The sequence below is a fragment of the Cupressus sempervirens genome, chromosome 9 (genome assembly GCF_028749045.1).
Source record: "Cupressus sempervirens isolate cs-2001-9-10 chromosome 9, ASM2874904v1, whole genome shotgun sequence".
Lineage (NCBI taxonomy): Eukaryota > Viridiplantae > Streptophyta > Pinopsida > Cupressales > Cupressaceae > Cupressus > Cupressus sempervirens.
In genome coordinates this window covers 75,459,908-75,531,996 of record NC_143126.1, presented here as the reverse complement: position 1 = coordinate 75,531,996, position 72,089 = coordinate 75,459,908, and positions in this window count along the sequence as shown.

Here is a 72,089-nt window from a genome sequence, read left to right as displayed (position 1 = left end):
AATTTAGAGCAAATACTGAAATTGATTGTTGAGACTGTTGGCAGAGTTTATGTAAAGAACAGTTTTGTGATTGCTTAGATAATTAATTTTGCCACATCGATAAATATCTGTGTTTTTGCCAAATTTTGGGAGTCTCTTATTACTGACGGCTGCTAAACATGTCTGGAGCAGGCCCAAAATGTCTAAAGCTGGCTGCTATTTGTGATACGACACAATCCTTTCTTTTCTCTCAATGGGCTTGCAGGTAACATAGTTTGTGATGAAATCTGAAAGAGGTGTCACTGAATTTCATTTTTTCTTTCTTAATTGTAATTTTTCACTTTTAAATTTTGCAGTAACAAACATAGACCAAGGTGGAGGATCAATCAAGAACTATGGGGAATATTGTTGAAATTACATCACAATGGTGACCTCCTATCTTTGCCTATTTCAAACTCAGACAACCTATTTTTGTCAATGAACAGCGTGACACAAAGTAGTCGGGTGATTTTCGTGATAATTTCACAGAAGGGAAAATCCAATTTGGGGAAAATGTTGTGAGGTTTGATTGCGAATAACTTAGAGAGGCCAGTGGAAATTTTGCTGACAAGAATATTATTGGTGAAGGGAGCTTTAGCCAGCCTCATCGCTTATTGCATTGAGGGCCTCATATGTGATATTTGACCTCTATTGAGCCCATTCCCAACCATTCGACTACAGGGTGGACTAGAATATTTATAATCATTTAGCAATATCAGCTTAGGCACATAGAAGTTAAAATCCATGGCATTAAAACAAAAAGTAGAAGTATCCTTAAATGGTAGATTAGAGTTGTAAAGGTGCCTTTTAGTGTCTTCGCCTTTTGGCTTTAGTTTTTTAATTTTTTTCCTGTCTCGTGCTCATTTTTCCTAGCTGAATCTTACTATCAAGACTCAGAAAGTCTGCTCATAACCCAAACTCCAATATAATTGCATCACAGTTATGGTTACCATAATACCTGCTTGGTGTGCCACCAGCAATATTTACTCTTCCCTTCAACATGGAAACCTGGATATATTTTAGAAGATTGATGTCAATTGATAACTAAAAGCAATAATATAAGACATTTAGGCAAATTGACAATCAATTGCAACATCTTGTAAAAGTTCAACCCACAGATAAAACTAAGTAGATCAGATATTTATATATGATCCAAAACACAATTTGCAAAAGGAAATGTTATCACCAATAAAAGGAAACACACGTGCATATGCATGTGCTTGAAATTTATATATACACTCAAAGACTTAGGTCTACATTTAAACAAGAAATTCAAAAGCCTTCTGAACAAATCAATCTTATCTCAATTTAGATTATGAAAATGAAAGCACAACTTTTACTTCTTTACAATGACTGATACATATCAGATCTATCCATTCAGAATGGAAGGCAAATAAGCCTTTTCAACGAGGTAATATCAAATAATTTCTAAGTATTCAAACAAGAAAATGAACTATCTTACTCTATGATTTGAAACAGTGAATATCAAATGAGCCATATAGAACAATCAATGAAAATGTTCTAAGTGGTCAAGCAAACTGTCAAAACTGCATAAAGATCAATGGTATGTAATAACCCCAACTAGGTATGGCTTCAATAAGCACCAATTTCCTTTCCAATTCAGTTGTTTGACATTTCATCAAACACTTTGACATTTCATCAAACACTTTGACATTTCATCAAACACTTTGACAATGACTAACCCTCACTGTTATGCAGTTTCTTGTGGGATTTTAAAGTGATTCTTCTAGTTTGAATTTTAGATAATATGTTGGAAAGAAATGACAGTACCAAAACTTCATCAAACTAAGCCAATTTTAAATATGAGAATCAAATTTGTAATGCTGAATGTACCAATGAAACTCATAAAATTGAAATGCGAATAACTGATATCAGGAACAGTGTAATAATCCCTGCTTGCTCTGATCAAGGAGATCAAGTTTGGGCTAGAAGTATTTTGTCAAATAGTTAGCATGTAACCCAAGTCTTAAGCTTGGATACTACTATAAGAAATCACTCATGGGAACATAGTAACAAGAACAAAGGAATGTGCAAACAATATGAAAACTCAAGAGATAACAGTTCTAAATTTTTATTATTCTCCACTACAACAGAGCTCGTACAACATTTAATCTATCCAAAACCATGAAGGAGCAATCACTGACTGTATCCCAAGAAACTAATCTATGTTTACATTACTAACACAAGTTACCAACACAAACAAATGATAAAGAGAAACTAGTATAAATCGTAGATAACAGAGGAACTACACTACTATTTACAGCATGTCTTTAATGATCTCAATTCAGGGATCCTAACTCCTAGTTACTCCAACGTGCACCAGCTACTGTTAATCAGTCATAGCGTGGTGTCTTTGACTTGTGAACTCTTTGCAACTGAAGCTATCTGTGCAGTGTGTCTCTTGGAGAAGCTTGGAGTGTCGGCCAACTAGTACTCTCTCTTTTTCCTTCACACACCACCCTTTTAATGCTACAAGGTTCTGATGCTGCACATGACTAATGGAAAGTTTCTTTGTGGAATATTCTTCTTGTCCTTGGAATGATTTGGAAGAAAGTTTCTTTACTGCCACTGTAGTTCCATCATGAAGTACCCCCTACATTGAGAAAATACATGAAGAAAATAATTAAAACATCAAACGATACTAACAATAGAAGCTACAAAATTAAAACATCAAATAATACTACCATAAGGCAGGGATAAAAGATAGTGGAACCACATTGAGGTTGAGGATTGGGGAGAAGGATTCAAGATACAAATAAACAATAGAGAACATAACTTGTAGTGAGTGACCATAAACATGGCAGTGAAATTAGACAAATGTAGCGCTTGTCTTGGTAACAATCAAAGACTACTGACAAAGAGGCAACTAAATTGGTCCAAGCACTAGAAAAACACAAGGAGTTGTCTCCAACCAAATTTGCAGACAATTAACCACTAATTTTCAGTCAATAAGGATTAACTCCTTAAGTCCTTTCACCAAGTTAGCTCTCTAGGTCATTTCACCAAGTCGACTCACCATCTCGTCTCACCAAGTTGGCCTCTCTATGTAGGCTCACCAATCTGCCCCACCAAGTCGCCTCTTTAAGGCCGTTGACAATGTCCCAAAGTAATGGTCTATTCCCAAAGTATTGGTCTATTCCTTCTAATAAAATCAACTTTGCCGCTTGGTATTAGGAGATGATTTCATACAATTTATCTATGAACCAAAACTGTGATAACATGACAAAATAATTAGCTCCTCTGACTGGTTTGGAAAATTTAATTTAAACTCCTTATACAAAAATAAATTTTATAATCAAAATCTACAAATCACGTGTATTTGTTAATTGAGATTTTCCAATTAGAATATGCTCAAGAATGAGCATTTACAACTATTAAAAATATCACTAGCCCATGTTAAGCATAATGATCACAGTATTCAGAAAATTGTCAAAGGTGGGGCTGTGTAATAGACTACTTGGGTTGGGAATTCATTAAAGATAATAAATTTGCAATAATGCATTAAACATTGGAACCTCTGATTATTTTCTTCTTTGGAAGGTGAAAAGATCTAGCAAGTGACCTTAACATAAACCTACAACAAGATTATCCATCAACAAATTTTATCAACATTGGTTAGGATGAAACATAAAATAGGGTTTGAGTTACTTGATTGGGTTTTTCTCTAACTTACATGAAAGTGCGTCTATTTGAAATCTCATCTTCATCTGCAAGCTTGAAATACCCAAAACTCCCAATGTATCCGTGCCTTCTATAATTATTATAAACTTTGGTATATATAGAAGTGGTGATGTGACCAGGCTGATAAGGATTCAATGGCCATAACTCTACTCTTCTTCCTATTTTTCTCACAGTCTTGAGCACCATCTTCTGATCCACAGACCCAACAACTATTATCTTGTGCATGCTCATCTCTATGTCCACAGTTTGCACACCTGCAGAGTTTTATGACAGAATTATCAGCTAAAGTTTGAATGATTTAACATATCTTATTTAATACCCTCCTTCCTTAGTTTCTCCATATTGATATTTTCTTTAGCAACAGTTCAAACAACAACAATTTTTATTCCACACATTGTAGAACTTGCAGGATTCATTCCATGAGCTGAGACAGTAATGATAGAAGTTTTGATGCCCATCTCCCCTTGCTTAACGATAAGCATATAACCTTTACAATATCAAGGAATGGAGCATCCTCAACATTAATAGTGCCCAATTTCTTTAATCCACTAATAAATCCTCCCACCAAACCATGTACACATTCTACATTTTTTTTCAATCCTTCCAGACCATGATAGATTGCATACATAGAAGATATATTGTAATTAATGCCTGTATCATGTAGATATTTCTAGTGGCATTATCTTGCCTGATCTTTTGCTCCCTTGTCTACATTTCCATCCTTAGCATAGGATTCCTATGGGAATCCACATTAACTCCAATAATCCTCCCAGACATCATTCATTTTTACTCTTAAGATGTAACCAAGCAATATAAATGAGGGGCCCCCATAGTCCAGGGGGACACCAAATCTTTGAGAAGACCCAAAGATGATATCCACCCCAAATTGTTTTGTGTTGGTCTCATTTTTAGCTTGTCACATGTTTCCCCAGTAAGACTCTGTGTTGCCTCCCATTATGACTCTAGTGCCCATCAGATAATGCATTGGTTTCTAGGAGATTCTGGGTTCATTCTTTACTTCCTTTGCAGTCCTTGACCCCAGTTAGAATTAGTTGTTGCCTTGTTTTTTAAAGACACCAAAAATTAAAAATGTTCAAGTCATTTTCCCTCTGTATGGGGAAGTTTATAAAAAATCTTAACTTTCACACTTATCCAACCTCAAACCTTAACTTTCACATGTTTGGAGCATTGATCAAATTGGTACACTTGAGATCGTTTCTTGGCAATCCTTGGTGAAGGAAGGCTCATTCCTTTAATTGTGAACTTATTGGTTGGTTGCAGACCAGCCACACCACTCTATAGTTTTCCATAATAGTAGAGAGTTGGCAAGTTCTTCTTGGCCAAGGTAGGGAGAGTTCATAGTCTCAGACTCGTGCAGGCTTCTTCCAGCCACTTCTGAGGCAATCTAGATTGAGGCATTACTCAAAATTCATGCTAAGACTATAGACCACTCCTATGCTTCGAATAGAATGTTCTAATTGGTGATATCATAATGTATTTCACAAATTCATGTTATGGGCAGCAGTAGTCGTGGATCATTTTAGACCTACCCTATGTGAAGTGTCCATTTTATGTTAGTTTGAGCTTCACTTGGTTTCAAGAATACTATAATATTCTCTACTTAATAAGGCCAACCACGTGAAGGTGGAAGCTCATCTGGCCTCACCCCCATCCCCCTAACATCATTCTAAAGTACCCATTATCATCTAATTACATACTTCATTTATTCATTCATCCATTTATGAACTATAACATTCAATCAATACAATCACATAACATTCATTAATATGATATAAAATTCATTAATGCACAATACTAATCAAGACTTCATTAAGACATAACAATATTCATTAACATAAAATAAAAATCAGTATTAATATGCATCATTCATACATAATTACTTAAAACAAAGTTCTTTCATTATCCAACAAGGTTTATCAAACAAGATTTTTAAAACATCATTTCTTCTTTTTGTTTTTCTAAGCTCTCTTAAGAAAAGCGCTCATAGGAGCATCCATATCTGCATCATTCTCCTCCTCTTCTGGCACGTGTAATGTCAAATTATGATGGCTCCTTCTCTTTGCAGGAGCAGGAGGTTATTGCACTAAAGGGGGCTCTATTGCAAGAACAAGTGAATGTGATAAATTGGCATACTCTTTTTCTTTTTTTAACTATTACTAGTCTATAATTAAGTGCTAATACAACATAACATGCATTTTTCTTACCTGACAATGCCACATCATGTACATTAACATTTTGATCCGCTGCCACGTCAATATGTTGAACACTTGGAACATGTTTCACTCCTTCGGCATGATGTTGAACATGCTCTGAAATATTCAAAAAAAGGATACATGTCAAATTGCAATTGAAGATGTTAAATTGTATTCATAATTGCATAGTTAATTTACAATAGAAAATTAATACCTCCACCACTATAATGCACATTATGGCCTTCGTCACGAGCAGGTTCTATGGTAGGATGTGAAGGCTGCAATAAAATGTTATGCACATTGTTATGCAATCAATTTACATTCAAAACTAATACCAAAAAAGAAAAGGATCAACTATTCAATTTCATTTACTTTTCATCTAACCAATTTACCTGTGAGATATCATTTGGTGAACTGGATTCTTGGGAAAGGCTTACAGATTCTTCGCATAGGCATGTAGCCATCACTTTATAGCCTTCCTTCAAGGCAAGTTTTCTATCTTCATCTGTGACCTCCACATGGAATTCTGTTCCATGTATTTTTTGCTTAATATCATCGGTTTTGTATGTATGGTTTCACTAGACAAAATTGTTTGCAACATATAATTTAAAAAAATTATTTCATATCATTGATCCTACTTACAACTCGAGACTAGAGATTCATATAGCCACCAGAGCCAAGTTTGTGTTGGCCAAACTTTTCTAGTCTCGCTTTTGTAGCCACAGATGTGTTTTGCAATCTATGAAGAATTTCAAACATCTTAGATTATATATTTGCAAATATGAATAATTAGTGCATGATTACAATGTACTTAATACTATCATGACATACCTCTTTTTGCCCTATGTTGCTTCATTATCTCTATCTTCACATAGCCTTTTCTCCTTTGCATCTTCTACTATTTCATTCCACTCCATTGGTGGAATCATAGCAGGACGGTCGTACTTTGGGTTATCCTTAAGAGCCCTTCTATATTGATACCTCATAGTCTTTATATGCTTTGCTGCTCTTTTCAGAAGTAGGCCATTGTCAAAAATGTTTTTTCCAAATTTCTCGTCAAAAGATGCAATGAGCTGATTTTTTAATTCCACGGCTTGTAAATTCCACCTTTTTAAAAACAAATAGATTGTTAGATCAATAACTTTAATATATTACAATAAATGGAACATATAGCAATCATTGCATCTAAGCAGGGTCTTCACACGAATGCAAAATATGTATGTATGTATGTATGCATGGTGTGTGTATGCATGTGTTTGTGTGTATGCAGGCTTCTATAGAAATCATTTAAGCACTGATATGCTACTTCATTTTTCATCAACTTGTACAAATACATTACAAAATATAGCAAAACAAGGTTTTACCAATTCTAGTGGGCATAGATGAGGATGTCTGCATGCCCCTTGTTGCTGACAATGCACTAGGCAATAGTGGACCGGCAACTGAAGGAGAAGTTCGCACTTCATCATGAGCTAAAGAATACAATATTGTTAGCAAAGATATTTGCAATGGATAAAGATCAAATGGAATACTAGCTACAAATGTCCACAAAAAAAAAGTAAGTGTTATAATGTTGATGAAAACAAACAAAGTGCTACTTACATGAAGGTTGTGCGCAATGACCATCACCATGTTCACCATGTGATGTCACAAATGGCACAAATGTCTATACAAGTACACATAAAATTAGAGATCATGATCCATAATATAGTATAAAATATTCATATCTATTGAACTTCTATTATTGCTTTAGTTGAATTATTGCTTACCTGCAAAGATTGGATTCTACGACCCAATTCTGTTCTCAGTGACTCTTTCTCCTTACTTCTGTTAGCCTTGATGATAATGTTAACAAGTTCATCATTGTATCTTTGCTTGATTTTTTGGGTGATGAACATAGGGTCATTACTAAGGGCGATGTTATGTAGATATGAAGCCCGTATTTTAGATCGCATTTGATCAGCGGTCATTCTAGCTTTTTCCTATCATTTGTGACATCAAATATCAGTAAAATTTCATCAAAAAAACTCCAAAGCCATAAAGAAAAGAGCATAATAATATGACATCTGTTTCCATATTAACATTAAAATTTACAATATTTAATGTTTACCTGTATTGAAGGTGTCTGAGATGATGCATCCATATCGCCCTATGAAAAAAATTAGTAAGTCTTAGAAATCAGTAGCAAAATTAAAGTAATAGACTTACCAAAAAAAAATATTAATAATAAAGTAGATTGTATATGTAAATCATTTGTCTTAAGTTAAAAATTTAGTGTAACTAATGTGTATATTTAAAAAAATATTTGACATGTTCTACTTAATGTTTATATGTGCACATATGGTTTAGAAAAAAAAAATTGGTCGTACAAGACCCCATCATAGTTGACATTGATCCTAGCTAGACATTTCATTGATCATAATGATCTTCATCCATGTAATCATCATTATCATCACCATCATCGTACTTGTCACTTTGATCATCATCGTCACCACCACCATCTTCATCGCCATCATCGTCATGTTTATCACCATCATCATCATGACCATCATCGCCATGATCATCACCATGATGATGATCGTCATCAACATCATCATCATCATTATCACCATTATCATCAGCATGACCAAAATCATCACCATCTTCTTCATCTTCATCACTGGGTAATTGTTTTTCCTGATAATCATTTACTTCCTCTTCTACTTCTTCAATTTCTTCTTCTTCGATCACATTATACTTTACCGGCCTTCCTCTTGGGTCATGTCTAACAACAAATGACCAACCTAGTTTGTGTGGAACACCAAAATAAAACACTTGCTCGCATTGGCTTGGAAGAACATAGGGCTCATCTCCGACTGGCTCAAATGACCTTGTATTAATCATAGTAAATCCACCATCATGTTCAATAACAGTCCTATCAGGATCATTTCGATTTAGTCGTAACCTGAACCATTTGATGACAAATAGAACTATTTTGAATGAATTAAAGTTGCACTCAAGTATATCATCCAAAATGCCATAGTATCAATTTTTAGATTGTTGAGGATGTATGTCAGTTCTAGATGAAATATTAGTGACCGCAAAGACAACACTTATCCTGGAATCACACGTTTTCTTTGTTTCATCTAACTTTTTTGTGCGAAATTTATAGCCATGGTAGTACATAGCTTTGTGGTGATTGACCTGCAATTATTCAAACATGTCAAGATTATTTGCATCGATCTGTGAGTTGATATTAAACTTATGTGTGATGATTAGTAATCTTATGCGTACCTTTGTATCTCTTAAGCCATATATTAGATCAAGTATCATTTGTGTATCATTGGGATCTCCATTATGATGAGCTTCTTTAACTAATGATACAACACCATCCCATGTTAATGAGCGACCATTTTCTTGAGATTGTTCAATCCATACTGTCATCCAATCAAGATTGTTTGCAATATACAAGTGTAGTGCATCCCACTCATGACCAACTGTAAAGAAAACAATTACACTAGTTACAAACAACTTATATATATTGATGATGAATAATAATTATTAAAATTTTAAAAAAAAACTTATAATTACCTCTCAACCTCCTCATTCTACCTTTCCCTGTTAGGTACTCCCCTTCGAATTTGTCATTAGAGTTGGGATCCCAAATGCGATCTACAGAGATATCTGCTGCAAACTTTGGAAGATATTTAGTAATGTACACCATGGTTTGGTATATCATATATCGCTCTATCATAGAACCCTCAGGACATGCTCTTTGTTGAACCAAGCCCTTCATAAATTTCAAGTGCCTCTAAACCATCCACATTGATCTAGCTTGTACAGGTCCACACAATTCAATCTCCTCAACGTGATGTATGAGGTAGTGTTCTTGAGCATTGAAAAAGGTTGGAGGTAAACACTTTTGCATTTCACACATAAGAAGTGGAATTTTTCTCTTCCAATATTTTATATCTTTTTTGTCAATTTTTTTAGATGATAACCACCTAAAAGAGATTCAACATGCAAAACAAGATAAACAAGATTTCAAATAAAATTTTACAATAGATTTAAGAGAAAAAGCTACAAATATAAGAAAAAACACTTCTAACCTTGTGTATTTTCCAAGATCATATATAATTTGTTTAATATTGTTGTCAAACTGTTGTGGAAGGGATAGAGGTAGGACGAACTGCAATCATTAAAAATGATCATTTCAATATATTATTAAATAATGCAATAGGTAGTACATTCAATATTACAAATATAATATAAATAGAGAACATGACTTACCTTGACGAAGGTATGCCAACCATGTGTTTTCAACCCTAGCCCAAAATCACCTTTCTTTGATAGGAGAGTGCTTATATTTGCAGCAAATCCTGTTGGAAATTTTATCTTTTTAATGACTCCTTTTAATGCATCACTTTGTTGCTCCGTTAATAACCAAGGAAGGGCACTTGTATTTATGCAGTCTCCATTGCTATTTGATTCAATGGAAGCTTTTAGTGCACGATTGGATTCATAAATGTCAGTACAAATTTTGGCAATTTGTTCTCTATCATGCCTTCCATCCAACATTTTCCATAGTGTCTCTGTTACATTCTTTCCAATATGCATAGCATCAAACAAATGCGCAATTTGGAGATCCTTGTAGTACGGTAACCTACTAAATTGAATAGGATAACATTTCATTCCTCTAGGAAGTTGGTCATTGATGCCTTGACAACCTTCACAAGCATCAATTACAACATTAGTAAATATAAGACAATATCAAAATACAAATTTTAAACTTCGAATGACAAATTGGATATTACCTCGACAATTTAGTCGATCATATTCCAACTTCCATAAATGAGGTGTCATTCTTCATGGCCTTGATGATGTCTCTTCTTTTCCATTGAAAAGATGTTTTTCAGCAATTCGATACCTGTTATTATTGTGGAGAAAGTGTCTAAACTCATCAAACACCTACTTTCTTAAAGCTTTCGAATGACAAGATTTCATCTTCAGACCACAAACTGGACATGCAAATTTTCCCTTTGTCTGAAGACCTAAAAGATCATGTAGAAGTGGATCATGTACAATTATCATGTGCAACTTAAACATTTGATAGTAATGTGTAAGCAATATAATAGACCAAAAATATGTGATGTTAACAATATAACATACCACAAAAATGAGTTAGCCAAGGGGCATCATGTATTGTCCATACAAGCATTGCATGGAATTGAAATTGTCGATGTCCTATCAGTCTAGAGATGTCATACATAGTGATGCCATTCCATAACTTCAACAACTCATCAATTAGGGGCTCAATATAGACATTCATATCTTTAACTTGGTATTTAACTAGCAATTGAATGAACATAAACATTACATTATTATTATGACCATTTTCATGCACTATTTATAAATTAATTTAGATAACTATAAAATGAAAAAAATACCTGGCACAACCATTGACAACATTATGTGCTCCCTCTTTATGGACATCCAAGCAGGAATATTATTGTTAATAACAAAAATAGGCCACATTGAGTAAATAGATCTCATATCTCCATATGGATTGACACCATCCACTACCAATGAAAGCTTCAGATTACGAGGTTCTTCTTTAAAATGTGACCATGTTTCTTCTATCTCTTTAAATGCAGAACCATCGACAGGCATTCACATAATGTCATCCTGAATTCTATTGTGTGCATGGTAATCCATAAATTGTGCCAAGCTAGTGCACCTAAATAATCGTTGAAGATGTGGAATAATGGGAATGTATCGAAGAACCTTGTGAGAGACTTTTTTTGTTATTTGATCTGATCGATATCTACTACTATGACAATTAGGGCATTCTATTGCAAATTCATGTTGTTTATGATATAGAATGTGATCATTGGGACATGCATGTATTGTTTGATACTTCATTCCAATCTGATCCATAATGTTAGATAATTCTCGGTACGAACGAGGCAAAATGTTTGATGGTGGTAACAAAAACTCACTAGTCAACCTACAACAACAAATATGCATTGTTAATATAATGAATAGTAATTGTATGCTAACATTGAAGATGAAAAAAATGACATACCTTAGCATACATGACATTGCTACATTGGATATACCATTCATAACCTTTAAGTTCACCAACAACACTATAGCCGAGAGCAGAGTTGTTTGGGAGCCTTTGTATAAGGGCTCGTGTGCCTTCTCAAGTAAAGGCATATCAAGACCATCATCATCATCATTATTAGATTCGCTAGTACCATCATTGTGAGCCTCTTCATCACCTGCCCCAATACCATCTTCTTCAATCATGTCCTCTGGCACATTATCATCTTCTTCCATGAGAGTGTTATCCTCAGCTTGGATATTCACACCTCCATGTTCCTCCAATACGAAATCCACACTTAGCAATGGATGAAAATCATGGCCCCATTCAACATGACCATGTTGCCTACAATGACTCTGGGATGTTGTGATTAGAATTCTTCGAGTCTTTAACCCTTTACACTTTTTGCAAGGACAATAACATTTATTAGGTTTTCTTCAGAACTGAGCCCACAATGCAGCCATTGTCTCATTTTGTTCAGCATTGATATTGTCAAGCATGGTCTTTCTTCATAGGAAAATATATCTGCAAATAAATTGGAAATTTTGTGATTAATGTTTATATCTGCACATATGGTTTTTCTTGATTATTGTTTTCAAATGTAACTAAGATGATCCTATAATTTCTAGAAGGCATAGATGTTTGCAAAATGTGGATTTATAGACAATGTATGTTAATTATTTCCATTTGAAAGAGTATGTTAATTAGAGAAGGATGACTTATCAACAAAATCAAAATGCTGAATACAAAATATCTATACAAAAAATATCCAGCAGCGTATCTACAAAAATTAGAATTGCTATAATCTGACACATTTAAACCTAGAATATACTGACTACAATTGCATTCAAAATAGTGAAATATTTCAATGCATCCTTGGTCTTTTGGTGAAGTTGAAAGTTGAATCATCCATAACGTAAAAAAGAAAATAATAAGTGATTTCCTTCTTATGATAAGTTTGAAGTACTCACATTTATTTTAGTTATCTCTAAAATCATTTATTTTTTGGAGATCTCCCTATGTTCAAATGATTTCATATGGAATGTGGGGATGCTGGATGGCAGCCCCAAAATTCTATGGCGTTAGATATTACAGGGCTCATATGATCAGCATTAAACATTAAACAATTAAGCAATAAACGATTGAGCAAAGCCATTGGATTAAACTAAAATGTTTGTGTTTGTAATGAAGAAAAGAAACATGCACCCACATGCTTCGACTAATTATGTACCATCAAATGCTTTGGTAACTGAGCACTACCACATGTAATACAAAGGTGACATTATTTGTGATCTGCTTGGTTTGTTCAAGGGATTTCAAATAGAGATGAAATATATGCATACAATACCTAGGTTAGTTGTGGAGAAGTATATAGATATAAATTGCTTTATGGTTGAAACTAATTTGGCATATATGGAGATTATTGATCCTAGAGAGATATTTATTCACCATTCTTGGTTATGAGGTTAGCCAAGAATTTCTTGAAAAACATGCTGAGGTTATGTTGGTCTCACCTAGAGACAAGGAAGCATAAATATGGGGGACTTATAACAAGAAATTTAGACAAGGGAATAATTATACAAATGATCTAGAAAAATGAAGGTAGAGAAATTTGTGGAAAATATTAGAAAAAAGGAGGGCATTATCAAAGAATAATGGGAAGTGATGAAGAAGGGAGGCAAAGTTTCAATAAAGGTTCAATTGGGAAGCACAAGCATAAAACCAATCAAGGACAACATTACGAAGAGTGTAGAGGTGGTAGACATACCTGATATTTTGGCAATAAAAGTTGAGGTTACTCCTCAACCTCACAAGGTTACAAGGAGATCAGACTCCTGCTACTGCTAAGCTAGAAAAACTAGCTAAATAGGGACCTACAAGAGCTACAAGGAAGAAGGCAAAGGCATAATGATACAGGGGCATCCAGAGATTCCAATTATTTTCAAGATCTGGGATTCTAATGCACTTTAAATGATTATTTTAATAATGTTGGGATGAGTCTTAGTTTTATATAGTTAATTTAATGATGTAATTGCGGGTTATAAGTTAAGAGTTTTTAATAAACTCCAAGATACTTTACTAGTATCTTTAATATATTTAGAATTATAATGAGTCGGGTGTGGGAAGTTAAAAGTCAGTTTTAAGAATTAGTTACTGGGTTACCTTCTTTTGAATATCTTTAGATATATGTAATTAAAGAAACCCAAGAGGAATATATATAATTTTTCTGAATAGTAGTAGTATGAGAAGATTTGAGAATCAAGGAAAGTGGAGATACAATGTAATCGAGAATGGAATAATGGTAGAATTTAATTCTGTTTAGATCTTTTGTTTCTTCATTGTTCTTATGCACATTTCTATGTTCTTAAATTTTTGAATCATCATAGATGGAGTAAACAAATTTTATGGAACTATATTGTATTCAAAACCTGTGCTAATTGCTATTTGGTTTGAAGATACTAAATCTATCTATAATTTCTCTGTTCTTACCTTGGTGGCTGGTCACGATGAGTATGAAATGGTTTAACAATAGTTTAAAAGAGATTTGTGATTGAAGTCATCACCAATTACAATACAATTTTGAAGATCTCAATTTTGTTTTGCTCCAAGTCAATTCTTGGTATCGATTATTGGTTTCAAGAAGTTAAATGTTTGAATATGAAATTGGGGTATGCTTTATGATACCAATTTCTTTTTCAAGATTTGGTTTTAGTTCTACATCAGATTTAAATAGTCCCAATTTGGGAATAGAAGCAGTCTAGTGTGATACATCGGGTTTCTCTTTAAAATTGATTAAGCAATGATTAAGTCTTAAACATTCTTATGCATTGAAACCCAAAACAGTTCCAAACAAACTGGTCTGTGCATATTGGATTGAGTGTAGCCAGATAATGGAAGATGGTTGAATGTTGCTGAGAGACTTGTTGCCACAATCACAATTAAAAAGGGAAAAAATATCATTTGTAATTCGTATGGATGTTAGACTGTATTGAAGGGATTTTTAGATTGGTCACAATATATAAATTGAATGTGTGTTTGTAATGACAGTGACACCATTCAGAGGGATCTGAGAGAAATCCATTTTACAGAGGTATGTCATTGAAGAAGCCATGCCATTGAAAATCTTAATGGTTATATTATACTGATAGAATTACAGGACATAATGAATTTGAAATGGACTTTGCTGAAAGAGTTTATTGTTTGATGGGAAACAATTATAGAAAGAATGTCTAAGTAGTCAGTTGCATTGCAATCTATTTACTGTCATTTAGTCCATTTAAATTTTGACTACTCGAAGTTCAAAATATTTTAAGTCTCAATTCAAAATTTGGAAAAGGAGTGAAACAATTAAGTTATTGTATTGTATTGGAGAGATTATTGTCATCAGCAAATTAAAAGTTATTGTGAATCTCTACTTGATTTTTGCAAAGAAGAATAATGAAACATGCAAATTTGAATCATTGAGTAGATTCTTTGCATCACATAAGGCCCAAGACCCAAGAAAGCTAAGGTCATAGAACAGAAGAAGATAGATAAAGGTAGGAAATTTTTAAGTTAAAATATGAAAATGAGGAAGAAGAAGAAAAAACATCAAAACTCACACAAACTAACATTGAAGAGAAAAAAAGAAAAGAAATGGAAACTGGATTTGAAAAATATAATTGCAAGGATTAAGAATGAACAAAAACTGGATCAAACCCCAAGATGTAACTAATGATGTTAATTAGTTCTATAACACTGTTAGAAAACCTACAGGGAACATAACCTACTGTTGGATCATAACCTATAGCATATCACATTTACCATTGAGCCTATGCAACCTACAAGGAACATTGGAAATTACTTGTGTGATCTTACTTGCAACCTTAGCATGCATGGAATTTTGATCAAGAGAGGATAAGATACTCCAATATTTTATTCTACGATTAATATGGCCATAAAACACACATCAACACTCCCCACATACAATGATTTTACAGTCTAGATTATTGTCTGGCATATTTGTTGTTGAGGATTTTTCCGTCCTAGTTATGTTTTAGTGAAGAAATCTATATATTTTATATATATCAAAATTCTTGGAACTTTCTATGTAATAACTTGGTAGTCATCCCCTGAAAGTTGAAGTTATATTGATGTAAGATATGCCTGGCTGGATACTACTGGATTACGGTTTTTTTCCTGTATTAAGGACTATCATATGTTTACTGCCCTAAACTTTGCCACCATTTAAATTTAAGTAAGAAGGATGCCCCTTGTGGTCCACAGAAGAATGCCATATTAACCTTCTCCATGTTTAAAATTTTACAGAAAAGAATTTATTACAAGTGCCAATAACCTTGAACAACTGCATCAGATTTCTCCATGTTTGGAGGTTGTTGCTTTGTAGTGTTCTAATTCTATGGATTGTTGGCTTTTTTGGTCTAGTCCTGTCTCACTGTACATTCCCTAGTCTAGTTCCATGGTTGAAACTAAGTTTTTCCTCTTCTAAAGGGCTTATAGAGAATCTGGTCACATAGATCTGCTTGCGAATAAGGAAAGTGTTGGTTTGGGGCCTTCAATTTTGTTTTTCTCACTTCTATCTATAGCTATAGGTGGTTTACTGGCAGAAGTGAATGTTATCAAATTATTTGTGTTCTTGAAGACATCAAATGGGTTTCCAAGAGAGTTATTTACTATATTTTCCTATATCTTAAAGAGTATTTCCATTTCCTCCATTTTCAAGTCTCCAAGGACAGAAATAGAAATGATAAGACCATAGTTGATGCCATTATTAACATAACATCAAAGCCAACTGATTAAAGTGTAAATATTTAGTGATACAATAAATGCTACAAAAAATTTAAAATGTGGAATTGTACAAGTTAGTGCCAAGCAATTGATTTGATCCTCAAGACATTGCTGGAACTATTGAAAATTGTAGCCTAGTCATGAAATTTATGAGAAGAATTTACCAGTATCAAGAGGTATCAGTAAAAGATGCAATTGCATCCATTTCTTGTTTTAAAAGAAGAGCATCAACAAAATTATCCAAGCCTTCACCCTGCATTATATCTTCAATAGGATGATGAGTTATCCCAACTCGGTGATCTGTTACATATAGCCAGACCCACTCTAGGGTCTGACTAATTGCTCTACATTGATGGGTTGATTTGAGATCATAAGAGTGTTGTTATCTAATGAAAGAGGATTCTCTACACATTAAAAGAGACAAAACCCATAACTACACTGGCAAGGGTCTGTAACTTTATCAGCATTAAGTGATCTGGCATGAATGCCACCAATATCAATGTGAAGAGGTTCAAACTTGTGATCACATTGGATAAACAAGGGTACAATTGATGTAGATAAGTTTTATTTGTGAATAGAATCTGTATTGAATAAAATGGGGTACATAATTTTTGTATTGTTGAATAGAATCTAGCATAGTTTTAATTGTGTGAAATATTTTGAACTGTCTCTTTTCTACAATTTTACCATTCTTTCACCCATTGGCTAAATGGTTTCCTGAAGACTCTACAAGCTTAATTTTTATGAAAACAATTAAAAGTGAAACATAGGGAAAAGAGGCACTGAATAATTGAGGAGCTATAGTCAAAAGAGAAGCCAATATAGTGGGGCCACCAGTATCACAATTTCTTGAAGGCTTGTTCGAACTGGCAAATTCTCATTTTATGGATAAGTGTTGAATAGAAATTATTATGTGATTGTGAGAAGCAAAGAATCCATTATCAGCTATCTCAATAGCTTTTTGCATTATGATGTAGGTGATGGATGCTTAAACAGGGGAATAGAAATTGAACAAATGTTAGATGAACTGGCAGACTCTCCGAAAAACATTAAAGCTATGGTGATGGAAAACTAGTGCAAGCCAGTGGTTGATCACCTTTGCAGGGGGTCAGCGGAATCAAAATTGGAAATGGCAAAATCTCTTGCAAAATTTGATCTTGATGATAGCCGTAGAGAGTCATTAATTGATGCACATGTAATAGAGGCTTTAGTTGACATCTTGAAATCGAGGCAGCTTGAATCAAAGCTTGCATCTCTTAAAGCTTTGGAAAACCTTTCATGCCAATCCAAAGCATCAAACCCATAGTTGGGGAATCCACCATGAAGCTAGCCAATGGCTAGAAGATCACAGCTTAAAATAGAGGTGTCTAGCAATGAAAAGAAAACTCCCAAACTAATAAACAGAACATCCACGCAAGGCATGTAAGGTGGGAGCCCCTGAGGAAAATTATATGTTATGAATTCCAATCACATTGAATATGATGTACTGAACAATGAAAAGAAGGAGATATAACAGAGATAGAACCTTACTATTCTGGCAGAGGTTGCATTGAAGCGACCAAACGCTGCTGGAACTCACACATTAAAATGCTAATGGCACGTAATCTTCAAACCCTTCCTCTGCATGTAATGGCACCACAAAATGCAGTATACGATAAACATTAACCGCACAGCCTTCCGGTCACACAAGATTGAAATTAGGGTGTGACAAATACCTTGTTTTTAACTTTGGGAAAGTGTAAGTTCGTGTTGGTTGAAATTTTGACCAACACGGGTTATAGTTAAAAAAATTATATACATTGCCTGCATAAAACGACCAATTTGACCCCACTTTTTTAGATGGTCAAAGATTTTGGTCTAAAAATGGGGTCAAATGTACTAGTGTCATGAAATTCTTCTAAAACTTCTTTGACTTCCTTGCGCCCCAAGAATTTTAGGTAAATCCCTTCATAGTTCCTTTTGTATAACTTTCCATTGTACAACATGTAGGATTCACATTTCATTTTGAGTCCCCTACACTATGAACTATTCATTCATCTAGGATACTAATTTTGTAAATGATAGTAAACAATATCTTGGTACTAGACATCTGTGATTAGACCCTAATCAATATCAACTTAAGATACTGCAATCTTCTTCTAGTCATCCACATCTATTTCACCATCAAGTTGGAATTTATTTTCATCTTCTATTTGATTTTCTACTATCATTTTTTATAATCATTGGCCTCTTACTAAATTCATAGGTTGAATATCTAAATCAAATTCTTGAAGGATTTCCATCCATTTCCCTCATCTTTCACCAAGTTCATTTTGCATCAATAATGTCTTGACCTCTAGACTAGACATAATCAAATATACCTTGCTCCTTAGTATATAATGGTGGAACTTCTTTACCACTTTAATTTTGAGGTTATAATAGTTTAACTCGACATTCTTCAAAGGAGAACTCATAAAGGAAATGGGTTTCTCATCTTCTTTTTCCTTCTTCTATGCGAGAATCCTAGCATATGAATGTTTTGAAGCAAAAGAGTATATTTTTAAAGATTGTCCATAGTCAAGACTTACTAGTACTGGGGCTGTGGAAATGGCCACTTTGATATCTTCAAATGATTTCTTGACTTGTAATACCCATTTTATCTTAGCTCCCTTTTTGAGTAAATGATTAAGGAGGCAAACTATCTCTACAAACCTACTTAAGAATTTTTGCACAAAGTTTATCTTCCCAAAGAAAGACTTCAATTCTTTTTTACTCTAGGGAGGTGATAACTATAGAATGGCTTTAACCCTATCAAGATCAATGGAGATTCTAAATTTAGAAATGATATGACCTAGGAGCTTCCCTTTGGTAACCCCAAATGAACATTTCTTGGGATTGAGGAATATGTCATATTTATGAGATCTGTTGAACACCTTTCTTAGATCAATGATATAAGTGCTTTGACCCTTTGAAAAGATATTTAAATCATCCATGTATATGACTATACACTTATTTATCAATCCCTTAAAATCTTTGTCCATAGCTTGTTGAAATGTAGCCCTTGAATTAATTAGTCCAAAAGGCATTCTTCTATAAGCGAAAGTACCCCATTTAGTCATGAAGGCCATCTTTAGCCTATCTTATTCATCGACCATGATTTGATTTTATCTTGAATATCTATCCAAGAAAGACATCACCTTTGAACCATTAATAATTTGTAGAACTTCATCCAATGAAGGCAAAGGGTAATTGTCCCTTTGAGATGCGAGGTTCAAATTACAAAAATCCACACAAAGACAAATCTCTTTGGTCTTTATCCTTACAGGAACCAAATTAGCCACCCATGTAGAATGGAAAATGGGGAAGAAGATCTTGGCATTAAGTAACTTCTTAAATTCCTTCATTATCAGTTGTTCAATGATAGGATTAATAGGCCTTTGCCTTTGCTGAAAATGCTTTGCATCAAGTTTTAATGGAATGTCATGCGTTATAATCTCAGGATCGTACATTTTTTGCTCCTCAAAACTACAAGCAATGACATCCTTATATTTTGTAAGTAATTTAAGCATATCTACCATTTCTTGTTCATTGCACACCTTTCTAATCCTTACCATTCTAGGATCTTCATCAATACCTAAATTGTATGAATCACATTCTTCGATCCCTTTTTCTTGGATAGTTCTTTTGTTAATTGTTGATTTGTCACAATAAAAAATGCATTCCAACTCAATAATTCCCTTAGGAATAGTTTTGTTTTTCAAATTCAAGATCCCATCTTCATCATTGAGTTCATCATCTTCATGTTTTTTGTTAGGGGTGTCATCAATTTCTTTCCCTTTGAAGTGGCCATTGTACATGATAAATTCAAGTAAATGTTGATAATCTTGAAAAACTTGGAAGTTTGTAACGTTTTCAAGGATAGATGGAGTAGCAACTAATTTGACTAAAAACCTTTTCAATTTCATTCTCTTAACAAGTTGTAATATGGTAGCTAAAATAGTGAGGGAATATACTACCATGTTTTCCTTCCTTAGAATAGATTTTATATTCAAAGCTTCAAAATCATCCATTAAATCCCATACTCTCTCCATGTATGGAAGAAACCTCTTATCATTACAAGAATATACTAACTTAACTTGTATTATAACCTACTAAGAATCTCCCTCAACTATGAGAGCTATGATTCCTTTTTCTAATTTGGAAAGGAGTCCTTAAACTAATTCTTTGTACTCTTCAACATTATTAGTACATCTAAAAAATAATCAATTTACTACATAGAAAGACCTGCCTTTTGGTTTGACCAACTCAATACTTGTGCTGACTCCTAATTTGCATTTAGAACCATTGAATTGAAGTGTCTAGATTGGATCCTCTATAGGTTTCCTAACCTTATTCTTATTCATCCTTATCTTTTCTTTCACTTGGCCTGGAAGGAATGTTTCTTGGGGACCCATTATAATATTCAGTAGGGTGGACTTGATGATTCCCCACTATTGTTTCTTAACATGGGAAGTGTATGTTTTTCTTGTTTATCCTAAATTTCCCCTATCAATTCTGCAATTTCATCCATTTTGGGTTTATGATGGATGACTATTAAAGTCCATCCTTGACCTTTCATGTATCATCTTCTTCTTTAACTTTGATCATTATGGGTGGAGGAGAAAACAAGCCTCCACCATTTGAAGAGGTACCATTGTATGATGCATTTAGATCTTTAATTTTTTCTTCAATCTTTTCTACATATTTAGATATGTTTATAGGATTTTTATTTTCAATGAGTTTATTTTTTGGAACTAACACAACACAAGGTAGGAGAATCCCCAAAGGAGATTTCCTAGGCCCTAGCAATATAAACACATAGTGGAACTTGGGCTACGAAGCATTTATACTATGAACAAACTTTTACTAGCTAAAATTCTTTAGAGATGGCATAAGGAAGAGAAGGAATGGAGGAACATTTGGGTAGATAAATATAATTTGAATAACTTTGATTTTCAGCATTTCCTTTTCTCTGATCCTGAACAAGGGGGATCTCAGATATGGAAGAATGCTAAAAAATTTAAACATATATTAAGGAAAGGAGTTAAATCGAAGGTTGGTAATGGATTGAAAGTCCTTTTTTGGGAAAAAATTTGGATTTTGGATCATCCCCTTTGTGATGACCCTAGATGGAAGGGGTTTATGGTGCAGTGCAAGAATCAGTTTGGTACTTTGGTTAGTGATTACTGGAATAATGATATGTTGGTCAATCTTCTTAGGGTGGACCTAAATTTGGTGGAGCTTGCTAAATGCCTAAATGCTTGTTGTTTGAATCATGAAGAGGATGTTTTGATTTGGAAAGATGATCCTAGAGGAGAATACTCCATTTTGTCTACCTACACAAATTCTTTTGAGGATCATGATGTACCTTTCTGTGCTATGGCTTGGGTGCAAGGTATGATTCCTAAAGTTAATATATATTTTTGGATTCTTTTGCAAAACAAAATTTTAAGTCTTGAGAATCTTAAGAAGAGGGGGTTTTTCATTATCAATCGATGTGTCCTTTGCAAAAATGATGGGGAGTCGATGGACCATATTATGCTCCATTTCTTCTTTACTAAGTAGGTGTGGGATTTTATTTGGAGTTTGATGAACATGGACTCTATATACCATGCTACCATCTAGTTGTTCTTTTCTTCTTGGAGAGCTCCTTCCAAGAATACTTTAATTATCAAATTGTGGGAACTTATTCTTCCTTATCTTTGCTGGGGTATATGGAAGGAACATAATGACATAATCTTTAGAGGGTGGAATCCAATCCTACTCCAGTTTTCCATAAAATCAAGGCACTTTTGCATGAAAATATCAAAATTTGTGGTAAGGGATAGAAACCTTTTAATGAATGGGATGCTAGGGTGATGAATAATTGGAATATCAAGAATAGGATTTTGAATACTAAAGATCCCAACCCTAGGGAAAGTGCTAGATGGGATTGCCCTCTGACTAATTGGTTCAAAATTAACTTTGATGGGGCCTCAAAAGGGAACCTAGGCATTGCTGGTTGTGGAGTGATGATTAGAAATTCTAACGGGGACTTTGTTGGTGGTATGGCAATACCTTTGGATCATCAAACCAATCATGTTGCTAAAGCCTCTACAGCACTTTATGGTCTTATTTATGCTAAAGATCTGAACTTGAAGAACATTTGTATTGAAGGTGATTGCCTCAATATTATAAATTTCTTAAAAAAAATTCATCCACCTTCATGGACCATTAGTAACATTATGGCTAAGGCTGGTTATATTATTAACTCCTTACAAAATTGCATTATATCCCATAATTATAGGGAAGCTAATGGTTTAGCCGATTGGGCTTTGAATGTGACATGTTGTAATGATCAAAAATTCATATGGGATTCATATGAAACTTTACTGTTGATGGTCGTGAGCATGTTAAGCAAGACAAATGGAAATCCCAACAAAAATCCTTTAATTATGATGTTGTCAGAGAATTATGATTTTAACTCCTTTGGAGTGAGGTGGGCAATTATTTTTAGAAATGTGGGCAGAACACATTATTTATGGGTTGCCTCTTTCTATTCGTGCTTAGGTAGTGGTATTTGCAGAGTTTTTGGGGGCTTTCAGTGCATGCAAACTAGTGCTTTTGTTTTAGAGATCATGGGAGGTAAGAGGAAATAGGTTGAACTACCTAGCTGCATGGATTGGAAGAAGAAAACTGAGGTGTGGGATATGCTTAGGTGGGGCAATTTTACTAGTTACATGGAGAGACTCAGAGGTAACAACCCAACTATTATGCACCAGTTTGTGAAATCTTGAAAGGATGGTTCTGTCATGGTCAAGAACCAGAGGCTGGAGGTTACAGAAGAAATCATTGCAGAGGCTATGGGTTTGGAGTTGGATGGGATGAATTTCTATAGGGAAAGGAAGATCTTAGATAAGGTTATTGATGACTTTGCCAAGACTAAACAAGAAAGAAATCGATTGGTTAAAATAGGTACTTCTTATTTTAACCCAGCTTTTGTGTCTTGTCTGTGGTGGTTTGTGTTCTATGTTATTATGGAATATCTAACTTTGGATGGAAGATATACAAAATTTTATGGTTACCATTTTGTGTTGGCAAATAATTTTCATCATGACATTAGGGTAAATTTTCCTTCATAACTATTGCAATCTCTCTCCAATTCTACCCTAGCTATTCAGCATGACCTGACTGGTGAACATGTTTGTCATGAAGGATTAATAGTTTTTATTATGAATGTGCTAAAATCTTAAAAAATCCTAAAACCTAGAAATTTTAAAGGGGAAGATCAAGATACTGAAGAAGTATTCAGGAAAAGGGCTACAACTCTAAGACATAGGATGAGGTGGAAGGGGTTTTGGATAGTCCTAAAAGAGGTTTGGATGGTAGCACTATAAAGAAAAAAACAAAGTGTTAAGAAGGATGATTTTGATCAGGAAAGGGAAAGTGATTTTTTTGATGAAATTGTTAGAGAACATGCAAAAAATAGGGGATTTAGAAAAGGGAAGGGCAAAGGTAGTATTGATGAGAGGGTTTCTCCTCTATCAAATGATGTGCCCCTTGCTAAACATTTGGAAAGAAAAAGAAAGTCTTTACAGCAACAGGAAAACAAAAATGTGAAAACAAGGATTGAGGCTTCCAACCTTTTTGATTATGGTGAACAAGGGTCCAAATCTAACAGAGGTGATTGTGTTAGTGGTGGAATCAGGACCTCTAAAGGCTTATTTGGTAACCCTGGTTCTATAATGAAGGACATTGACATTCTTAAACATAAAATGGTGCTATTGAACAAAGAAATGGAGCATCTTAGCAAGACAACTAGAGGGGAAAGAACATTAGGTTAGCATATTGACAAGATCTCAGAGGTCATAGGTAATGTGGAAGAAGTGAAAAATTTGATCCATAAGATCCTTGTGTTGGAAGCCAAGCAGAAGGTGATGGACAAGGACATTAGCAGTATCTAGGGGAAGGTGTCTGAATTTGAAACCAGGCTGGGTAACATGGATAAATAACTCAAAAAATTGGGGGATAACATGACCAGCTTCTTGAAAAAGAATGAGGCAGATAGAAGTCCAGTTTCTCCCCTGGGGGCAGACTCTCAAGGTCCTAGCAAGTGTACTTGAGCCAATTCAAAGAAGATGGAGGAAACCACTAAGAAGGACGAGGTGAATGCTACTGTTGAGACTATGCATTCTCTAGTGGACCAGGCTGTGCATCTAATTAATACTCCTTAGCAAGTCGATTGCTGTTCCTTTGCTGGTCTTTTGCTATCTTTTCTAGCAATGTTTTCTGTGACCTCTTTTTGTTTTATGAGGTCTATTTCATGTTGTTTGTTTGTTCTCTTTTCATGATACTTTCATAATACTCTACTGATGTAAGGTTTTGGGTCCTTTAAACCTATCTTTACATAATCAAAACACATAGTGGAAACACAAAAAATAATGCAAGATAACCAATCTCAACCAGTTTAGATACACAATTGGATAAGAACACCAAGAAGAATCCACACTTGTACCTGCAAGTCCACCAAGAGATCCTCTAGTTCCTAAGATGTAGATCTAGCTCTTCAAATTTGCATCTATCCTTCCTTCCATCCCAACTCAATAATGACTAAAATACTTCACAAGACCCCTAGTTATACCAATAAAAGCCACAAGTCAGTCCAAAACACAAATTAAATAAAAATACATAAATTAAATGCCACATGTTAGCCTGTAATAACAATTAAATGTCAAAATTGATATCCAAGGAAAATCACTATGTCTTCTAGCTCCAATTGAATTAGAACTTGTCCTTCAAATCATAGATAGTAATTTTGGTCCTCCATAATCAGTTAAATTCAAAAAGGGTGACTCCTCAAGGAAAAGTATGCATCTATCCTAGAAGTCACGCATAGTAGACTATTGCATAAAACTGCCAAAAATTGATACTTTAGGAGAATTGCCATGTCTCCCAACCTATAATAAATTAGGACTTGTGCTCTTGAAAAATTAAATAATCTAGGCCTTCTTAAATCCCTAAAGTTTTGATCCTTTCATTTATTAAGGATAGTTATCTATATGCTCTGCAATAGGCACCCATAAACAAAAAAAACACAATTCCAGCAACAAGATAAAAATAGTTCAAAATTCAACTCAATCCATCAAATCTCTATGTAGTCATGATGAAAGATTCTACAATGTGTCTCTAACACATCCCTAACCATGAAAACATAACTCCACCAAAATTCAAGCTCTATGCTCCTCAACACTTAACTAAAATCCCTCCAAACATGCAAGATTGTAGATAGGCCTAGGATGCTCCTGCATCAGGAATGTTACCACTCTTTCATCATCTATTTCAATACCTTGGTAACTACCTCTTGGAAAGATGAACATTCAAACTTTGAATGACTAACTTTATGCAATCAGTATAATCCTAGAAGAAGGAGGATATTGGGGTTAGCTTCTTCTCTTAGACATTGTAAGTCAACCATCACATTGTCTATGAATTGTGTTACAAACTCATCCTTTGGGATTGAAATCTTGGATTCTACATCTTGATTATCAAATATTTTGATCAAAGTTGTATAAAAAGCCAACACCTTTTAGGAGCCCAAATCTATTTATAGGAATGCTACCTCATTTGGAGCATTTTATTTTATAATCATTGTTTTTAACTTTAGTCCTGTATCTATGTTGATTTGATTGTTCAATCCTTTCCATGTTAACCATAACTCAGTAAAATCTATAAAAAACCATCCTCTTAGGCATTTGGTGCATTCTCTACTTAGTAGTAGCTCATATGCTTCTAGGATATCCACTACATGTATATTTATAATGTCTTGAGTTCAAGGATCTATTGCCAATTGTATCTGAACATATTTTAACGCACTAATGACTTTCACCTCTATTTTATCCAATTGTACCACTATTCAGTTGGAGGGTTGAGGATTGACTTCTAACATTTTTTCTATCAATAGTGGCATAGCATTACATGAAGCTCCTAAATCAATTAAACAATTATGAAGATTCTTCACATAAATCCTAATGCTAAGCAAAAATAGGGGTACCTCAACCTTGTTTTTAAACATAGTAGGCATTGCCTCCGAAGCATTGACTTGTTGAGATACTATCTTTTCAGGGATAGAATTCATGTCATGGGGTGCCTTGGTGTGATCAAGAGTTTCCATCAGCACTTCTCATTGATGAGTACAATTTTGTAGCATGTTAAACATGGATATGTTGGCCTTTGTTCATTTCAAATCTTGCACTACATTATATTTTTTAGTAGACTGAGCTAGATTTTTCAAGATTGTTGGCACATTTCCTTGATTCTAATTTTGTTGTCCTCCATAAGGTGGCTTGACTAGCACTAGATTATTACTTGCTCTTGGATCAAGAGGAGTTGGTTATAATGATAGTAGAATTCCATCTATCATATGTTCTTTTTGATTCCACAGATTATATGTATTTCAATTGTTATTGTAAAAGGAAAACACCTCTTCTAGTTGAATGTCTGGTTCCTAACTAAATGGAAAAGAGAATTCTTCATTGGCCGGTTGCTCCACCTATTTATTCTATACAAAATCATAGGATTCTAATAGCATAGCATTAAATTTTACAAGAGGCACATTGTCATTAACTTGTGAATAATGAGTTATATCTTGATTTCCATTGTAGTATGAACCATCATTTTAGATGTGTTTTGACCATTATCATACTAATTAATGTCTACATATTGAACATTATTGTTGTCATTCCCATTGTTTGGATGAGTGTTCCATTGTCTATTTTGTCTTTGGAAGTTTTTGTTATAGTCAAGGGGATTGGAATTGTTTCTACCATTGTTATTCCTAGCATTGTTTTTTCCAATATTATTATTTCTAGTGAAATTCCTACTGTAGTTTTCATTATAATTGTTGTTTTTGTAAGGACCATAATTTTTTCTTTAGAAGTTGGTCTTCTATCCTTGTGACAACCTTAAGCACATTAGCTCATTGTTCATTTGTAACATGGTCTTCTTCGTTTGACCAAAATCAAAGGCAAAACTATTGCTTGCCTCAGCATAAGCTACTACCTTTTTCTAAAAGAAAGAAACTTTTGGAGGTTCATACCCTAGATATGTTAAAGAGGGGTTTTGCAGATCTGGTACCTACTATAATGGAATTGGATTCATAGGTATGCACTAGTTGGGCATCATAGGTGCTCTAACAAGACATGTTGGCATCATTGTAATAGCTTGAGCTAGAAGCATCAATCCTCCTCCATTATGATTGGCTCGTTTAGTGAAGGTAATCACTTATGCATAGAATTTTTCCAATGTGTTGACATTTTTTGCTAGAAGTCTTCTTAGGAAAATAGTGGTAAGATGGTCCATAGCATTTAGATAAATATAAATAGTAGCTTCAACTAGTATAGTGTATGACATTCCCAACTTACAATATGCCATGTGAAAGTGGTGGTTGAAGTGTGAAACCATCGTAGCTGGGTCCTTTTTGATTGATAGGTATTGTTGATGTATCATAATTGGATTGATGAAAGTTTTAAATTGTTCCAAGAAATTTTTTTTGAAAGTAGCCTAGTCTGCAATATAGCTCAGTGGCAAATTAACATACTAATTAAAGGAAACTTCCCACAAAGAGTAGGGGAATAAGTGAAGAACCACATTCTCATTAGCAATCTACTTTCAGTTGCAAATTTTCTTGAATACTTTGATGTGATCTTCAGTAGTTTTTTTTTTTTGTAGATGAACCTTGGGAAAAACTTCTTAGGATTCATAGAAAGATCATTGAGTACACTTGCCAAGTTAATTGGTGAGTCTAAAAAATTTGCAAAAAATGCATTTGAAGGGTTAGGTGGAATGTTGGTGGCTTTTGTAGAGGTAGAATGGAAGAAGATGATAAAATGTTGAATGGAACTGGTAGAATGTGGGAGATTTCTTTGTCACTACAAGGCTTCTAGAAATGGGTAAGCTTGAGGAACTCATGTGCACTTGGTGAAGACCTTAAAGCTCTCTAAAATGGTGTTGATAGATCAAAATCCTCTAGTTTGCATCAATTCTATAAAAAATGCACCTTTGCATGAGTACACTTTCTCACAAATTTGGTGCACCTTCATAGCTTAGAAGGGAATTTGGTGCTCCTTCATAGCTTAGAAGCTCAAAAACTTAAAGTCTTTTCTAAACTTGTGATAAAATGCAAAATTTTGAAGTTCACAATTTTTTCTTCTATTCCAAATGTTAAAGGATCTCCTTCTAGTGCCACTTCTATTGAGCTATCATTTTGCATGATGCTTAATGCCAAGAATCCTTTCAATCTCCTCTCTTGAAAAACTAATCTGATGATCAACTCCAAGGTTCTAGGTGATCTTGCAAACTACTAGATGTATATGAGCAATGTTAGTATGCTAATAGAAACCAAATTTAAATAAAGCTTCTAAAAACTAAACAAAATTCATAAACTTCAAGATAGACTAAGATGAGTGCTCAATTGAGAATATGAGCCATTAATGGACTCTCTCAATAAGAAGCTCTCTTGTTGAGTGGCTTTGTCTAAACAGATAGGATGTATGCTCAAGATTTATGCTTCAAAAAGGGCTTCAAATGGAGTTGGAATTTGGGTGTGAGTTTATGGTTTTGATGTAAAATAGCTTCTTAAAATGGAATTATGACTTTACTTCATGGATTTTGTTATTTTGCAAAGGGGAAGGATCCAATTTATAGGCAAGAGGCTTGAGGGATTGAGGGCTCAGATGCAAGGATGGGAAAAAGCTCATGGAGGGCTCAGATTGCATGAGAGGAGAGCACATGGATTGTGCTTCCTTACAGCCAATTAGGGAGTGACACATGTCATAGGGTGAGAAGATAGAGGAAAGGGGAAGGATGAGTCAAAAAAGGAGGCTCAAGGGATAAAATCTTCATAAAGACCCTCATAATGTCTTGTAAGAGCAATAAAAGGGCTTGGAAGAGTCATTTATGGCCTAGTGGGCTTCATAAAGTTTTATGGTTGGGATATTTTGAAGGAGATGAGAGGAATTTTGACTTGGGCTTGATTAGGAAGGTTTTAAGCTTGATTAGGATTGTGCAAATGATTAGAGGATGGATTAGGATGGTTTAGGATTAGCTTAGGGATAGGCAAGTGGATGGCATTTAATGAAGGTGGGTGAAGGAGGAGATATTTGTTAACTTTGGCTTGGGTTAGTAAGTTTTAACCCATGTTTAGGGAATGTGACAAGGTTAGGAGGGGATTAGGATTAGGTTTAAAGACATCTTCTAGAAGAGTCTAGACTTTGGATGAGGATAAAGACTTTCTAGAATAGTCTAGAATTTCCTAGGATAAGGATGAAGACTTTCTAGAAGAGTCTAGAACTTCTTAGGATGAGGATAAATTAGATTTTTAGGAAATAAATAAAGTTTTATTTATTTCAAGGGTTTGGGTTGAGGAGATATTTATTAGAACTTTTTTAATAAACATGAGGATTAATATTTAATCTTAATTAAATATTTTGAGTTGGGATTAGGGGTAGGAAATGATGGGATTAGCCTTTAATCAAAATTAAAGAAGGATTAGAAGATTTTGGAAGAGGTTAGTGGTCTTAAGGAAATTGGCCAAGTTTTGGGCAAAAAATAAATTTTTTATTTATTTTGTGTTTTTTGGTCAATTTATTAATTAAATAATTAATAAATAAGGAAATAATGTTTAAATAAGATTTAAACATTTTTTGGAGAGATTCCTTAATCAAATTTTTTAATTAAGATAAAGGGATTTAATGGCATACAAATAAATAAATTAATTAAATAATTAATTAATTAATAAATGATGATGTCATTAGGAATTTTTTAGAAAATAAAAATACTTTATTTTCTAAAGGTTTTTAGGTGTCTACACTAGAAACCATTCGGTTGAAGATATATGGGAACGTTTATGAGGAGGTCTTTGCTGGTTCTAAAACAATTTAGATAAGATGTATGATCTACTTACTGTCTCAAAAAGAATGACCACAAAAAAAGGAATATCTGACAAGAAATTTAAGTAAATAACATGAAAATTAAATCCTAATGGACATAAGCTACAAAAATAACATGTCTATGAGTTAACCTTATAAAAGATTGGTAGGTAACCAATGAAAATAGGAGCAGTGCTTCCTTAATTTTGCTAATGCAATTGTCGATGGGAATTCAGTAACCATAAGATGTTTCACTTTTTGTCAAGCCACAAGGCCACAGAAAGTGCTCTCATGTGAGATGAAAAACTATGCAGGTACAATATGATGATCTCTTCTCAAACTTAGTACATGAGAAAAATCTATAAAACTATAGCAAACACCAGAATTAAAAGATTGCACAACCAAAATAGCACAATAAAACTGTTGGCTCAATTACATTCCATGAACATTCATTGACAAAAATATAACACATTTAAGGAAGAATCAATACACTCCAAATATGAGCACCAACATCATAAATTATTGTATCAAAATAATGGTGGTCTTGAATATGCATTACATTCCTCAATTTGTGTTGAGAGTGAGAAATATGTTTATGCAATCATATGCTTCTAAACTAGTAAAAAAAATCTAATTATGTACAAACTAACTATGCTAAGAAGGATCCATCCATATTTATATCATTAATTAGATGTATGAGCCTTTACATATCATAAAACAAAGAAATCATGAGAAAATATGAAAGATAAAGCCTTCAGTTGAGTAGAAGTGTCTGGAAGTGCCAAAAAGAGGAGTTCCTTCTTCACTAGGCATCTATGGGAGTTAAACTACTATCAGATGTGTTTTTGATGCATGGAAAGCTCTAAATTTAGAACTACCAATTAATAGTTAGTGAACCTTTGAATTCCTCAAAATCTTCCAACACACTACTAAAAAAGTAAACCTATGCACCAAACATGATTGGCACACCTACGCACTTGTTGCACCAACGCACCTCAAAAGTAGATTCTAAAAATTGTAACATTTCATTGAGTATAAAAATTTAAATTTTGGCTTATGGGATTTTTTCCCCTTCATATAAGAGCTTTGTTTGAGTATTTGCCCATATATTTCTTGATGATTTCAGTGACTTGAGCTAGATTTGGCAAATGTAAGGCTTTATATTTATCTTTTACCTTCTACCTGTAGTTGCCAACCTTGATACAATTCTCCACAAAATCTCCTAATTTCACATCCAGATCTAACAATGTCTCCTCTATTCTAAATGCTTACCTAATGTCATCATCATTGGAAACTTCTTCAAAAGTTTTATGGAATTTCTCAACTACTACCTCTACTAGTATTAACTTCTGCTGTGCATCATCCTAAAAAATGTCTAAACACACATCACTATAATGCTTCTCAACTTCCAAAATTTTCTCCTCAACTTAATACTTGAGCCTATGAATCTTCACATGTAATGTCTCCATGATTTTATTGCCACCTACAATCTTTTCAATCCAATCATCAATCTTTTCTAATTCCTCAACTTTATATACATCCATTAACATCTGATCCCTTTGTCTTTTAATTGCTTATAATGCCTGCAAATCCTTCCCCTAGGTATCTATCTCATCCATTAGACCAAAATCTTGATTCAAAATGGTTGCTAGCCTATCCAAATTCTCTTGTATGACATGTAATGGATTTAGACTTCCCTAAATGGTTTGTACACCTTTTTCCTCAAAAATTTCTCTCCAGTGTTGACAAGTGCTCAAAAATGGATGTAATTGGCTTGTACACCTATCTCTTCTCTTGAGTGTTGCATTCAAGGTTTCCTTGTTTTTTTTAGGATCTAGGGTACCAAAAACTTGACTTAGATATCCTTTTAGGATTTCATTTTGTCATCAAAGTGTTATTAACTCTAGCCCATCCTATTCTAAGCTACTGAAAACTTCATTGATTCTTGTTGTAGCCATCAGCTTAGTGGTATCCAAGGTAGGTTTCCCAAGCATAACCTCCCTAATTTGATAATCCCTTGGAGTTAATTCTTTAATATTTATATTCAGAGGAGGGATATCCATGTATTCAAACAAGTCATGGTTCTAATCACTCATGATAAAGGCTAATGCCCATGCATCCTTTGGTGGTGACTCAAGATTCCTTAGAACTTCTATAAATTCCATCCTATCCTCTTCCTCTATGGTGGATTTTTGCTTCTTATTTCTTATTACTTCTTTCTTCAACTACCTTGTGATATAAATGGATATTTTCCTTTTGAGGATGAAGGAGTCTTCTATGTTATGCCCTTGCCCTTATCTCCCCTTTCTAGAGTCCTCTCCTTTTGTATGAGATCTACATCGGGAGTTGCTGTGTCTATAGGGTCCACAGTCCTTACCTTGGAATCTTGAGAAGTTTTTTGAGGCTATTCATTTATCTACCCTTCTTCTAGCACTTCCTTAGTAGATACTTGTTGTTGCTCTTCCTCTTGCCCTATATGAACCTATTCTTCTTCGGTACCTAGAGGTAGAGGGCTAGCTGATCCCTTATCTACACAAAATGTGGCTTATACTAAGGATGTTGGAGCTACCTTAGGTCCTTGTGCTTTAGATGAAAATTGACTCCAATCCTCTTATTGATGTTGGTTAGTTGGAGTGTCTCTTATCTTATCCCCCAACCAATTCAGTACCCATAGGCATGAAAGAAAAATCTAACATCTTATAGACATTAGTGCCCTCTACATCTTGCTCATTTATCCATTATTTCATTTCATCTTATAAGGTTATAGTTTGAATGGGTTGCTCAGGGATAGATGGTTGCATGATTATGGAGCTTCTTCTCCTTTTTGACTTTGTAGCTCTTGCAAGATGAATCCTTTGATTCAAAGGTATATTGTCCTCTTCCTCCTCCTCATCATCTTCTTCCAGTTCTTCTAGAATAGGCTCAGGGATTGATGGGAAAGGAGTCACTTTCTTAATCACCCTTTATCTCCTCTTTAATAGAGTCTTTATTTTTCTCTTCTTAGGAATGGAGGGGGAGTCTTGTACTTCCTATAAAGGAACTTCTTGTATTTTAACCTTAGCTTCTGCTTGGCCTTGTTTAGATGGTGGCACTTGAGGATCATCTTGAGATAGTGTGGCTTCCACACTCTCTAGCCCTTGTTTATTTTTTCTCCTTTCTATGAAGGTTCCTAAGTCACTTCTTTTGGCTTAGTTTGTTGAGGAGAAATATTTTTCCTCTTTCCTTTACATTTACCTTTATGAGCCCTATAATACACAACTACTCTATCAAATTGGTGTTTTGTCTCGAGTCTCACTAGTGAATGGGCTATAAATGTAGGCACTGTGACCTTAGCTCCTTGGCCTTTACCCGAGTGGTCTTGAGCATGAAATACTACTGTTGGAGGAATTACACCAATTTTGAAAGGTCTCTTGATCCAATCCTTTCTCAATTTGATGATGTGCCTCACCCTATGATTAATGTTTGAGTTCTTGTCTTTGTCAATCTTATCATTTATAATAGGTCTATCACCAATCTTATCCCTATTGAAGAATGAATTGAGAAAAGCCTTTGTATCTTGTTGCACAATCTCTAATGGTATCTTCATCTTTAAAGCCCTTTCTACTAGATATAGAGTAATCCTACCATAATCTTCTATGCAGATATCGTAGTCATCTACTATCTTCATCCTGTGATCCTCAAACACATCCTCATGTTGAAATGTCTTACTAGATAGATGTTGTACCCTTCTAGTGTTATCAAAATAGGGCCACCAAGAATTATATTCTTCTAACGGATATTGATCTAATTCACACTCAAAAGATGGAATGTCTTGTCTTTGATCCATACTAAATGGTTATATTGTTATAGGCCATACCCATGTTACTTTTTGATTTCTCCTTACTTGGATATCTTGTGAGCTTCTTAGGATTGATAGTTATGCTTGCCACCCTCAGACGTGATTGTTTGGTATTGGTTGTAATAGGCTCCAACATCTAAAATATTTGTGGTTGCCTCTTCACATAATATCTTTTGATGAATTAGACTATTGTGAATATGAAAGCATCATTTTAAATCCTATATTCCTTGCTTTGTTTTGAAAGCCTTTTCTTTACTAGCTAAGGATATACAATGTAAGGCCATGTCTTTGCATCTTGCATGCTACCCTTCTTATAGAGCCCTAAATAATCCTTCACCCTTGTGGCTAATAAGTAAACCAACTATGATCTCATGTAAAAAAAATTGTTATTCTTTACTACCACTAGCTACTCACCCAAGTTCTCACCAAGAATAGAAGACAAATCAATTAGCATCTTTGCTATTTTGATTGTCTCGATAAAATGTACCATAAAAGTGTTCAAGTATCCAACTACTAGAAAACCCATAACTCTACTCAAGAGTATGCTTGAATATCCAATATCTTCCTTCATATATCCTCTTGTCATATCCACTTTTCTTACCTTTCACCCTAGATGAGTCTTCTCAATGAGGTATGAAGACTTGATGATCTTAGAAGCTTCATTAATATGTTCCTTGCACCATCTCTCTAGTTGGTGATAAATTAATCTGATAAATTAATCTACCCTTGGGAGGTAGAACACCTTCTCTATATTTTTAGGTCAGAGATCCAAGATGATCTCTCTAGTTATGCTCTTCATGACCCTTTCTTTGGGAACATATTTCTTTGCTATGGTCATGACCAATTTTGAGGATTGCACCAAAACTAGATGTGATGCTACATTAACTAGTCTAGAGTGAATTAGAGTAGATATTATTGGTGATCTTTCTATGGGTTTATTACACAGTGGCAAGAATGTGCCCAAATCAATGTGACCTAGTTCAATGTCTTAGATCTCTAAATGATCATCCTAAAATCATGATTTGGTCAGAACACCTTGAAACATGAATACCATGAGCTTTAGAACCATCTTTACTGCAAGGTGATATGATGGGGAAGCCATTGGATCTACATAAAAATGACATCTATTAGTCTAGGAAAAAATGATTAAATCAAACCCTAAAATTGACATGAACAAAAACCCTAAAAACCAAATTTCTTGAAAACACCTTGAAAACCTAATTTGACCCTAGAATGCAAAAAAGGGTGCACCAACTACACTTGAAAGGTGTGCCTAGTGCACCATTTTCTAAGAAAAGTTTATAAAGATAAGGTGTGCATCAATGCACCTCATGTGGTGCACTAATGCATACACTTTTATTTACACAGGCACTTTAAGTGAAGACAAAATTGAGGTGTGCAGAAGCACACCTAATTAGGAGCGCTAATGCACAAGTTAATTTTAGTTTTGCTTTTTTATTTTTTGAAATTTGGTGATATTTTACATTTTTTTAGCCTTTTCAAAGGCAAGAAAATAAGGTGTGCAGTAGAACACCTAATTAGGTGCACTACTGCACACTTTATTTTTGAAGTTTAACTTTGTTTTGTGTGTTCTTTGGTAGGCAGGGAGGATATGCGGTGCACCTACTAAGGTGCAATGCTAAGCTCAGAGCTCCATAAGGGAAAATGAAAATAAGTGAAGGTAAAAGGGGAGGGTCCTAGGTTATATAGACCTAAGACCTAGCACAACTATGGGAGCTATGCAACTACATCGCTACACAATTGCCATAATATGCATTTCCTCTTTTGTTTTTGGCACAATAGTGCACTTGATTAGGTGTGCTAGTGTGCCTCATGTTTTTGCAAAATAATTACTTAGCACTTTAAAATCTGATTTTTGAGATCTAGGTTACCGAGTGGGGACCTAGTCTTGACCAAAAAAAAGAAGGAAAAGAGAGTCAAACCTTGGACTAGGGCTCTAAAAAGCCAAAAAAGAAAGTAGGGGGTCCCCATTTCTAGTCAAAATGGGGCATACATTGTGAAACCACAAAAATTTCTTGCATTGGTAAGTCAGTCTACCAATTCCTCTCTACAAGATGAGAGGAAAGGAAGGGTAGACCAATCAGGCTTGAGCAGTGTTTTTCTTGCCCTTACCATATTATAAAGGGCCTTTGATTGGCTCCTTGTAAGGGAGTGAGTTCCATTCATCTTGTTCAAAACTATAGATTAAAAAATTATGTTCACCACAAAACAACATTTTGGTGATTTTGTCCTTAATTACTCAAAGCCTACTAAAATCACTAAAAAATTAATAATAAAAAATGAAATGATAATATGTGGTTGTGATTTAATTGGATGCAATGACATATGAGGGTGAAGAAAATGCTTTCAATTTGTACCTCAGTGAGATAGGAGAGTTTGCATAGTATTTACAAAACATGCTAAACCTAAAGTTAATTTATTGTAGAGCTAGAGTGGAGAAATTATTCTACTCTAATAGTACTCCATTATAGATAATGAACTACTTTCTTCCCACATCAAAATAATGCATCACAACAGTGCTTTATTATTGCCAATAAGACATTCGATTCATTGTAGTTCTATCACACTATTCAAGTTTGAACACATGACTAATTTTACGTTTGTATCTTGGATCTAATTACATGTCAATGCTACTCTAGATATCTATTTCTTTTGTTCTTCCATCAAATCCTTTTACTCTCCTCAAACACTTCTAGTTTGTTGACAATCTCCTTCGCAATCTTTTAGGTATGTAGTTTTTCACTTAGCATTTTCACTTAGCACTATAAAAATGCTTCCACTTCTCAATACCATCAAGTTTTACAAGTTCTTGTTTATTCTTTGAATAGCTGCAAAGATCAAAAGCATTATCCTTCAAACAAAAAAAGAGCCAAGAGCTTTTTTCAAGTTATTTTTTCCATAATATGAAGTACTTAATTTATATGGGCCAAACTATTCAATTTCTTTTCAGTCATTGTGATTGGTATTAATTGGTTTACATCCATAATATTGTATTTTTACTACATTTTGTTAGAATTTTAGGGTACCTTAAATGCTTAAATGAGAAAACCAATATTTCATAAGACTGCATAATTTTTTTATGCATTACTACTTTTGCCTTCCCCTACCTTCATATTTAGATGTTACAATTTAGAGTAATTTTCTTGCTAACACGGTATCATGTCTATGGCCTCTATTTCATTTGATTACCTCATTCTAAATATCATGTACAACCTTATACTCACAAACTTTCACATGAAATTCAGCTATCCACACCTCTTCTGCAAACATAACCTAATCTCCATGTTTTGAAACAACAATACTATCACATTTATAAGAGCCTACAATATGTGAAAGCATAGGCATCCATATGTACATTTTATTGTTAATTTTCTTCTTACAAATTTGTCATAGCTGAAAAAATGATTTAAATATTGTTAAACAAGGGTTTTGAAAAATTATATGCTACACTAGTATTTCATATTCTATTTTTGTATGAAAAGTAAATTATTTAGTATATTTTGCATTCTAAAATGAGAAAATTAAATGACTTTAATAATTTCTTGTTTTACTTTCACAGAAATTTGACAAGAGTTGAATCATCTGTATCCATAATTTTTGTGTGCTAAAAATGATTGATTTTGACATCAAATGTAGAACAATTGGAAATGTGATCATTTATCTTTCTTCATATATTTTTATTACTATGTCATAACTCATATTTTAGACTTCTAGATAGTTAATCATGTAAATTTTTCAAATATATCTTATTAAAATATCTATTTTTTCCTTTAAATTTTTTACTTACATATGTTACTTCTATTCTTGAATTTTAAATACAAATTAATTTACATTAACAAAATCGGAACAATTATTTGTTATTTCAAAATAAAATTGTTCAAAATATGAAATAAAAATGTAAACTAAAAAAATTCAATATCACATGTTACTCATAAATTATGTTTATTGACTAAAATGATTATATGAAAAGTCATATGAATATTATCAATTTCAAATATTGTTCACTACTTATATAGAATTTGGATTAGACATGCTTCTTTCTTTTTTTGAAATTTTAATGAACAACATTTTATTGTATCTAAAATTAAATTATTACAATAATTTTTTGAATTGTATTATTATAGAACTCTATATATAATTATGTATTCATATGCATTATCCACTAATGTTGTCCCACTAATGACTTGTGGATGGTCAATTTTTTTTATGTCCACTACACTCATCAACCCAAAATAATGTTCACTTTGTATTCAATCATATATTTACAATTTAAACTATTTTATAGGTCATGCACATCATCTTTCTAAAGAGTAGATTATAGATATATTGAATAGCATGTCTAAAATAAGTATTCCACTTTTGTGAAATGCCTCAAACTCATCCATTAACTACCAAGGGTTTCTATAAATAGAGATTGAGAATCATGCAAGCTCACTTAATCTTGCATATCAACTAAATGTTGAACAACTAAAAGTAATAAATGGGCATACATATGATGTTAAATAATGTGAAGTTCTGGCTACACATGATATGCTTAAGAATTTTCATGGAAATTATGTTAAATTTTTTTGATTCTATACTTACTTGAGGGAAATGCATGTTGATGAACATTATTGTCAAGTCAATGCTCTAGTCATTTGCTATGCATTCCTATAAGTTTTACCCACACAAAAACATTGTATAATCAAATTTAGCACACTTAGTTTTACTTACATAGTGTAAGAATTTGACTTAGGTCAAAATTCACCCAAGACCAAGGAACTCAAACATAAGCACAACAGTAGACCAAAGAGAGAGTATGATCAGAATGACAATATATTCATTCAATATGCCATATTAGAGTACACTAGGAGTGATTGTATATAAAGGCCTGTAGAGAGATTCTAGAATGCATAGAAGTTAGAATCATGATAAGTCATACAACTAGGCACATGTCCACTAGATATGGGTTATCCTCCATTAAACATAGAAGTAAGTTTGATGATGTGAGGATAAGCCTACAATGGTGTAGACAACATGTGCTAAATTGGGAGTCCAAATAAATGTGTTTTCTACATGACAACTTAGTGAATGATGCAAACTCCAATGTTGTAGACACCATGTGTTGAATTAGAGTTGCATACTTCTATGTTGTCAACATGACAACTCATGAGAGTACACAGACTCCTAAGCATCTCACCTAAATAAATAATAAAATAATGCAATATAATAAAATAATACATTAACTTAACTAAACTTAAGTAAGTGTAAATAGTAAATACTTATTACACCAACACCTCCCTTAAGTGCAACTTAGGGGAATGCCCTTAAGATTACAAAAACTAGGATGAAGTACATGATGGGTCCTGGCTACTAGGCCATGTTAGGTACCCATGTACATAATGATATGTAATCTCTCATAAAGTGGAGAAAGAGGGAAAATCTCATGGGAAAAACCCTCCCCCAGAAAGAGAGATGAAATGATGGATGGATGGATGGAGTAATCAAGACCTCCCCATTATGAAATACATTAAGTATATACATAAGAGAATGATGAGAAGAGGAAGAGAGACAAGATAGGCTACCCCCCCTAAAGAAGAATGTTTGTTAGTGACTGCTTCGATGAAGAAGTTGATCCAAGACTACATAATGGTGTTCCTTGCCTTAGGAAGAAACATTTCCAAGGGTACAAATGAGACACTTCTGTTATGTGTGGAAAGAATCCCATGGATAAGTGATGTCTCTGAAACATGCTTGACTGGCTGAAGAACCTGTCTCAAATAACTATCTATCTTTGTAACTAATAAAGAACCCCTCTACAATTGCTGATCATAAGTATCCACAATCACTTCAACCTGTAATGATTGAGCATGTAGAGAATGAACAAGAGGGTTAGATGGAGCCCTCATGAAAATTGAAGAAGGTGATTCTACATCAAGAAGAAGAGGCAGATCATCAATATTGTCCCCCAAATCTGTCACTAAAGCTATACCTAGAAGATTAGATGTACCTTGCTATGTTAGACCTATCACTGTGGTGATATATGCATGTGTACTAAACTGATGTAGTGACCTCTCACTGCAACTGTTGATAGAACCACATGTGTTTGAATCTATTCAAGCACTATCACTAGTGTAACTATTAGTTTCCACATTGCATGATGTGCAAAGAGTATTAGAGGAAAAGCTTGGTGAAATTTCCTCAAAGTGTACATCCTTCTTCACAAAAATCTAATGTGTCTCTAGATCTATGAGTCTATATGCCTTCACATCATCTTCATAACCAATGAAGATACAAGACCAAGGTGACTATACCTTGCATCCCCTAGAAGATCTATTTGCCCATGTAGGACAACCAAAGACTCTGAAGTGTATCACAATAGGTTTCCTACCGCACCATGCCTCAAAAGGAGTCTTGCCATCTAAGGCTAGATGAGGAGATCAATTAAGAATGTGAGTGGCATTTCTGATTGCTTTGACTTCTAGTGATGGATCTAGAGACTTGGCTTTCATCATGCAACTTTCCATAGACTTAAGAGTTTGGGTCCTCAAAGCTACAACATCTATCTTATATGGATTGAATGTTGACAGATTGTGAAGATCAATGCGCTCAAGTTTGCAAAAGTCTTTTAGTCTTCTATTCACATACATATTTCCATTGTTCATTCTTAGAACTTTGATGGATTTCCTCAATTTATATTCTACATGAGTCTTGAAGGCTAGAAACATGTCCAACACTTCATTCTTGTTATAAAGAAAATAGACCCAAGTGTATCTTGAAAGGTCATCAATGAAATTTAGTATGTAGTGATCCTAGCTGCCTACAAAGGACCTGCTAATACTATGTGAACCATCTATAGAACACCTGGTGCTCTTGAAGACTTCCCTTTCTATAACTTCCCCTCTAGGTGCATATCCACTAAATTTGTTGAACATTTACCATGATAAAATTTGATTTGGGGTAGACCTTTGACCATTCTATTTGTGCAAAGTTGCTAAAGGTAGTGGAAGACAAGATGTCCATACCATTGATGCCATAATTGCATTGATGAATTGGATTGAGATAACAAGGCCTTTGAAGGAGACTTGGGCACAAAATGGGAGAAAGAGTACAACCTTTTTTTATGATTTTCTTTCCCCACTGCAACCAATGAGTCATCTTTTAGACTATGCACTTGTACTGAGTTTGGAAGGAACAAAACTTTATATCCATCTCCAAGGTGAGTGATTTGGTAGATTGATAGGAGATTAGAACATAGGTTTGGAACATAGAGAACATCTTTAAACTCTCCATTTTCTATTTCCACATTTCCTTTCCCTTTAACTGTCATTTCTATATCATCTCCCTTGAAGATATGCAGTACCTTTGATTGATTCATTGAAGAAAAATCCTCCTTTGAAGAACCCATAGGATATGAGGCACCTAAGTCAAAGATCCATTCCTTTGAAGAATTTGAATTTTCCATGAGTGCTTGGCCTTTTCCCTTTGAATCTAAAGAAGACCCTTTATCCTTATAAGCATTAAGCAATGGAACATTATGTTTCCTCATGATGTTGGTGAACTCATCGATCTTATTAGGATAACACTCATGTTCTTCATGATCCATTTTCTTGCAATAGGTACACTTTTTCTTCTCCTTATTATTGTCTCCCTTCTTGTAGGAATTTTAGGACTTGCCTTGTTGATTGGATTGTAGTGTTGTCTTTTCGACATCTTCTAATTTTTCCTTCTTCCATTTCTTATTCTTATCCTTTTCCTTATTTGAAGACTATCTAGCTGAATTTTGAGAACCCTCACTATTGACCACCAATGCTTTAGACTTAAGTGAATTGAGAATCCCCATTGATTTCAACTTATTCTCTTTAGTATCCAATAGATCAACATATTCATCAAGAGTGACTTTCTTATAGGTATACCCTAACATAGTCTTTGAGGTGTTAAAAGAAGAGACAAATGTGGAATACTTTGATGGTAGTTTGGTATGAATAAGATAGATCAATTTGTCATCTTTTATAGGAGTCCCACAATCAGTAAGCTTCATCCTTAGTTCATTCACATTGATGATGGAATCTTGTATAGAATAAAATGACTTAGGATCTAAGGAGACAAGCTCATATTCAATTTTGAAAACATCCTCTTCAGACCCTTTACCATATAGGTTTTCGAGGGTATCCCAATCTTCCTTGGATGTAGAACACTTCTTAATTTGATACATGATCTTGTCATCAACCCTCAAACATATATCACCTAGGGCTTTCCTATCCATTGCCACCCAAGTTGAAATATTAGATGTTGATGCTTTATCACCTACTAGTTTAGGAAGAGTACCATCTACATATTGAGAAAACCCATTGTGCATTAAGTGATAACACATTTTCATGGACCATGTATCATAGTTATGAGGAGTTAATTTTGGAAACTTAAAATCTCCCATAATGCCAAAACTAAAAGAAAATTGTAGAAAAGAGAGAACACAGCACCAAGAAACCCCCCCCCCCCCCCCCCCCCCCACTTTCACTAAATCAAGAATCCCCCCAAAAATAGATGCTTTTGGTACTTTATCAGTAGTGCGATTACAATAGCTACTTGCCAATTTTTGGCCTTCGTGGACTTTTGATTTTTCTTATTACAACCTCCATATGAAATACAAATCTGGAACTTTACAATGTGCTATTATTCTAAACAAATACAAAGCAAAGAAAGTCCCTATTTTTGTAAGTGACACCCTTTTCCACACAACTCTACAATCTGACTATAGATCTAGAAAGTAGAAAAAAAATAATGCACTTTGAAAAAAATGGAACCTATTTTCAAGTCTTGCTGTGCATGTACAAAGCTTTTAAAGTTACAAAATGTAGGATTATATAGGTAAAGTCACAAAAAAATGCAAATTCTAAGAAATCAATGCACCAAAACTAGAAAAGAGCTACACCACTAAAAAGCTTAGAAAATTCTACCCAATTTCAAAAAAATTACACTTGATTCAAAGTCCAAATGACTGAGCTATGGCCTCTCAAAGTTGGGCTACAAAATAAAAATAATCTAGAGAGGGGTTGCATCAGCAAAAGATGGGGTTAAATTTGACGGTCATATGGCCATTGCAATAGTTCTAATTTGGCATAGAATGATGGCTAGATGATTGTCAAATTTAGGCTTGTAAAATGATGATGTCAGTGTACCCTTAGGCCTGCGATGATGTCTATATGACATCAATTGTATGAATGATGACATCAACATCCTACATGGCAGTACAAAATTGTACAAACTGTAGAAAAAATGATGTCTCCTCTGACCTGTCGTACAAATTTGTTGACTATATTTGCTAACACAGAGGCTGATGTGGCTGATAGAAAGGAATGTTGACTTTACATGTGCTATCTACATGGTCAAATCAATAGAGGCCACATGTTCACTATGCAGGCTAATTAAGTTGTGGCATTTGGCTTGAGATGCAATGTTTATGGGCCATGTCATGTGTAGACATGAATGTGATGTGGTAACATGGTTGAGCTCCATGTGGCACCAAAAAAAAGACCTGCCATCACTGAAATATGCTAGTTGCCTCTAGAATATGCTGATTGCCACCGAGATGGCCGAAAGATACCAAACCTCACCTAAGATTCTCACAACAATGCTAGAATCATTGTTCATAACCAGTTTTATGACTATGGTAGGGGGTTTTTATATTTGTGGTGGCCAAATCACAAAGCTTTAATCCCACATTTGTGGGTTAGGAAGACATCAAGTTGCTTAAATGAATAGCTCACAGAATATACATCAAAAGCCACTATGATGTGGGTTATTTAATTGATGCCTTTGCTGGTATATTAGGCAGGGCCAAAAATAATTTTCCATCTACCAAAAAAAATGAACTACTTGGACTATCAGTGGTCTAATCTAAATTGTGCACAAGGAAAGTTGTTGTACAACCTATGGATTAATAAATTCTCTACAAAATTAATAAATATAAAAATTCCAAAATTGCAAAGCTGGGGTGTGACTACCTGGTTCTGCAAAATTTTTTTTCTCTGAGTGGGGAAAACAATTCAAATACCCAATTCAATTTTTTTTTGTAGAAAATAAAAATAATTCAAAATCGAAAAAAACAAATAATCAAATCAATTAGACGATCATACCCAATTACAAATTGGCGCCTTCAGGTGCTAGTTTGTAAAAAAAAATTGCCTCATGATCAACTTTTTGCTAGCATAGGAAAATTTATAATTGATCTTCACCGAATTGAGATTTTGGATGCAATGGTAAGGTTAGATTTGGCTCTAGATGCTCCCAATTTCTACAAATTCTCCGAATTTGAGTCAAGGTGCTAAAGCATAAATGGTCTTGAATGGCTATGTGTAGAGAGTCTCCCTAAGCTTTTATACCATGTAAGAATTTGGCTTAGGCCAAATTCACCCATGATCAAGTAACTCAAACACAAGCACAATAGTAGACCAAAGAGAGAGTATGATCAGAATGACAATATATTCATTCAATATGCCATATTAGAGTACACTAGGAGTGCCTGTATATAAAGGCCTCTAGAGAGCTTCTAGAATGCATAGAATTGAGCATCATGATAAGTCATACAACTAGGCACATGTCCACCAGATATGGGTTATTCTCCATTAAGCACAAAAGTTAGTGTGATGATGTGAAGATAAGCCTACAGTGATGTAGCACAAAAATCATTGGTGTAGACAACATGTGCTAAATTAGGAGTGTGAATAATTGTGTTGTCTACATGACAACTTAGTGAATGATGCAAACTCTAGTGTTGTAGACACCATGTACTGAATTAGAGTTGCATACTTCTATGTTATCAACATGACAACTAATGAGAGTACACAAACTCCTAAGTATCTCACCTAAATAAATAATAAAATAATGCATTAACCTAAGTAAACTTAAGTAAGTGTAAATAGTAAATAATTATTTATACCAACACATATAATGCTTCTATCAAATTATGCATGTTTGTAATGTCAATTTACAGTTATATTCTTAACTACTGTTTAGCTTCACAAATAACTTTTTTGTTAAGTACTTTTATTAAACATTATGCATGCTTCTAATGACAATTTATAATTATATTGTAAACTACTATTCAACTTAAAAAATACCATTCGTGTTAAATTCTCTTGAACCACCCCCATTATTTTTTCATGACACAATATCCTATATACCATAAGAGAATTCTATTTTTTATTTACTATTCCATGCAATTTCATATAATTATAGGATTCATAAAATACTCTATCGGCTTATCCCTTGAACCTCTTACTATTACAAGTGCTAGTAAACAAAACATAAACATAATTTATCATAATTAATTATACCATATATTTCGACTACTAGAGAATGTTATGCTGAATCAAGAATTTTCTTTTGCATTTTTCCTAATAGAAGATCATTATATTACAAATGACTATTTCAAATCCAACGTAATGGGCCTAAAGACAATTGATTTTTAAGTCATGGGAAGGGAAGTATATAGATTGTTAAGAAAAATGCAAAAATAGTAAAAAAGATGGATCCTTCCAATATAATTCAAGTCATCACAAAAAATCCCAAGCATGAAAATCAGAAGTGCCAATTATGGACAGGTTGTAAGATCAAATTTTTGTGGTTCCATTTGACTATCTCATGTTTTTCTCTAGCTGTAAAATCAATTGCAACCATATTTTCATATAGGATAATGTATATGATATGGACATAAATAAAATCTCACAAAATGTTTGTTATCATCTTATTTTTAACTCCCTAAAATCAATTTCTTTCTACACAGATGAATGTATGTAATATGGACAAAGAAATAAGATAATATATCATAAACCACCAACATGCCTAAACCATGAAAATGCAATTTGCAAGGCTACAAAAACTAAAGGTAGCACTCAATCCAAACTTGAAATCACTACCACAAAAAATCTAGCTTGAAAAATTGTACCCGTGCAATGTGTAATTTAGCTCTAATTTAGAATACTCAAGTAAGGTGTAACATAGAACTAATGCAGAATGAAGGGGAAATACTAGAAGTATAAAAAATTTCATATCAAAAAATAAAAAAATCCTCCACATAGGCTCCTAACAATATTATCTCAACTCTCCATAACTATTTATTATGGTTTTTGTTGGATACAATTGTTAATTATGTATTGTCTTTGATGTTACACAAATGCCATATCAATCATCAAGTAGAGTTTACCGAGCTCAGATGGTTAGCAAAGCAATTTACAGTGACTACCGAGCATTCTTGAATGTTACACATAAAGTTAGCTCTTACCGAGCTCACTCAGGCATCAAAGAATTTTGTAGAAAAAAGTTAATGTTAACCGAGCTCCCAAGGTTAACAAAGGGAAAGTCAATGTCTACCGAGCTCACTCAGTAAGTGAAGGAAAGTTAGCTTTTATCGAGCTCACTCGGTAAGCGAAGGAAAGTTAGCTTTTACTAAGCTCACTCGGTAAATGAAGGAAGGATAATATTTACCAAGTTAACTCGGTCTCCAAAGGAAGTTACAAAGTTCACAGTGTTTATCGAGCTTCACTTGGCTAACACTGGGGAAACCATTCTGGAGCAGTGGTCATCGAGCTGGTTCGGGCAGCGAAGGATTTTTCTAAAGAACTAAGTTTAACTGTTTTGTGTAGCCGATTGATTTTATGTTTTTCAATTTTTGTAACCTATAATTGAGCCAACTTGACAATCTGTAAGGTATATATGAAAGGTCAAGTTGTGAATTCAAATGATGTATAAAAGTGTGGATGCATAAAACTGCGAATAAGCAAATATATGAGCAAATGTTGAGGAAGGATTAGATATTCCTATGAAGCTGCAAAGTTGCATTTGATCAGTAAGGATCTAGTGAAGTAGAATAGAGATCTATATTCAGAAAATATAAGTTGCATATATTTCATATCACTTCATTGTTGCTTTCTAATCATTGTAACAGTGATTCAAAATCTCTTAACAGAGTTGGTTTGACAGCCAGTTTGTAAATCATCTAACAAGGTGACAATTCAGTTGAATTGTTTTAAAGACCTCTAACAAGGCCACTTCTAACAAGGTTATCAAATCCTCTAATAGGGTCACACCTAACAATGTGTTTTGTAACCTTTAACAGGGTTGGCTCCTAACAGGGCTCACTTCAGAAGAGTGAAAATTGGTAACTAGTTACTTGGTTTTTTTTCCCAAATTGGGTTTCCACATTAAATCTGGTGTCTCTTATGTTCATGTTATTTCTTTATGCATGCATGTTAATCAATTTAAATGCTTAATAAAAACATCTATCAAGTTTCAGAATTTATTTGTGTGGTTACCGAGTGTCAGCAGCAGCTGTATTTTAAGACATCTAAGGATCTGTAGATTTATTTTTGTGGTAACTGCTTCACCCCTCCCCTCTTAGTTACTCCATCTCTATTTCCAATAGTTTTACCTTCCATATAATATTAGAAGTTTTAGAGTTCTTGATGATATATTGATTTTTTTCAATCTATATTGTTGATGACATGATATTTAGCATTTTAAATTGCACTAGTTGTTAAAAACATACCTATCATTAATAAAGAATCTATGCCCATTGTATAAATTTTTCAACTACTCTTGTCTTCCTTTTGTGGTTGTGATAAACACACATGAAGACAATTAAGCCTATCCATAGTTGAACTAATCTCACAAATGGTTTTAAGCAACTTATTCAGATGCCTACAATTGATTCTATATAGGTTAATTTTCTATAATTCATTCTATGATTATTGACAACTTGTTCTTTGTCCAACTTAGCTTGTAAATAGGTTCAAAAGGATTGAACAATTAAATAGGCATACCCCAACTCAATTGACTTTTAAACATGAAAATCAAAATTAAATGAGTAGAAAAATGAACTTTCTTTACCATGCACTGCAATTTATAACAGTGCTTCAACTTCCGGCTATAACATACATGATGATACTCCACAAAAAAATATGTCAACTTTAGGAGGCCAAAAATATGTACCAGCATAGAAACTACAAGTTCTTATGTGTAGGAAAAATTTCTAATGCATAACATGCTAGATAACCATAATAAAATAGGTAGCTTAGAATAAATTTATTAATGTCAAACCCTTCAATGGTCTCACATGCCTTGTTTTAATACCAAAGTAGTATTTGCAAACATGGAAGTTGTGGCATGTGTATGATCAAAATTAGAATACAACTTGGCATTGTCATCATTGATTCCATTCAAGATATCTTAGGAAAAAGGCATTTTGAAATTTAAGTGTCTTATATGTTATCCTACAAGGTAGTTTAGATAGACAACCTAACAACTATAATGAATTTTCATCTACTACATCTTTGTGAATTTAAAGTTGTTATTTTTATGATGATTATTCATCATTGAAATAAAAATACTTTATTCATAAAAAATGATCAATTATAAGATGTTATATTAGATGTATAAGTATGGGTATCATTATATCATTTTCTTGACTATTTAGACACCATAATAATGTTATAAGCATGAGAGTTAACAAGTATGTTTTGTTAAAAATTAGGAGAGATTTAATTCCCTACATCAAACTTCTTACCTGACTTATGTAATCACATTCTATGTACTTAGCTTTTTCACTAGAATATTAGTCACACTCTGTGTACCAAATGTTAGTGAAATCTTCTTAATAAGCAAAGGTGATAAATATGCAAGGACCAAAATGCATCTAATTAGAAAAATTATTTGTGTTTGTTACTTAATTAAAATTCATATAACTAATTATACTCATTATTTAATTAATTAAGATGATAAGCTTCTCCTATGGAGTGAATGCTCCAAAATAGATTAATTCCTTGTCTCATGCCTAGTCACCCATCTCACTGCTATAATGAATTATAATTTGTTTTGAAAACTACTTCATAATGGAATCAATAAAATGTGAATAAAAGATTGAAGAAGATGTGGAAATCAAATGAAGGAACATGGAGTACAATGAAACACAAAATTTAGGAAACATGCTAAAGTTTAAGTTAATTTATTGCAAAAGTCAAGTGGAGAAATTACTCTAGTCTAATAGAACTTCATTATAGCTAATCAACTCCTTTCTTCCTGGGTCAAAATAATGCACCACAACAATGCTTTACTCTTGATGAAGGGTGCTCCCCTGAATACCATAAACTCATAATAGGAACAAAGAAACAATAGAAAATGTGAGAAAAAATGTGGACTTATTATGATGACTACAAATGAAAAATTATAGAATTCACAATTACAATATTCTAACCCAAGTGGACACCTTCATTATAGTAATCTACAAGACAAAAGTTGTGTACTACTACCTAGAGTTGTCCTAGACAATGTTCGAGTCTTTCTTAAATAGGAAATTTTTATGCCACCTAGGAAGGTTCTAGAAAATGAATTAATACCTAGGACCAAAAAACCCTAACAATACATATAGAGTTTTTCAAATAAATCTTTGACAGTTATTTTTAATATTTTAGGTAGCCTAATCAGAAAGCCATAACTCTTGAACTATTGTTCTGATTGACTATTATAATCACTTTTTGGAAATGCAGGCTCATGATGTATAGGATCTAAACTATGTTAGGGCCCTTCCATTGAGTTTTCAGACCTCACCTAGGCACTTTAAGGCCTCCAATAGTGAGTCAAAAGATTTTTTTGCAAATATTTCCACCGAAAATCCATAGTAACTTCTCCAATACTTGAGTTAGAGCAATGAGATTTTTATGGTAGGATTATAACTCTAAAGTGAATTTTCATATAGAAAATAAGAAAATTTTGAGCTCATATGAGAAACTTACTAAAAATAGCAAGTTCTCATAAATAGTAACCACCCTATCTACCAGTCCTTATTAAAATAGAAAAGATTGAAAAGAAAATATTTTTGGGTGATGCAAGATTGCTCTTACACCTAGGATGCTCTTGCATGAAACACTCGGGTAATTTGAGAAGTGACTATGTCACGTCTCAAGTGTTCAAAGGAAAACCAAGATGGTTATTGTCCTCCCTTGCTAGCCATCATGAATCCTCTATTGGCCTCCCTTTCCATTTGACCAGGTATTCCTCATAAGTTTTTTTCCTTGTAATTATGCCAATGCGACTATCCAATATCTCTTCAATCTCCTTTGTAGCCAAACTAGCTTCTAGAATACTCCACTATGCTCCTACCACTTCATCTCCATCACCTCCTTCATAATACACTGGATCAAATTTAAAATATTAAATGTTAGTGAAATATTCAATTCAATAGGCAACTCCACTTCTAAGAATTTCCAAAATCATGCCTTTTTATGATCATGCATGGTCCAAACTTCTTCATCTTCAGCTTATTATATGTCACTTCCAATGGAGAACTAAATCAGCTATACAAACTAAAAAAAAACACCTTTTTATTGCTAGGTTATGCTAACAAATTACATATTGCATTATTAGGAAAAGAATGAAGTGCTTAAGCAATGCACTTTCAATCTTCCAAATTGTAATGACCACTTTTTCCGTTTCGTGCTTGATAAGATAAATTTGAGTAAGTAATGATGTAATTCCCTAAAAAGATGATATCCTTGTATATGTATCATGTTTGAAGGGATGTGTCTCTTCTAATTCCCTTATTATAATTATTATTTACATGATTTTTATATATTATTATTAAGACTTTCATAATTGTTATTCTTTATTTGATTAATAATTATCATAAATATTATTTAATCTTCATCATCTAATAACTATAAATTTCAATCATAATATTTGATGTATGAAAATTTTATATTATATTTATTGTTATATAGTATCATTATTATATCAATATATTCATATATCGATTATTTTATATTATGGTAATATATAAACTTCTATGCTACTTAATGAATATAGTATATTCATTTATCATTATATCAATAGTTACTAGCAATGTATTTAAATGAAATTATTTTATATCATCTATCTATCTCTCTTAGGTGGAGAACACTATAATTAGGGTTCTAAGTGGGGGCCATGATAGTCTGACCCTCTTGAGTTTTCTTGTCCTCAAGCAATTTATAACTCAAATTCTTTTCCTTGCATATCTATTAAAATACTTGCAAAGTACACATGTTAACTTATATGATGGTCTATGAATGAAGACAAAAAGTAGACACATTAATGCATGAAGACACAATGCAAACATGAGGTAGACCCATGAATATAGGAAGACACAAAGAAGAAAAGAAGGAAACATATTAATGTATAACGATATGATTAGACACATGGTATACATGTTAGAATCCTACTTACAATTTGAAATTAAAAAAGCTAAGGAAATGTTTTACCACTTTGATCATGAATGTCACGTTCCTTTCCCCTGTCTCAAAATCAAAAGTTCTTAAAATGCATATTTTTAACAACTTTTCTATAGCGAATACTATAATAGGGTGTATAATTCCATAGTGGATGGTAGATTTATTGTTGCTCGAGTTTGGACATGCTTAGCTTGGGGCTCCCTCATATTTTTATCCATATTGGGATTCTCTTGCCCCAATGCGACTAATTTTCTCCTTCGAATATGCACACTCCCTACCCACTAGGAGCATGTTTAATTTTGATGTGGATCAAAGATTTATTGCTTCTCAAGGTTGGACATGCTTAGCTTGGGGCTCCCTTAGATCTTTATCCATATTGGGATTCTCCTACCCCAACACAACTGATTTATTCCTCCCCCTAAACATACTCCCTATCCATCATGAACTTAAGCACAAACATATTTAATAATATCCCCTTCTGAGACCTTTCTTTATAATTTCAAAAAAAAAAATGTTCCTTGATGTGGCAACTTATACCAATTGTAATGACCTCTTTTTACATCCATGTTTGATAAGATAAATTTGAGTAAGTAATGATATAAAATTCCCTAAAAAGATGATATCCTTCTATGTGTATCATGTTTGAAGGGATGTGTATCTTCTAATGCCCTTATTATAATTATTATTTATATGATTTATAGATATATTATTACTATTATTAAGATTTTTATAATTTTTATTCTTTATTTGATTAATAATTATCATAAATATTATTTAATCCTTATCATCTTATAATAACTATAAATTTTAATGATAATATTGATGTATTACAATTTTATATTATATAATTATTATATAATATCATTATTATATCAATATGTTGATATATAGATTATGTTATATTATGGTAATATATAACCTTATATGCTACTTAATGAATATATTATATTCATTTATCATTATATCAATAGTTAATGATATTTTATTAAAATGAAATTATTTTATTATCATCTATCTATCTGTTTTAGGTGGAGAATGCTATAATTAGGGTTCTAAGTGGGGGCCATGACACAAATTGAACTCCATTTTATCCTTTTGAATGACTTTTTAAGACAATACTATATGATCCATCATTTAAATAGTGAGTTAGAAAAGGTAAAGTGTCAAATTACTTATTATATTAGTAGGGAAAGAGTGAAGTACTTAAGTGCCCTTTTAGGCTTCCAAAATGATTTTTTATCTTTTTGAATGAAATTTTTAGATAATTCTATATGATCCATCATTTAAATAGTGAGTTAGAAAAGCTAAAGTGTTTCATTAAATATATGCAAGTGTGGGTTTATTAAGTGTTGCCAAAACTAAATTTTGAACAATGAAGCTCTCTCTTATGAAATTTCATCTAGGAAAGCTTCTAATGCAACAACCTAGACTCACTTGACATACCATACACTATCACTCTTTCAACCCAGGTTTAAATGGGAATACTTTTAGTGTCATTCTTTCTATGAATGAGTGATGACTCTTCCAAATAATCATTGGATTATCTATAGCTCACTAAAAATATTAAAAAATAAAATTAGGAATCCTTATTATTTCTCTTATTTGATCCCTTAATTCTATCACTTCTTAATGGGATTTAGATAAAATCTTCCTCCCTCTCACAAATGGTCAAATTTAGTGTTTTAAGCATATTTAATATAATACAAATTATAATTGGGTTACACTATAAATAGACTCATGGTTTGTTTACAATATGGAAATAGATCTAGAAAGTGATAAATATTGAGTTGGTTTAAAAAAGGTGGAAACATATGTTGGGAATAGATTAAGGGAGATTGTTGAAGAAAGAGATTATTGAGAACAAATTGATACAAGTATGATCAATATGTTTCAATCATTGTTTTGTCACTCATGTAAAACTTGCTATTTTATGGTAAGAGAACTACTTATATAATTTAAGTACTATCACTTATTTGATTGCTAAAGAGGATTTGATTAAAAGGTGTAGCAATAGAACCTAGAGGAAAGGTTGAGCTATGTTATGTAAAGGAGGATAGGAATCAATTAAGACAGTGATAATATGATGTATTGATAATCTACTTAAGGTTACAAATGCTTGTTACACTAAACAAGTATAAAAGAACAAGTTAAAAAAAGTTTGTCTCTCAAGTTTGACCAAGTCGATAGTAGGTGTCGAGCAAAGTAAGTGCAAGCCAAGTAGAAAATTAGTTGGAGCTAAGTAAAAGCCTATTCTAGTGCATGTCAAGAATAAAAGTAGATCATGAGTAAAATTTAGTTCATGCCAAGTGATTTTACAGAGGATGTCAAGCAACATAGTATGTTCTTAGCATTAGAAGAAAGTTAATGTTGATTGCTTGCATTATTTGAAAGATCATGAATTCAATGGATCTCAGCTGACAAGTTTTTTTTATTGGATTGTGTGAACTTAGTAGAACATAAGATTGATGAGTTGGTAGTGTAAAACTCAAGGTAAACCAATTTGAGGAAAATTCAAAGAGAATTGAAGGAGAAGTTTCTAGAAGAGATATGAAGTATGGGGTAGATTCATTGTATCCTACCTAATCTATCCTAACACTAAATTAGAAAATGGAGAATGAGCAAAAAAAAAAATCTTAATTTACTATTTATAGGAATGGCTGGTCAGAAGAAAGGGTCGTCATGTGCAAGAACCTAAGCAATGTTGGAAATTTGATTGAAAAGCTCATTGTTGTTGAAGATCAAAGATGGTGACTATTGTAAAAGAATGTTTTCAATCATTGTGTTGTCATTTATGTCAAATATGCTATTTTTAGGGATGATATTTTCTTATAAGATCTAAGTACTATCACCTAGTTGATTGATGAAGAGGATTCGATCAACAAGATGTAACAAGAGCACCTAAGGGAAAGGTTGAGTTGTGATGTTGTAATGAAGTGAAAGGATCAATTAAGACAATGATTAAGTAATGTATTGATGACATAATCATAGATATAGAAGTTGGTCACACTTAGAATTATTAGAGGAAGAAGTTGTAACAAGGTTGATTGCAAAGCTTAAACTAAAGATCATTAGTGGATGCCGAGCAAGCTAGTTGAAGCTGAGAAAATTTTTAGTAGAAGCTAAGTAATAGAAATTTTTAGTGTGTGCCAAGTGAAGATCAGGTGCTGAGCATCAAAAAAATTTCAATTGGTGCCGAGTGATCTTCAAGTGCCAAGCATCAAGAAAAATACAGTTAATGCCAAGCAACACAATATGTGTCGAGCACCAATATTTTGATAGTGTCAAGATGCTGCATTATTTTGAAAGATGAAGAATCTCAAAATATAAGACAATATAGTGGTTACATCAAATTTTTTGAATAATTTGGAAGATAAGGATGATGAGTTGTTGGCACAGAATCCTATGTAAACCATTTTTTAGCAAAATCTATAGGATTATTCAAGAAGTTTCTAGAGGAAACAGAATATGGGTTACATGTAATGAATCCTACCTAATCCATGTGAATTGGAAATTAAAGAATGGAAGAATCAAGTGGGAAAATGTACTCCAAGACTTCTATTTAAGAAGTCATAGGCCAAGAAGGAAAGAGTTGCTGATACTATTGCTGCTGAAGTGCCAAATCTGGAAAGTGGTCAAAAGGCTATTAAGGAGAAGACATCTAGAAGAAGGAAGAGCATAGAGGTTTTGCTTCTAAGAGTGGTCATGAAAAGATGATTGCACTAGTACATTAAGCATGGTGACTCAAGAAGACTAAGCTTGAAAGGAGGGCAAGCTATTAAGAGTTGCAGAGATTGAAGGCCAGGCAAGGATATGAGCTAAGAAGTGATCTGAGATCTAAAAGATAAGTTGTATGTTGTAGTCAAGTCAAGATTTTTTAATACTCTCTAGAAATTGTATTAGATCTTAAAATCCTATGGACTTAGGTTGGCCTAATAGCCATTTGTAAATCTTTTAATAGGGTGGAGTGGTCATGAAAAGATGATTGCACTAGTACATTAAGCATGGTGACTCAAGAAGACTAAGCTTGAAAGGAGGGCAAGCTATTAAGAGTTGCAGAGATTGAAGGCCAGACAAGGATATGAGCTAAGAAGTGATCTGAGATCTAAAAGATAAGTTGTATGTTGTAGTCAAGTCAAGATTTTTTAATACTCTCTAGAAATTGTATTAGATCTTAAAATCCTATGGACTTAGGTTGGCCTAATAGCCATTTGTAAATCTTTTAATAGGGTGGCATTCCAAGTGAATGTTCTAAAGTCCTTTAACCAAGACCACTTCTAATAGGGTGGTTAAATCCTCTAACAAGGTCATATTTAATGGTGTGTTGTAAGCCTTTAACAGGGTAGGCCTTTCACAAGGCATCACTTCAGAAGAGTGAGAATTAAGTAGCATGTTACTGGTGGTTTTTCCCAAATTGGGTTTCCACATAAATCATTGTGTCATGTGTTGATTTCTTATGTATTATTCTCGCATGTTGATTTTCAATAACTTGTTGATTAGATAAGTCTAAGCTTGGATGAAAGAATGGTTGAATGAGTTCACTATAGTTAGTGAAAAGTTTGAATAGGATATTTGGACCTTGAATAATTGATTCACCCCCCCTCTCATTTATTCTAAAGCAATTCTAATAATTGGTATTAGATCCATTTGCTGATTTAGTTTCAAGGTACTAGAAGCAGGAAGATGAAGATGTTCAAGAGAGAAGTTCCCAAGCTCAACAAATACAACTTTGCTGCATGGCAGGGTCTAATGAAATTGCACCTTGGATCAATAGGTGACTATACACAAACCTCAATTGGAACAAAACATGTAACTCCAACAGGACCTCTTACTGCAAATGATTTGGACAAAAAGAAGGAGCATAACTAAGAAATGTTGGAGATTGCATCTGAACTCAACTATGCAGAATATGATGACATCAAAGACTATGACACTAGATTCAAAATGTGAAAAACCTTGTCTAAAATCTATGGAGGAGATTAGAATGTTCAAAGAAAAAAGATAGAAAGCTTAAGAGGAAAGTTTGATTACATGAAGATGGAAGAAGGTGAAAATGTTGCTTAGTATGCTGCAAGAATGAAAGAAGTGGTGAGTGCAATAAGAAGTCTAGGTGGACAATTGGAAGGAGAAAAAAAAATCAACAAATACTTAAGAACTTTGCTTCTTATCTATGCTATAAGAGTTTTAGCCATCCAAGAGCTTAGGTGTGTATAAGAGAATACACTAACTTTTGAAGGAATAGTTAGAAGACTCACTGCATTTGAGCTATCCAATTTTGACAACTACAAACCTAAGAACCTTGAATCTACTTTCAATGCCAAGATGACAATAAAGATACTGAAGAGGACACATTAAGAAAGAAAAGAAGAAAAGGAAAACATGCATCTAGTGATAGCAGCATAGATGAGGAAGATGTGGAACAATTAGAAGCACTATTGGCTAGGAGATTCCATTGAGGAAAAGGAAAATTCAAAGGTAAGCTCCCTATAATATGCTTCAATTGTAATGAAGTAGGTCATATAGCTAGAAGATGTCCATAGAAGAAGAACTACAATGAAGGAAACAAGTATAGGAATAGAAGAGAAGATGATAACAAGGAGAAAGGAAAAAGATGCTACATTGTTGAAGAAGAGACTAATGAGAATGTTGAAGAAGTAGTCTATGTAGCATTGAAGGATGAATCAGATAAAGATGAAGATGAAGCAACAACATTGGTTACCTATATGAAAAAGAATGACAAGTGGATAATAGATAATGGATGCTCACATCACATGATAGGAGATAAAAGCAAGCTCATTACCTTTACTTAGTATGATGGAAATAATGTTAGATTTCATAATAATGCCCCATGTTAAATCAAAGGAAAAGGCTCTATCAAACTTATAGAGAAAATTCATTTGATAATGCATACTATGTTGAAGGATTGAATTACACCTTGTTGAGTGTATCATAGTTAGGCAATGTAGGTTGCAAAGTTGAATTTGGAAACAAAACTGCCAAGATCTATGACACTAATGGAAATTTGATAGGAAAAGGTGAAAAAACTAGGAGTAATCTATTTTACCTAGATATGGAAGATGTAACATGTCTTGTTGTTAGACATGATGATGTGTGGTTGTGGCATAAAAGGTTGTGTCATGTTAACTTTGATAATCTAATTAGCATTAGCAAGAAAAAGAAAGATAGAGGGTTGCCCATGTTGAAGAAACCTAAAAACACAATGTGAAAATAATGTCAACTAGGAAAGATGACTAAGTCTAGTTTCAAAAGAAAAACATACACTTCAAATGAAGTACTAGAGTTAGTTCATACAGACCTATGTGGCCCAATAGAAGTACAAAGCTACCTAGGAGATAGATACATAATGTTATTTGTAGATGACTATTCTAGGATGATGACTGCTATGTTCATAAAGAAAAAATTTGGTGCATTTCAAATGTTCAAGTGATATTTGGCTAGAGTTTAGAAGGAAACAGGAAAGAACCTAAAATGCCTAAGGTAAAATTCTTAAGGTTAGATAGAGGAGGCGAGTTCACATCAAGAGAGTTTGAAATAATCAACAATGAAAAAGGTATCAAAAGGAAAACATCAACACCAAGAACTTCACAATAGAATGACATTGTTGAAAGGAGGAATAGGTCAGTGATTGACTATGCTAGAACCTTGATGATGGAGAAAAATGTTACATTAAAGTAGTGGAGAGAAGTTGTAAGTACTGTAGTCTACACACTGAATAGATTTCAAGTCAAGAAAGGTACAAATGCAACACCTTTTGAATTTTGGTATGGTCATTCACCTAATGTTAAACATTTCAAAGTATTTGGTTGTAAATACTATATTCTAAAAGATACTAGAAATGATAAGTTTGATGCAAAAAGTGATGAAGGCATATTCCTTGGATACTCCAATAGATGTAAGGCATATAAGTGTTTGAATACTAATATAAAAAGGTTGTTAAAAGTGCAAATGTAAATTTTGATGAGTATGCAGAAGTTCAGGTTGATGAGTGAAAGAAAACAGAGGATTATAGATCCTTTGTATACTTCTATGAAGGAATGATAGTTGAAGACAATGTTGCAAATCAAGTTGGGAATTAGCAATAAACTTTAGTATCTACCAAGTCTTAGCCTATGAATGTCATTCTACATTCAGAAGTTGAGCTACAAAATGTAGAAAATGCACATTCTGATTTTGAAAATAGTATGCAAGAAAGGAATGATGAAATTCCAGATGAAGAAGAATGAAATCACTTTGAAGTTGAAGGATCAAACATGGAAAGAAGGATTGAACTCAGATTAGCCAAGGATGTAAGAAGACATCACCCTATAGATCAAATCATTGGTGAAAAGGATGCAAGACCAAAGACAAGGAATAGGCTTAGGAATGAATCATGTCTGCTAAGCAAGGTTGAACCCAAAATATTGAAAGATGCACTATAAGATGATGACTATTATAAATCCATGAAAGAAGAGATGGAGTAGATTGAGAAGAATAAAACACGGTCTCTAGTTCCTAGACTAGCTAATAAGAATGTGATTGGTACAAAATGGGTGTTGAGAAACAAACTTGATGAAAATGGTGAGATAACAAGAAACAAAGCCAGACTAGTTTGCAAAGGCTATGCAAAAGAAGGACTAGATTATGGAGAGACATTTGCCCCTATTGCAAGAATGGAAGGAGTAAGAATAACTTTCATATGAAACATACAAAGGTTTCAAAGTCTATAGATAGATGTGACATTTTCTTTTCTGAATGGTATACTAGAGGAGGAAGTCTACATAGAATAACTAGAGAGATTTGTTGATGAGAAGAACAAGGATATGGTCTACAAGCTACACAAAGAACTTTATAGATTGAAACAAGTACTTAGAGCATTGTATGAAAGGTTGCACAAATATCTTGTGAAAATAGGATTTGAAAGAATAGATGATAACAACAACTTGTACATCAAATTTGAGGAAGGTAAGGATGTTTTGATATCAAAAATATTTGTTGATGATATAATATTGGGATGAAAAGTTGTTTTATGCAAAGATTTTGCTGACCAAATGAAGCATGAATTTGAGATGTTAATGTTTGGAAAAATCAAATTCTTTGTTGGATTACAAGTACATCAATCAAAGTATGGCATATTTGTGACTCAATCCAAATACATCAAGGAAGTGCTCAAAACATTTGGGCTAGAAGACTCAAAACTAGTCAGCACACCAATGTTAATAGGCCATAAGCTATCCAAAAATGATGAGTCTGTTGATGTAAATTAGACATTATATAGGTCAATGATTAGCAAGCTACAATATGTTGTACATAGTGGACTAGACATCGCATTAGTTGTTGGAATAGTAGCGAGATTTTTTGCAAATCTTAGAGAAAATCACTTAATGACAGTGAAGAGAATAGTGAGATACCTGAAAGGAACTGATGATTTTGGTTTGTACTAAAAAAGGAATGAGAATTTTGAACTAAAAGCTTATACTGATGCAGATTGGGGAGGCAACATTGATGATAGAAAAAGCACCAGTGGAGGAGCACATTTCTTAGGAAAGAGGTTGATTACATGGACTAGCAAAAAGAAAAGCTACACCTCATAGTCTACTGCTAAAGCTGAATATGTAGCAGCTGCTATAAACTACACCAATATTGTATGGATCAAACATTTTTTGCAACGAATGAAGGAAGAAGTAAGTAAACCTATGACACTTTATTGTGATAATACAAGTGCTATTAACATATCAAAGAATCGAGTAATGGATGCTAAAACCAAGCATATTGCAATTAAGTATCACTATGTAAGAGAACTGGTGTAAGAAAAACAAGTGAAGATGGAATATGTTAGCTCAAAGGAACATATTGCTGATATCTTCACAAAAGCACTACCTAAAGATGCTTTTGAGTATCTTAGAGGTAAGTTAGGGGTGATACCCCTAGCAAAAGCGACTTGAACCAAAAAGCAAGTATGCCTTGCATCAAAGGTGCAAAATGTTGAAGATTTTATATATTGATGCAGATGATGTTTACTTTGGGATTCATGCCTAAAGTAGTAGAAGTGCTAAAATTCCAAATTAGTCACAAGAAAGGTGATAGAGGGAGACATTGAATGAGCTTGTAAGAGCTACATATACATATTAAGATGCTAATATATCTTTGGCATTGTTGTCAAAGAGGGAGAAGTAAACAACTAATCAACAACTGTTAAAGATAACAAATCACAAAAGAGGGAGAGATAGTAGACAATCAATCAAATAAAGATAGAGGGAGATTTTAGAGGCTGATTAGAATAGCAGAAGATGAACAATATAAAGGGAGAAAGACAAAGATGAAAGATACAACAATAAAGATGGAGAAGCTGAATGAAGTAATCAGAATAGTAGAAGGAGATGTGATGTTACAATTTACATTTTGGCATTTGACTTACTATTCTAACTTAGTAAGCTTGTGGTTGAGTGGTTTAGTTTGATGGTTAACCAGTTTGGTTTGCCATCAATGTCAAAGAGGGAGATTGTTGGAAATCTGATTGAAAAGCTCATTATTGTTGAAGATCAAAGAGGAAGATTGTTATAAAAGAATGTTTTCAATCATTGTTTTACCATTGAAGTCAAACCTGCTATATAAGATCTAAGTACTATCAGCTAGTTGAATTATTAAGAGGATTTGATCAACAAGATGTAACAAGAGCACCTAAGGGAAAGGTTGAGTTATGATGTTGTCATGAAGTGCAAGGATCAGTTAAGACAATGGTTAAGTAATGTATTGATGACATACTCATAGATACAAAAGTTGGTCACACTTAGAATTATTAGAGGAAGAAGTTGTAACAAGGTTGATTGCAAAGCTTAAACTAAAGATCTTTAGTGGGTGTCAAGCAAGTTAGTTGAAGCCGAGAAAATTTACAGTAGAAATTGAGTAACAAAAATTTATAGTGTATCAAGTGATCTTCATGTGCTGAGTGAGGATTAGGTGCCGAGCATCAAAAAATGTTTAGTTGGTGTTGAGTGATCTTCAGGTGCCAAGCATCAGGAAAAACAATTTTGGTGCCAAGCATCAAGAAAACCACAGTTGATGTTGAGTAACACAGTATGTGTTGAGCACTAGTATTTTGATAGTGCTGAGCTATTGCATTATTTTGAAAGATGAAGAATCAATAAATCTAAGCCGACATAGTGGTTACATTGAATTTTGTGAATGAGTTGGAAGATAAGGTTGATGGGTTATTGGCACAAAATCCTATATAAACCATTTTTGAGTGAATTCTAAAGGATTATTCAAGAAGTTTCTAGAGGAAATAGAATATAGATTAGATGCAATGAATCCTACCTAATCTATGCAAATTGGAAATTAAAGAATGGAAGAATTGAGTGGGAAAAGATACTCCAAGACTTCTATTTAAGAAGTCATAGACCAAGAAGCAAAGAGCTACTAATATTGTTGCTGTTGAAGTGCCAAATCTACAAAGTGGTCAGAAGACTATTAAGGAGAAGACATCTAGAAGAAGGAAGAGCACACGGGCTCTACTTCTATGAGTGGTCATGAAAAGATGATTGCACTGGCACATTGAGTATGGTGATTCAAGAATACTAAGCCTGAAAGGAGGGCAAGTTGTTAAGAGTTACAGAGATTGAAGGCTAGACAAGGGTATGAACTGAGAAGTGATCTGAGATCATCTAGATAAGTTGTATGTTGTAGTTAGGTCAAGATTTTCTAATACTCTCTAGCAATTGTATTAGATCTTAAAATCATATGGACTTAGGTTGGCCTAACAACCATTTGTAAATCCTTTAATAGGGTAGCATTCCAAGTGAATGTTCTAAAGTCCTTTAACTAGGCCCACTTCTAACAGGGCAGTTAAATCCTGTAACAAGGTCACATTTAATAATGTGTTGTAAGCCTTTAACAAGGTAGGCCTTTAACAAGGCGTCACTTAAAAAGAGTGAGAATTGAGTAGCATGTTACTGGTGGTTTTTCCAAAATTGGGTTTTCATGTAAATCACTGTCATGTGTTGATTTCTTATGTATTATACTTGCATGTTGATTTGTCAGTAACTTGTTGATTAGATAAGTCTAAGCTTGGACGAACGAATGGTTGAATGAGTTCACTATACTTAGTGAAAAGTTTGAATAGGACATTTGGACCTTGAATAACTGATTCACCTCCCCTTTATGTTATTCTAAAGCAATTCTAACAAGGAAGACAAGGAGTCAAGGGTTTTTCCTCCATCAAGTGACCTAATAGAGGAGTCAACATTGCCATGTTAAGCAAGAAGGGTTAAGGGTATGAATTCTTGAAGGGTGAACAATTTTTTAAAGATAAAATGTGTGAAGGCCAATAAGAATGGAGCACTAAAACATATATTTGTAACCAATAAATGGACTTGTAAGTTGTTGTTAGATCAAGCCTCACTATTACTCTCTAATAATTGTATTAGTCTAGGGTAAATCCTTTGGATTAAGGTTGACCTAATAGTCATTTGTAAATCTTTTAACTAGGTGACATTACAAATGAATGATATAAACTCCTCTAACAAGGTTGACTCCTAAAAAGGTGATTTAAATATTTTAAAAGGATCACATTTAATAGTGTGTATTGTAACCTTTAACAAGGTTAGCCTTTCATAGGGCATCATTTCATAAGAGTGAAAAGGTTAGCATGTTATTAGTGGTTTTTCTCAAATTGGGTTTCCATGTAAATCATTGTGTCAAATGTGTTGTTGAATCTATTATGTTTCATGTTTACAATTCTACAAATTGATTTGATAGTAACCTACAAGTTTTAAGTGATTGTACAATCTTATGGATTCATGCATGATGATAAATGTTTTATGGATTCACTAAGCTGTGAAAAGTTTTATTTATAGAACTAGACCTTGGATAACTGATTGACCTCCTCCCCCCCACCCCCTCCTTAGTTATTTTAAAAGGTAAAAGCACAAACTCATTTCACCCTTTTATAATGGAAAAGGCTAACAAAAGTGTAATTGTTCATCTTCAATGACATAAAACTGGCAATATTATTTAGATTTTGATTATGAAGTAAACTAATGAAAGGTGTAGAAATGATAACATTTTAGATTATAATTTTTAATAATTATTTGGAATAAGAATTGATATGTTTTCCTAATTTTTAAAGGAAAATTTTTACATGTTGAAAAACACTTAAAATTAGGGGTCCAGTTCCCACCACAAAACTATATGGAAATAAACTTGTTTCCCTTCAATCATAGATTATGTTATAGATAACATATATAGGTAGAACAATCAGAAGTAAAAATTGGATTTAGACCTATGCTTTATCTTTTATAATGATTCAAATTTCAACTCACCTGAAATCGATAGTTTTCATCTCCCACCACATTTTTCAAAACAAATCTATTTTAGCCAAAATAAAAATTATACATTCTTGAAGAGGACTCTCTCCTCTAGAACGTCATGTAGATTTTAATTTTTTTTGATATGATTTATTATTTTTTCCTTTTTCAAAATTGACAGCATCTCGAGTGTTAAAATACGTACTTGTAGAATTTTTTAATTATAATATAGTATATCTAATTAAAACACTATAAAATCTATATGAGAATATTCTTGACTCTAAGATGTATAAAATGGTGTTTATATGTTATTTAAAAATATATCATAAAAATTAGTAAGAGTCATTGAAACATTAGTTTTATGAAATAATTGTATTTCTTTAGTAATTGGATACAAACTAGTATAAAACATGCATTTAATAGATATTTCTAGTTGGAAAAGTGTGACACCATATATAAATTAGCTAGATTGAATTTTCCTAGATCATATGTTTAAATAAAATTAATTTTTAGATAGAAATACACAAATTCAGTCATTCTAATAAATCAACTTAAAAGGTGACATAGCTTTGTACTTTTACCCTAAAGTATTCCAACAATTGGTATTAGAGCCATGTTCTTAAGAGGACTAGCTTGAATGTAATAGAAGCACAAAGATCAAGATGTCAAAAAGAGAAGTACCCAAGCTTAATAGAGATAAATTTCTTGCATGGAAAAGTTTGATTAAGCAACACCTTGGAGAACTTGGAAATCAATCACAGTCTACCATTACTACTGAGCATGTTGATCTTGTTGGAACTCCAACTGTTGAGGATATGAAAAAGAAGAAAGAACATAACCAGGAAATGGTTAAGATTTCCTCTGCCCTATGTTATGTTGAATTTGATGATATCAAAGGTCTTGATAGTGCAAAGAAAATGTGGGATGCCTTAACCACCATCTATGGAGGAAACACTAATGTTCTAAGAGCCAAAGATGAAAGTATTAGAGGTAAGTTTAATGATATGAGGATGCAAGAATTTGAAAATATTTCTCAATATGCCTCAAGGATAAAAGATGTTGTTAATATAATAAGAGGAGCTAATAGAAAAATACATGATGATATTGTACCTTGCAAAGTTTTAAGAACACTACTCTATATATGCTATTAGAGCTTTCACAATTCAAGAACTAAGATGTATACTAGGGAATAATCTATCACTTGAAGCTATAGTAGATAGACACACTACTCTTGAGCTATCTAACTTTGATAATTACAAACCTTAGAATATCAAATCTACTTTTAATGCTAAGGTGTCATTGAAGGAACTTAATGAGAAGAAGAAGAAAAAAATAAAATGTATGTGTTTAGTGACACTAATATAGATGAGGAGGATGTAGAACAACTTGAAGCACTAATGGCAAGAAGATTCCACAAAGGTAAAGGCAAGTTCAAAGGTAAATTACCTATCATTTGTTTCAATTGCAATGAGTTTGGTCATATTACTACTAGATATCCAAAGAAGAAAAACTATAGAGGTAGTGACAAATATGAAAGTAGAAGAGATGAAGAAAACAAGGATTACAAAGACAAAGGAAAAAAGTCATGCTACATTGCTAAAGAGAAAAAAATAGATGAATCTAATGAACATGATGATGAAGTGGTGTATATTGCAATGAAGGACAAATCCAATGCAAATGAGGCAATTTCACTTGTGACTATTGGAAATATTCAAGATATGATAAGTTACTGAGAGGGGAGGGGTGAATCAGTAACTTCAAAACTTTTCTTTAAATTCACCATAAATCCATCTATACTACTACATACATTGGTATTGAAATATAAAACATTCATCACAAAAAAGAACACAATGTTTTGGTGACCCAGAAACCTTCCAAATAGAAAATAAAACTAGGGTGGGGATGGTACCCACAAAACTTCACTACTATAGTAAAATTTTTTCTTGTTAAGGCATACATTGACCACTTCTAGTGATCTTCCATGATAGAAGCACAAAGGACTACTAGGTCCACCTTGTTAGAGGATTTACAAACATATAATGAAGTATGCTCTTGGTTAAGAGATTTATACAAAGACTATTAAGTCAACCCTATTAAAGGATTTAGAAACCAATTCACCTATTAGGATGAGGTAGTGGATGTACTTACAACTAGTTGCTGATAAGATCCTTTATGCACTAATCACCTTGTGTGATAGATATGACTTTTTTGCTTCTATTTTGACCTTGCTACATTCCTTAAAGTGTTGTTGATAATCCTTCGCACACACTTTTCAAAATTACTTCAAAAATTTTTTAATATAATGATATCTTATAATACATCTTACATATATACCTTTCCAATTACCAAAACTGCAAGGTCGACCAAAATACAAGGGGACAACACATTACAAAGTTGGCCCAATAGTAAATAACTCGAATTCACTAAACTAACTCAGTGACCTTCTAATAGTCAGCATTCATTACATTACACAACATCATCCCGCACTTGGTAGAAGTGAAGGCTTAGTCCATAGTAATCACTCAATGTAGTTCTGAACTTAGTGACCACTGTTGACTCGGTAGATGTAGTGTCACTCAATAGATACTACATGGTGAATTTACCTTGCTTCACTCAGTAAACACTACTTCTTCCAATGCTTGGTTTACATTGAATTTCTGTGACATAAACTTACTGCTTGGTAGACACTATGAAGCATGGTATACACTGAGAGACTCAATAGACACTATTGTTCTTCACATTGCCTGTATTCACTCAATAGCCACTATTTTGCTCAATGTAAATTGCTGAACACTTTGAAGCTTAGTTAATATTGGAATGCTTGGTGAGTGTAGGAAACTAAGTGCTAAGCTTAGTAGCTATACTGATATAGAGAAGTGTTGTCACTAATGGCAATAATAACTTAATGCCAACAATCTCCCCCTTTGGAATTAGTGACAAAACAATTATAAGCCAAAACATATGTACACAATCTTACTAAATTTTGATTTTTCAAAATTGATCTTTGTAAAGTTGTTGCATATACATTCCTACATATATCTCCTTGATGGAACACAATGTATATACAAAGATACTTATGTACATAGCTATACACATATACATGCTGACTCTATTGAGTGTTATCTCCTCCTTTCACTTATATTGATATTTCTCCTTATATATAGAGTTTTTCCCTTTTTGCTTATCCTGATATCACTCCCTCTTTGATAGTAATGCCAAAGGGCTACATATACTATTTATATAGTTACACCAAAATGAGATAAAAATTATTGATGTAACTTGAGGATGAGAGCGAATGAATTATCCCAATTCTCTTGCAAAATTTGATAGGTGGAGAGAGCAATCTGAACTTCTACTAATAATTGGATCATGTGATCAGCCACTGAGAAGTTCTGATCCTGGACCAATGTTTTGAAATGAGCAATATTTTTCTGCATTGTATCCATTATTGGTAAGACCATGTTTTGAATATCAATCAGATTTTCTCTTATTTTGGATTCTTCTCTTAGAAGTTCTGCTTGCATGTCTAAGAGATATTTCACCTTGGTGTGATGAGAGGAGTTGGGGGAGGAGTTAGTCTACAACTTTGATGTACCTGATTGCATATCAACATCAATCTTATTTAGCTTCTCCTTTATTTCTTTAGTAAAAATGGAGACATCACAAAGTTTGACAAAAAGTGATGTTGCACTATTAAAAGGATTTTCAAAATTACCTAAAAATGCAGATAACTCAACTTGTTTGATTGTAATCTATTGAGAAAATGCTCTAGCACCTTATTATAAAACGTCCTTTCAACCTTTTCAATTAGTTTCTCTTGTTTGGAAGAGTCCTCATTATATTTTTGTATAGCCTCTTCTAACTGAATCAAAATGTGTTGAGTTGAATCCACTTCATCACATATAGCATCTGTAATTATATTCTTGGAATTCTCAATTATTCTATACTTCTTGTCCTTTCTTACCTTAACTATTTTTGCATAGGTTTCTTCTCTATGAGTTGACTTGCTAACCTCATCTCTTCAATAGTAGTAGTGTCAAAGTCAATCTTAGGTATTACTATCTCTGTGTCCGCATCAATATCTTTTTCAATTCCCTTTCTAGTAATTAGAAGTTTCAACGGTTGCTTTTTTTCTACTTTTGTGATTACTAGTTTGACGTTTGGAATAGATACAATAGTGGCGATAGAAGGGCTAGTAGTGAAAAATGGAATAGGGCATAAGGATTGAATGCCAATAGGGGTACTAATTGGATAAAAAATTAAAAAACTTTCCTAAAATGGTGTCACACTTGATAGAATACCCATAGAAATATCTAAGCTAACTAGAATCGAAGCAGATGTAGATAATGTTGATGAAACAAAACTGTAGAGCTAACTAAAATTGATGAAGAAAAAATTGTAGAACTAATTGTTGCATTTACTGATGATGTAGGAGTAGAGGGAGCTAACTTGGTAGCTAAAGAAGTAATAGTTAGCTTAGTGGATGAAGTGCTTGACACTTCCATTGCAGATACTTGGAGCTAGGAGGTGGCTGGTGAAGATTGAGCAATTGATGTTACTGTTGTGGTCACAATCTCATTAGTAGAATTTGTCTCCATAGATGTGATAGTATGTGGTGGAGTGTGAGGAAGAGATTTAATTGCTTTAGCTACTATTCTAACTAGGTCATCTTCATCCTTTTCTTCCTCTATTGCTTCTTCCCCTTTTCTTCTTCTTTCTTCTCCTCCATTTGAGCATCCAAGTCTCCTGCTATAACTGTGATTGAAGGAGTATCATCATCACCATTATTGTCATTGTTGTCATCATATTTAATTTCAATAGTCTCTTCTAATGGCTTGTTGAGATAATATATCTCTCTCCAAATGTCTGAAGCATGCTTAACTACTAATTCTATATTCTTTGTTAATATGAAGCATGTGTTAAATTTTAGAATCATTCTATCTTCATGTTCTTTTAATGCCTTCTTCACTTCTGCATTAGTCAAAATTAGTAGCAACTATCTTAGCTATTGTTCAAAGATGTCCTTTATAGTTTTCACCATCCTCTCCCATCTAACATTGATTTTAGCAAAAAGATCTGCATGAATTTGAGGTTGACTTTGTGCAGGGGAGTATTTCCAAATACCCATCATTTTCACAACTAAGTCCTCAATCTCTTTTTGCTCAGCTAGAGTTTGAGTCTCATATTTGAGAACTTTGAAGTTGAAAATTCCTACTCCAACTCTTAGCTATTTCATCCTTTCCTCAAATGTAGGTGTAGAACAGATAAATACTAGTTCAGTTTTAGCTTTCCTAGTTCTCCTGGTGAGCACCGTAGCTAGTTTCTTGTGAGGTTTGGTGATAATCGCTCTACCTTTCTTCCTTACTAGTTCCTCTTTCTCTAATTCTTCTTCTTCTTCTTCTTCTTCCTATTTTTCCTCTTCATCCTCACCCTTACCCTCGATAAGCATTAGAGGACCTTGAGCTATCCTTAATTTATCAATTCTTTTCTTGCCTCTACTAAGAACTTGAGGAATCTTAATACTAAGCTCTATCCTCTTCTTGGCTTCCTCATATGTGTAAAATGTAGGAAGATTATGGTTGGCTATCTCATTTACAAATTCCTCAATGATGTCTCTAGCTTCATCAAAGTTAATTTCATAAGGCAATGGTTTTACCCATGCCACTCTTGGTAAGACTGCTTGAATGTACACTCTGTCACCTTCCACCATGAAACATATATCATCTTTGTAGTCTTCTACAAGCTTGGGTGGGATAAAAAATGTGTTGTTCATTTTCTCCTTAAATGCCTCAAAATATTTATCCAACACCCTTTCAAAATTTTCACCCATTTCTTAAATAAATTCATTTATTTGATAAAGAACAGGGGTGTCTTTCCTCCACACAATTGTGCCCTTAGATGGAAATAATTTTTGAACATAAAAGAATAAGAAAATAAGAAATGAATCAAACTTGAAGGAATTGTTCTTGGAACTCTTCACACCATCAATGGTTTTTTTCAATTGCTTTAGTAACACATCTAACATATCATATTCAAGGTTCTTCTTTATAACCTTGTATGCTAGGTCAACTACCTCATAAGGAACACTATTCAACCAACTCAAGCTATAGATTTTGTGTACAATGAGGTGGATGCAAAACCTAAGCTCAATGTTAGTGACATTGTTTATTTTCAAACATCTATCTTCCCACTTGGCCAGGGTTTTCATTTGTAGTTCCTCCTGACCTAGTTTTTTGGTTGTCTTAGCTTTTCTTAGCATTGGTAGACCTATAACCTTGTGTATCATCTTCTTTGTAATCAAAATGGGTTGCTTCAACCATAATTTTCCATTCTAGAACCAAATCAATATGTACCTTATCCATTTTTTTGGAAATTCTGGGGCATGTAAGGGATATGAGTTAATCCTTTTGTTTCCAAGTGTTTATGCTCGGGTTTTAAAACTCTATCAACACACATTTCAGCTAGGGCATTATCCATTTCTAATGTCCCTAATTCTTGAATAGTACATTTAAAATGAGTTATTGTATCATTAATTAGGAGTACCTTTGATATTATTTGTGATTAAGCACTATAAGGATCAAGTGATTCAGCAATGGTCACAATGATTTTGAAGTTTGGTGCTTTCCATTGGATGCCCTTAACTAGCATTTTAGAACCCTTCTTTGGTTTAGTGCTGCTTCCACTGGTAGATGCCATCACTACTTAGTAGATGATAGAATTTGTGAAGATTTCATGACTAAATTGCTCAAAAATACTGTAATGATCTTTCAAATTGCTCTGCTCTTCAAATGCTATGAATGTGGTGAAAAATGAAGTTGAAATTACTCCTTTTGTTGAGAAATTTTCATAAATGCTCAACAAAATTATGACACAGTGTGTGATAGACCATCATTCACTAACCTAACTTAGCAAGAGTATCAACTTGGCAAACAAATTTTTTTTCCTTCATTCTTGACCTCACTCAGTAAGGTCTTCAACCATCTTTCCTTGGTGAAGTCTGATGCAACTCAGTGAAAGATAATCTTTCTATGATCCTTGTATATATAAAATACTAATTTGATCATTTGCATTCTTCATATTTGCTGGAACTTCTTATGATTTTCTTGCTGAGTAAACCTCCAACACATTCTTAGGAATTTAGTCTGAGAGAATGGAGTCACCCACTTCTTGAGTGACTTCACTTCCATGATTTGAGCCTGTATCCTTAGTAGATTTAGGAATCCATTACTACCTCATTTGTTTCCTTATGTTGTCAACCCTTGCTTTCTTTTCATCTTCAACTTTTCTTATATTCATGTAGTTTTTAGCTATATGACCAAGTTCAATGCATGTGTAACACCTTATAGTAGTATCCTTCTTTCTTAGGTGATGCCTTGCACAATTTCTGCCAGTGTGTCCATATTCTCCACAATAATGACATCTACACCAGGTATTGTAGTCCCATCCAAATATTTCCTTTAAATGTTATTCAGCTGAATTGAATGATTTAGATCTACATTTAGATGCCTTGTGACCATGCTTTTTTCATTTGTGACAATTACCTTCAAATTTTGGTTTCCCCTTGCATTCATTAGCTTTCTGACCATGCTAATTGTAGTTGTAGCACTTTCCATTGAATTTTGTTTTTCCATTGCTCCAGCATTTGTTTGATGTATGACCAATTTTACCACAATGATTTCATGAAGTTTTTTTTATTCCTTTTTACACCTTTCTTGTAAGATTCACCTTCTTCTTCAGTGTATCAAAGTGTTGCTTTACCTTTTTTCCTATGAAGATTTTGCTCATTTTGCTAATTCATTTGATTCATGTCTTCTTGAGATTTAATCATTCTCTCATTGATTTTTTTTATAGCATTTAGGCCATTCTTCAATTTTTCAATGATTTTATTTTTACATCTCAATTCCCTCATTGTTCTTTCATTAATTTCTCTTTCAAAATTTAGGTCATTTCTTATTCTTTCATT